We start from the raw sequence: 62,320 nt of genomic DNA, 5'->3' as shown, positions 1-62,320 counted from the left end.
GGCTTAGCAAATTGAATAACTTCCATATTGTCCCGTTAATTCGTACAGCTGCTATCCGAATAATTGAGAGTTCCCACTTACACGCCAGTGCGGCGGAGATTTCTCCAGCGATCACGACCTAACTTCAGACGAGTCTTGAATGATATTGAAAAAGTGTTCATATCGGATCAATGCGTTTCCTGATGATATTGGCCAATCTTAATGGCCCTACGCCCATCTCAGCAAGTAATACAACGCCACCGGTTTTGATCTATCAATTATTTAAATTCCGGCGCGGTGAAAAGAGACAATACCATCTTGAGATCGGCTTTACATCCGAGACGCTCGAGGTGACAAGATTGAAGACTGGTCTTCTGATCTTTCGCTTCTTATTCTGGGAGGGGTCGCAGATTGGACCCGGATCATGGATTTTAGGCAACATTGGTGAAAAGAGACAAGACTAACCAGAGATCGGCATTTCGTCGGAGACGCTCGATGTGACAAGATTGAGGACAGGTCTTCTAGTTGTCCTTGCTGTTCTTTCTCAATGGGTTTAGCCCAAATGTTCAAGATCCATGTATTAAGTGAATTTCCTAGGCGTTTGAAGGAAAGTGGGTCCACGGACACCGTAGAGATGCTCGATGTGACAAGACTGAGGACCACACGTTTGGTCTTGTGATTCTTGGACGGTCTTGGGCCGGGCGCAGTTACATGTATGACCAAATATGCAAGAATCCCGAGACACGGATAACAAGATAGATTCTTCAGGATCATTGTTACTGAGAAGGTAACCAGACTTTGCTTATTTTGACGCTGATACTGTTCAGTACAGCTGTGTTGCCGAACTTCGGGCTACCATTTAGGATTAGAGTTTTAGTTAAGTTCTGCATTTTGTGTGAACTTCAAAGATTATCAAAGGACATCATCCAATCGGAAGACTATTCATAGCGTTGGTTTAACAGATTAAGGCGCAAGGCTGTAGAAACCTATGATCACGACGTTACAGAACACATCTTATGTTGGTAAGTTGCCTTTTCTTATGCTATCGTTAAAATACAAGACTAAAGGTTAGCAGGTTTTTGGCTAGTGCCGAGTGTTACCGCCAACAACTTGACTTTTGTTTGTTTTTTTCGAAAGTAGTGAGAACTCAAACGAAACAGACTTAACAGCCAACAACGGCCAAAATAGTCTCTATAAAGCGCATACTCAAAATCTTGCAGCTCAGTCCAGTTTCGCTGAGAATGTTCAAGGCTACTTGTGATTGGCATTAGTTTCATATTTCGTCTACAAACAACCCATTACTAGATTACCAGCCCCCAATATCTTAAGCTATTTCCACAATTGCCGTCTCCAATACCGTGAGAAACCAACAAATGCGGCAAATTTGTTCAATTTCCACTGTGTCTGATCATTGATCTGCTTGACGTTGCATCAGCACACGTTTTTTGACACGTTGGTGTTTGTGAACGGAAATTAGTATGTTGAAGGGGTTCTACGGAACCTTTCACCACTTTCTCAAAATATTTTAGGCTTCCTGCCATGCTGACCAATCTGAAGCCAGCAATCCCGCCTCTTTCTCGCAGCACGCCAGATTAAGAGGTTCTGATTGGGCAAAAGGGACAGGAAGTCTTAAACATTCTGCCCGGTGAAAGCAGACAACCGTCTCTAATGCATAAGCTGTTGGTGATTCTGTAGGGGCGATGGCGCGTTTATGTGGCGAGTCGATATGAAGTTGACTGGTAATGGTGAAACATTGGTGTGATCCATATAGTGTGGGAACCAACCAACTGGGCCTGGGGAGGCTGGGCCATGCTCGATGGCCCGAACAATAAGTCTAAAAACATGGCATGCAAGTCCAGTCGAGCTGCTGGGAGGGGTACTAGTCTCTGAGATCTGCTCTGGTGGCAAAGACACGATTCAACGACGGAGGTTTTTTTCTTGAACATCGTTACTGACAGATCAGAACATGACAAACATGAACATAAAGGAGTGAATATGAGGAGTTCACCCTCGGTGAACATCTCTACCCGTTACACTGAGGCCCTCCCGTTTTTTTTGGTGACCCTTGGAGGTGTTTGCCCTTGTCCTTCTCCAGGTAACGCAATGCAATTGCTTGTCATTGGCCGAAATAATGCTCTCGTCGCATGTCATGCCCAACTCCTACAACTCGAACGTTGATGACATTCGCCATCTGGTCTTTAGGCGGCAAGGGTTTACGTTTCTCTATTGTTTCCGCTTCGCTTTGGCAAAATTCGAGATATCAGCGAGCAGACTGATGAGGGCACTCATTGGTGCGTCTTAGCAGACACCAGTAGTTCATTTAGATAGAGTGCCTTTGAATTATGAGATTTCCTTTGGCATCGAGTGGCTTCAGAGACTTTGCAAATTAGAGGCGGAGCAAGTGATGGTTGACTGCTAAGTTTGATTAAATGTCATCAATACGCTAGAATTAGCCAAGTGCAGATAAGATTCTGTAAATGCGAGCGTAAAATTATCAGGTGATAATTATCGACTCTATGGTGCGGTGACGGGGAAATGATCAGCAAGGAATTGGTGTGGAAGGCGACTAATTGATGCCACTTTAAAATGAAGGTGACATGAATGGTTAGCAACTGATGCATACATGGTTCAGTAATGATAATTCTTACGTTTGGTCGGTTTTCGAATATTAAAATCAGAATTTTTGCCACTCCTAGCTTATTTTCATCAAATTCTGACTAAAGTGCTTACAAGATTGTGTGTATGCACTGCCAATGGCCAATGCCGCAAAGTTAGAGGCTGGATTGGCGCTGAGAATAACTTTCGGATTCGACAGGCAGGAATTCCCTGAATGTGAAAGCTTCTTCTTGGTTCACCAAGCATCTTGCTTATTGCCTAATGCCTATTGCTCCATTTCCTCTAGATGTTTGGACGATGACCGATTCAAGACAAGTACCACCAGCGTGCATGGTTACCCTTGCTAGCAGCACGCAACTGACCGACAGGCCAACTGGGGTCAAGATAATGGCCAGGACAGCTCATATCGGAACAGGCTACTTCAAGAAGTCAAATGGATGGGATGACAATCATGAGATGAATACTTGCAATGAGGGAACAGACAATGAGTTTCCGCCGCACCAAACTGAAAGAAGCAACTTCGTGAATGCATCGGATGATGCCACAAAATTCACAGCAGGCAAAGACTCTACCAATTCGCATCTGAGGCACGGACATGATACACATAAATTCGGGACGTTGTCTGTACTTCATGTTTCTAATTCCGGCACCCCACCTATACACCTTCATCAACCTTCCGGTGCATCGTCTGCTCTTCACCCTTCTACTTCCGGTAAACGCTCCTCAGAAGAATTGGCATTTATATCCAAAAGGATGCGTCAAGGCGACGAAAATATTAAAGATTATGGGCAAGCATATCGAACAGGGGAATCCGCCAATGTGACGTATAAAAAAACAACTGAAAATCAGCAAGCTGGCGACAGGGAAAATTCAGTATTCTCGACTGACAAAACCGACACTGTCTTGGTGTCTGAGTGTGCATCATTTCAGAGGAATTACGATGTATCTTGCCAAAACACTAAACAGTTCTCTTCGGTCGGTTCGGTGGAAGGCGTTGTTAGCTCAAAGCAACGGAAAGAACCTCACGCGAGGATCAATGCCGTAACGGTGATTCCAAGCTCGGCGATACCTGGGGGTTCGCGCCATGGAAGCAAGATGGGTGTCAGTTCAGCAGGTCTTCCGGTGGCGTCCTTCAAAGAGGATGCTATGTCGTCTGCTGACACGAAGTTGTGCTCCCTTAGCAATCGGGCAGCAGGAGGCGCGCATTCGACCGCATGCACGATCTGCGTCTCCAACCAATTGATCGATTCGGATTCAGATGCCGGGGATTCAAACACACAAACAGATCCGGCGGCTTCAATCGTGGCAGAGATGCCGTCTGCATCGCGCGAGAAGCTTGAGCAAGTTAGTTACATAACATTGTCATGTGACACGGACCCTAAGAGTTCGGCCTTCAGGCGTTGCGGGTCTGCGCCGATGGAGCGGGTAGCGGACAACCAAGGAGGCCAAGAGATTCCAAGGAGTACACATGGCTTCTCTCATACGATTGACAGCCTTGTCAAGGAACGGTAAGTCCTCTTTACTGTTTCTGCTTTTCTTTGTCGATGAAGCACTTTGATTTCAACCATCTGGTGTGAGACAACTATATAGGATTCGGTGTGAATTGATATTGAAGTCATTTATTCTGTTCCTTTTTAGGCCAGAGGTTCTTCTACCGAAGGAAAGTAAAGGACATTCCACAAGAAAGGTAGGTTATTCTGGGTCTCCTTGCATCGATGGATAAGCGCAATGTTTTTTATCCAAATCCATCATGGTTAAATCAGCCTTTGGATTGATATTTTTCCGTATCTGCATGGGTTCTACCAAAACCTTGGCTTTTTTATAAACTTCATCTGCTACTTAGCAGTCAGATCAGAGAAAGCGACGGCAAACGGAAAGTAACCGACAATCCTGAATACTTTTCATCCAATTCGACCAGAGGGTTGTTTCTCCACGCGTTGTCCTTGTTCTGATTTCAGAGACAGATCGCCCCGAGGAAACCAGACCTCTCTGATGACATTCTTCGCGAGGCTAACGGGACCATGCTGACCATGGGCATCATAGGATGCCTGCCGGACAACGTGCAACAGGTAGGACCTTAATCCCAATATTTCTTTGAGGACTCTGGATCAGCGCCACAATCGGCCAAAATTAGAACAAAAGCGTACTAATGCTAGTTGCCTCTCATTGGGAGGTTGAGTCAGAGCCACATCGAAATAACATGACATGTCAACACCTATGACAACCGATCTCATTGCGTTCGTATCATTTTTCAGAATTATTTATTTGAGATATTTCTTCACATTACCCAATTACTCAATACAAATCTGACTTCCAAGTTATCTGGAATAAGAACACGTCTGTCACATTTCGGAACTATTTTGACAGGCGTCGTGCCTTCCGTCCACCCCGCCCTCTCCTTTTGATCCCTGTATCGTACTCGCCATTCCCAACTAGAAAAGTGCCACAAACATCTGTTTTCAAGCAATAGTTTCGCTAGAGAAGCTGAAGGTCTTGCCGGAAACCCGATAACGGGTAAAGAATCCCGATATTACCAGACGGAGATTAATCTTATGTCGCGTGCGAAGGCTGTCTTGTCTTGTCTCCGTTTCACTATCGATCTAGTGATCGTTAAACTTTGATCGAAAACTACTTTGCTAATTTCATTCAGTTAGTGAAATATATATGCAATGCCGATGACAAACAGATTTGGAAACAATGAAATCACTGAAATACGTTTCACACACGAAACCAATGACCAACATTCCTGTTGCAGAACAGATCTACCGTAACTACTCATTTTTGACATATGAAGTTTTTGGTTGTGGCGACAGCAGGTTCTCCTTCATTGATCCGTCATCGTATCGCGTGCCGGAGTTCCATTTGACTCCATTTCACCAAAACGAATCAATTCTTAAAAGTGATCTCATAAATCCTCTTCTTCTTTCTTGAATCATCAAGGTGTATTAAACAGCCCGCTTTCATTATGATGTTTGTACCCTGTTTAAGTTGATGACGGCAGATTTATCTCAAGAATAATTTTTCTCCAGGCGATAAAAAGTTTCTCAATTCGTCCTGGGAAACAGCACGTGACCTTTGCCTTTCCGTTTATGGCGGACATGCTACGTCAGTGCGCGCATGACGTCACGGTTAAAGACTCTGACGACCACGTATCACAGGCGCTTTACTGTGACCACAGCAATGATGTAATCGACGGTTATGGGACACTCGTGACACTGGTGCCGACAAAAGATAGGCAAGTAACGCATTTCGCATACGGGCAACTATAAATCAGGGCGACAACACTGACGACTAAACTTCAACATGGCTTCAGTGCTTAATGTTTGCTAGACAGCTAACCTCTTAAACTTGTTCGACAATGCAGCGTATTAGGCTATTTCAAAAAAAGGAACACGTTTAAAGAGACCGTGGGCTGCAGCTGCGAAGTTGATATCCCGCAGACGCCATCAGTCCTTGACGTCTTGCTGATCATTCCAGGTTCTCCCTGCCCATCGGTTTGTTCACTCTCTATCAGCGGGATACAGTAGAGGGCATCGTCTCACATTTCCAGAGTCTCATCCGCATTTTGATGGACGAAAAAATGGTTTTGTCCACCTGGAAAATGCCGGTAAGGACAGTCCATCAAACTCTTCAAAATGAAGTAAAATACTTGTAAAATGTCGATAACTTTCACCGAGGCCTTCTGGCGCAATGGATAACGCGTCTGACTACGGATCAGAAGATTCCAGGTTCGAGTCCTGGGAAGGTCGAGCTTTAGTTTTTGTTTTCATTCGTGCATGCTCGTTTTGGTCTGAGACGATGTAAGCTTGCATGCAATGCACCTTAATAAAACTCACGGCAGAGGCAGGGATACTGATGATAATCATACACCTTTACTCTCGTCTTTTATTTTTAATCAAATCAGTCAAATCAATGCGCTTCATTCTTTTTCAGCTTTGCATCCTCGACATCAAATCTAGTCTCAAAGATTTGATCATATGCTCATGCGTCAATTGCATCATGGCTATTCAAAGTGACAATGTGCAGAAAACATTCCCTGGGAAAACACTGGAAGAACTTAAAAAACTCATAAAGGTAGGAAACAAAATTTGACTTTTGTGTTGGTTTTGGCTCAGGATTGTGATGTGTTAGTTATTAGGGTAAATAAGAATAGGTCCATCGACAGTTGACCCAAACACTGAGTAGAAAACATTAACTCAATGTTTGCATATCACCCAAGTGTGAACACTTGACAACACCAGCACAGATAAAACTATTGATCGTAGGATAGAATGTCATAAATTTCTTTCCAATATTCCGAATATCTTACAAGATTCAGAATGCGACTTATCGCTATCGCTTTTTCCCTCCCAATCCTCTCATCTATTCATCAGAAGGTGACCAGCATCTGGTCAGAAAGTTTCCCCTCTCACGATCCATGACATTACTTGTCTATTATGCATGAGGTAAACCATAAAACATTGGTTAAACCGATCGAGGACGTCTCAAATATCGCGTTATGTTTGATCAAAGTCCGTGAGATGTGCGCTGAATAGCGGATGAAAGATTCCGCGGTTGAAACAGGATCCGGAAACCGACGCTTCCCGATTGTCGTGAGGTCGTAAAGCGGTAGGTTGACACTAGAAATGTTGCAAGATTTATTAAGTGATTGTGTTACGCGGTAGATTTGATTTGTTTGGTGAAAAAGAGATTAAGTGGCACTTAGGATCTGGGCAGATGGTTTGAGGATCGGATGAAGGATTTGATTGAGACGGACGCAATGCAACTTGGAAGAAGTAGATGAGTAAGGTATTGGAATACGTAACACAGCTTTTTAATGCGTCGTTATTTGGTCAATTACAGGAATACGACACATCTTAGAATCTCATCATCTCAGTTCTGACACTTTTTTCAGAGACGTAATTTCTCCGGCCTGAAAAAGTTACATGATTTGAACAAAAAGTGAGCGCAAAAGCGTCATTTTCTTACCTTGAAGTCCTCATAATTCAATCTTGGTCAATTTCAGCTTAAATCTTCCTATTGCGCTATCACTGAATCAAATTGTTGCAGTCAGTTACAATTTGTCGCGCTTTGAATCTCTCGATGGCATCAGTTTTTTTATTATATCTGAACCATATTACATCACCGTTTCGGATTGCTTCTTGATTTACTGACGTGATGCTTTTTTCGAACTGATGGAAACTTTGGCGTGTTACTACAATGGCCAGTCTATGTGCTTCGTCGTTAGTGTATACCAGCATAGAAACATCCTTCCATAGCAGGCCTTCGGGTCGTTTCTGAAATACACTTGGCTACTGTAGGAAAGACACAAATTCCCGATGTGGGAGGATGGAAAAAGACGATGTGAGTCGTGAATTGACTTCTAGTTGAATTGTATTTCTAGGAACAAATGATCTCACCAAGTTTTCGAAGTTACGAAGACCACTTCCAACTGAACGTGAAAGATGTGACCGGCAAGATGGCTGCCTTGGATGCCGAGAGGTTCCTGTCATTGATGGACCACATTCGGTCCCTGGGCTGCACTGCGCTCGACTATCAGAAGGCAGATATCATGCTGAGGGTCAGTATTTAATAGACAATTTGAAGGAATATCCCTCAACATCAATAACTCATTTTCGTGATGGCTCGACGTTGATCGAATGGAAGGCATAAAAGCCAAGATAGTTTGTCATGTTCACTTAAAAAATGGCCCAGGTGAGGTTGCCAGGTCTGCTTTCGGGTGGAATACCAAGAGAAGTTTTTACAATGTTGTCATTATCATATTATCAGACGATTCAATCTGCTTTCAGAATGCTGCTAGCCCGGTACTCCAGTCTTTCTGGCGGGTTTGGAGCCAAGCCCAGATCAGCTCTAAAGTCTTCCCTATTGCCATGACGCGTAGAGGTACCCAACGGGTTGAAACCATATCCTATTCAACTAAGCCCGTGCATTTGGGGCGTAGTTGTGTCCCAGTGAAGGAGGGGCTCCAGAGCATCATCAAATGTCTCAAGGCACAAGATGTCACCAACCTAAGTAAGTGCCAAGATGTTTTAATTCTCGCAAAAAAGTATGTCTTCAGCCACTGAAAAACCATGAATTGAATGAAACTAGTGTTACGAGACTTACATTAAGATTTGAAGCCAGAACATGTATATACATTCGCTAAGAAGCTAAACGATGTAAGAAGAGATTCTGACAAATCATAAATGTGGTTTGTACTGATAACAAACTATTCAAGTGATCATGAAATATACACCAATGCGCTTTTTTTAACATTTCAGATCTGCTACAGAAGAATGAGCGCATCAAACAATGCTCCTGTTCCGTTTGTCGTCCTCCCTCTCTCCGATCATGTCAGATGAGGTCACCTAGAGACATGCTTTGGAACACCGATCTGAGAGGTGCGATGATTATTCGAATACAGGCAACCAGAGAATGGTGAAGATCAGGGTCAACCCTCTGATCCATCAACGGAGAGCTCCTGAATTAGCATTTCATCAGACTGTATTGTCCTTCTCTGTATCAACTGCCAAAGACAGAATAGAGTTTGGCCATGTCTGGTGGTAATCGGATCCCTATCTTCTGTTTTTTCTATTTCTTCTACTTACCCCTCCCTTCGTTATAACACCATTCATTCTTTCAGGTTCAACATATCTACAGTCAGCATTCCACAGACCCCAGCCATCCTATGGAGGACGCCTTCAACTAACCACCACGCCGTATAGCGATGCATTAAAAGCGGCAGCCTCAGGACCCATGGCCAGTAAACAGCAGAATTCGGGTCAGGCTAATCTCCTCGACATTACATCAGTCCCTACAACAAACTGCCAGCTGGAAGGAGTATTCCCGAACATGGACAGCAACTTTCAATACAGCATATATTCATTATTACAGACTTCTAATAGGCACCTGCTACCAACTTTGCCAACGACTTCAAATGATTTAGCTTTCGTTCCGTCATTACCTGCGCAAAGTGGCGGTTTATTATACCCTCTTGTATATAAACCAGTCGTGATAACACAGAATTTCTAGTCAAACAAATCAATACTCTCCTTTCACTTTTATAAGGTCAGAGGCAAATAGTAATTTCTTGCCCGATCGTCCTTCGACGTCAATCGAGCAGTACGAGGCCTACTGATTGCATATCCGTCTAAGGGATGTCTTAGCCTAACATACAGCTGACCTTATAAACATTAAAAGAGAGCAGATGAGAAATTATCAGGATCCGTAAGAGGTATGCATACGTACAAATCGAAAACAATACAAAATAAATGGATGTACTTAATTTTGATTTATCTGGATTGTTCGTCAAGTTGGTAACTATTTGTCGTTTTAAACTTGTATCTATGAATTATGAAAACTGGAATCGTAAATGCACTAGCCGCAACAGCAAACGCTCCTGATAAAAGAAACGAATATGTGTAACTCCCGGTCATGTCAAATATTGCGCCCCCTACTGGTGGTCCAATGAAGCCCCCTATACCCTCCGCTAACATCACCCAACCCAAGGCGATAGTCGCCCGATGTATTCCGAACAGCTGCAGCATGAGGAGTGTAAGATTGCAGGTACCGATGCCCGACCCCACTCCAAACACCAAAGACATCACCACCAAGACACCATAACTCGGACTGCTCAACATTAATACAAAATGAGAAGTTGACATTAGTAGGAAAGCACAACCGTACTGAACTATGGAACTGAGGTGAAAGCGATTTGTTAAAACACCAGTGACCAGGCGGAGAAGTGTCGAACTTATCCCCGTTAGAAAGAGGAGAAAAGCAGCCTGGTCGGCGGTGAATCCGAATCCAATGACTCTATCTGGCAATAAGTAAAAAAACATAATGGCGTGTAAGCCCTCCGAGAATTGCACGAATAACCATATTAGTAAACGACTGTCCTTGAAAAAATCAAATGTTGATATCACATTTTCAGCAAAAGATCTTCGTTGTCGATTGCTTTTACTGACGTTTAATTTAGCATTTGGTCGTAAAAGGGCGCCAATGACACACCCCTGCAGGGCGAACCCCGCGAGGAGAATCATGGCTCCTCTCCACGAATATTCATCAATGAGGAGCTGAACGATCGGCGGTAGGACCAGACTACCGACTCCGGTCCCTGTTCTGACAATTGATATTGCTAAAGCTCGCCGCTTTTCGAAATAAAACTGAACTAGCACCATGGTTGGGACATGCTGCAGACATATACCTGTACCTGAAAGGAAAATAAGGGAAGTCAGTATATATATTTACACCAAGAGTGTATGATATTTCCTACCGGTAACTGAATCTTGAACTGGGAGCTAGAAAACGGTAAAACTCCCGGGGATCTCTTTCATTCTTGGTTTATAGAAACTTTATCAATACTATCGGTGTAACTTTTGTCAGTGTTTCCCATTTTTCAGTGTTTCCCTTATTTTTCCCCTATTCACAGATTGAGGCGATTACTGACCCAACAACAATTCCATTCAAGGTCTAATCTTTTGTAGGGAAACACTTAAACAGTACAGAGAAGCACTGCTCACCGATATACACCTGTACTTTATTACTGCGGCTGCTTTGGCACCAACGACCTCTTCGAGGGTTGGGTTTGTGAAGACGGAATAATTAAAACAAGGTATAGACTTACCAATAATGCATCCATATGAGAAGAAAAGGAGCTCGAAGCTGCTGGAGAATGCGCTAATGAGATAACCGGCAGTAGCCAGCACGCTACCAAGGATACATGTGCAACGATGCCCAATCAAGTTGCAGAGGAAACTTGACAAAGGCCCTGAAGACAATGGGACAGAGGATCAGATGTTTAGCACCTGCCAGGTTGATTAACTTGTAAACGCCAACGAAATCGAGGGGAACCATTCACATCTGGGAAAGCCAACTTGAGGCTATGTGGGCAGCCAAACATAGAGACGGAGCTTCAACCTGCCCCACAGATGTCGTGATCAAAGCCGTATTCCTTGAGGGTAGCTGATGTCATCCTTGAGAGCGACCTCCTCCAGGGCAGTGTACTAAGAACGGCAAATCGTGGCGGTATCAGTCCGTTAGCGTGAAATATTAACAAAATACGTCCTGTTAGCGACAAAGTAACATTTTCCAATTTGGTACAGGAAACTTACCTGCACCTGCAGTAAATAGATACGTCACAGATCCAACCAAAGCAGTCTCTCCTCTACTCCTTCCGAGCTGCTCCACCAGCACCACGTGAAAGAGACCATAGGTCAGGCAGAGTGGGAACATGAACTGACCAAAAAACGACGCAACGACGACAACCCATCCATATCCACCCTCATGGAATGACTCGGGGAAATCCGATGCGTTCTTGGTGGCGGGACACGTTTTCAAAAGTTCCTTCTCGGCGTTTACTTCGTCGACCGGGTGGAAGCGAGTTGTCGCCTCAAGTGCATTACCATCTTTGTCTCCAATGACCATGTTGACGCTACAAAAGCGAACCCTTGTGCAGTTCGCAAGTAAGATCCTTGAAATGTGGCGAGTCGGGTTATAGGTCACTGCCACTGCTCATTGCTGGAATTCGTTAATTTTTGGCTAATCGGTGAACTGGCCTTGGCGTCAGCGGGATGCCATGCCTGGTCGATCGCCATGCACAGTTCATACCAACGATCCAAAGTGCATGTCATGTGTGCGACCTGACACCATTTTCGAGTAGCCCTGAATACGGATGTATGTATACTGGTCCAGTTAGTTTTCATAATCTCACGAAAGATAACCCCAAAATCGTTTGTAAACCTGATAATGTTCTTGCTATCAGAGTGCATGGTTATTAAAAAATTGATCGATGACGAAGTTCAAACGGTGTTCTCCATTTATTTTTTGATTTAATGGACTGGCCTAAATTTCACAATCTGATAGTTGGAATGAAGATCTCGGAATTCTCTAAGAAATACTGTCCTCGAGACGGGATTTTGTGTTCCGTTGGTTCGACCAAATATCTTTCTAAATAAATGTTGCAACCATGACGTGGGTGGAGAAGTTTGAAACGTCCTAGGATAGAATGTCCTGAGAATTTTATTATGTGCTTCTAATCTCCTTGGTACTGAGACGTCATGGGATAAACTTATATAAAAGAACTATACCATGATAATTCGGCTGGCTATTTTAACCAGGGGGACATACTCTACTTCTACATAAAAGTTTGGGCTCATACCGGTAAGTTGCATAACAAACGGTGAACGAAAAAAATAAGTTCGATTTCAATTATTTTAATCGAAATATTCATCAGAGTTAGTAGTAACTCGTTGTAGTCCCTGCTTAAACTTGTATTTATTTATCACAAACAAAGGAATGGTTAATAAACAAGCCGAAAATGCAAACCCCCCTGATAAAAGAAACGAATATGTGTGACTTTCCGTCATGTCAAAAATTGCGCCTCCTATTGGCGGACCAATGAAACCGCCGATACCTTCTATTTTCTATTTCTACTACTTACCCCTCCCTTCGTTATAACATCATTCATTCTTTCAGGTTCAACATATCTACAGTCAGCATTCCACAGACCCCAGCCATCCTATGGAGGACGCCTTCAACCACCACGCCGTATAGCGATGCATTAAAAGCGGCAGCCTCAGGACCCATGGCCAGTAAACAGCAGAATTCGGGTCAGGCTAATCTCCTCGACATTACATCAGTCCCTACAACAAACTGCCAGCTGGAAGGAGTATTCCCGAACGTGGACAGCAACTTTCAATACAGCATATATTCATTATTACAGACTTCTAATAGGCACCTGCTACCAACTTTGCCAACGACTTCAAATGATTTAGCTTTCTTTCCGTCATTACCTGCGCAGAGTCGCGGTTTATTATACCCTCTTGTATATAAACCAGTCGTGATAACACAGAATTTCTAGTCAAACAAATCAATACTCTCCTTTCACTTTTATAAGGTCAGAGGCAAATAGTAATTTCTTGCCCGATCGTCCTTCGACGTCAATCGAGCAGTACGAGGCCTACCGATTGCATATTCGTCTAAGGGATGTCTTCGCCTAACATACAGCTGACCTTATAAACATTAAAAGAGAGCAGATGAGAAATTATCAGGATCCGTAAGAGGTATGCATACGTACAAATCGAAAACAATACAAAATAAATGGATGTACTTAATTTTGATTTATCTGGATTGTTCGTCAAGTTGGTAACTATTTGTCGTTTTAAACTTGTATCTATGAATTATGAAAACTGGAATCGTAAATGCACTAGCCGCAACAGCAAACGCTCCTGATAAAAGAAACGAATGTGTGTAACTCCCGGTCATGTCAAATATTGCGCCCCCTACTGGTGGTCCAATGAAGCCCCCTATACCCTCCGCTAACATCACCCAACCCAAGGCGATAGTCGCCCGATGTATTCCGAACAGCTGCAGCATGAGGAGTGTAAGATTGCAGGTACCGATGCCCGACCCCACTCCAAACACCAAAGACATCACCACCAAGACACCATAACTCAGACTGCTCAACATTAATACAAAATGAGAAGTTGACATTAGTAGGAAAGCACAACCGTACTGAACTATGGAACTGAGGTGAAAGCGATTTGTTAAAACACCAGTGACCAGGCGGAGAAGTGTCGAACTTATCCCCGTTAGAAAGAGGAGAAAAGCAGCCTGGTCGGCGGTGAATCCGAATCCAATGACTCTATCTGGCAATAAGTAAAAAAACATAACGGCGTGTAAGCCCTCCGAGAATTGCACGAATAACCATATTAGTAAACGACTGTCCTTGAAAAAATCAAATGTTGATATCACATTTTCAGCAAAAGATCTTCGTTGTCGATTGCTTTTACTGACGTTTAATTTAGCATTTGGTCGTAAAAGGGCGCCAATGACACACCCCTGCAGGGCGAACCCCGCGAGGAGAATCATAGCTCCTCTCCACGAGTATTCATCAATGAGGAGCTGAACGATCGGCGGTAGGACCAGACTACCGACTCCGCTCCCTGTTCTGACAATTGATATTGCTAAAGCTCGCCGCTTTTCGAAATAAAACTGAACTAGCACCATGGTTGGGACAAGCTGCAGACATATACCTGTACCTGAAAGGAAAATACGGGAAGTCAGTATATATATTTACACCAAGAGTGTATGATATTTCTTGAACTAGGAGCTAGAAAACGGTAAAACTCCCGGGGATCTCTTTCATCCTTGGTTTAAAGATACTTTATCAATTCTACCGGTGTAACTTTTGTCAGTGTTTCCCTTATTTTTCCCCTATTCAAGGATTGAGGCGATTATTGACCCAACAACAATTCCATTCGAGGCCTAATCTTTTGTAGGGAAACACTGAAACAGTACAGAGAAGCACTGCTCACCGATATATACCTGTACTTACTGCGGCTGCGTTGGCACCAACGACCTCTTCGAGGGTTGGGTTTGTGAAGACGGAATAAAACAAGGTATAGACTTACCAATAAGGCATCCATATGAGAAGAAAAGGAGCTCGAAACTGCTGGAGAATGCGCTAATGAGATAACCGGCAGCAGCCAGCACGCTACCAAGGATACATGTGCAACGATGCCCAATCAAGTTGCAGAGGAAACTTGACAAAGGCCCTGAAGACAATGGGACAGAGGATCAGATGTTTAGGACCTGCCAGGTTGATTAACTTGTAAACGCCAACGAAATCGAGGGAACCATCCACATCTGGGAAAGTCAACTTGAGGCTATGTGGGCAGCCAAACACAGAGACGGAGCTTCAACCTGCCCCATAGATGTCCGCGTGATCAAAGCCGAATTCCTTGAGGGTAGCTGATGTCATCCTTGAGAGCGACCTCCTCCAGGGCAGTGTACTAAGAACGGCAAATCGTGGTGGTATCAGTCCGTTAGCGTGAAATATTAACAAAATACGTTCTGTTTGCGACAAAGTAACATTTTCCAATATGGTACAGGAAACTTACCTGCACCTGCAGTAAATAGATACGTCACAGATCCAACCAAAGCAGTCTCTCCTCTACTCCTTCCGAGCTGCTCCACCAGCACCACGTGGAAGAGACCATAGGTCGACAGGCAGAGTGGGAACATGAACTGACCAAAAAACGACGCAACGACGACAACCCATCCATATCGACCCTCATGGAATGACTCCGGGAAATCCGATGCGTTCTTGGTGGCGGGGCATGTTTTCAACGGTTCCTTCTCGGCGTTTACTTCGTTCGTGACCGGGTGGAAGCGAGTTGTCGCCTCAAGTGCATTACCATCTTTGTCTCCAATGACCATGGTGACGCTACAAAAGCGAACACTTGTGCAGTTCGCAAGTAAGATCCTTGAAATGTGGCGAGTCGGGTTATAGGTCACTGCCACTGCTCATTGCTGGAATTCGTAAATTTTTGGCTAATCGGTGAACTGGCCTTGGCGTTAGCGGGATGCCATGCCTGGTCGATCGCCATGCACAGTTCATACCAACGATCCAAAGTGCATGTCATGTGTGCGACCTGACACCATTTTCGAGTGGCCTTGAATACAGATGTATGTATACTGGTACAGTTAGTGTTCATAATCTCACGAAAGATAACCCTAAAATCATTTGTAAACCTGATAATGTTCTTGCTATCAGAGTGCATGGTTATTAAAAAATTGATCGATGACGAAGTTCAAACGGTGTTCTCCATTTATTTTTTGATTTAATGGACTTGCCTAAATTTCACAGTCTGATAGTTTGAATGAAGATCTCGGAATTCTCTAAGAAATACTGTCCTCGAGACGGGATTTTGTGTTCGGTTGGTTCGACCAAATATATTTCTAAATAAATGTTGCAACCATGACGCGGGTGGAGAAGTTTGAAACGTCCTAGGATAGAATGTCCTGAGAATTCTATTATGTGCTTCTAATCTCCTTGGTACTGAGACGTCATGGGATAAGCTTATATAAAAGAACTACATGTACATGTATACCATGATAATTCGGCCGGCTATTTTAACAAGAGGGGCATGCTCTACTTCTACATAAAAGTTTGGGCTCATACCGGTTAGTTGCATAACAAATGGTGAACGAAAAAAATTAAAAAATAAGTTCGATTTCAATGATTTTAATCGAAAAATTCATCACATTTAGTAGTAACTCGTTGTAGTCCCTGCTTAAACTTGTATTTATGTATCACAAACAAAGGAATGGTTAATACACAAGCCAAAAATGCAAACCCCCCTGATAAAAGAAACGAATATGTGTAACTTTCCGTCATGTCAAAAATTGCGCCTCCTATTGGCGGTCCAATGAAACCGCCGATACCTTCTGCAAGCAGCACCCAACCCAATGCGACTGTCATCCGGTGAATCCCAAACAGTTGCAGCATGAGAAGTATCAAATTGCAGGTTGTAACACCAAACCCCAATCCAAATACAACAGATATCGTCACCAATACTCCATAGCTAGGATTGCTTAACAGACTAAATGACAAATGACAAGTCGACATGAGTAGAAAGGCGCAACCGTGCAGAACTATCGAATTTAACTTGAAATGGTTTGTAAGAACACCAGTCGCCAGACGAGTAATCGTGGAGCTTACTCCCGTCAGAAACAAGAAAAAAGCAGCCTGGTCGGACGTGAATCCAAATCCGACCACTCGGTCTGGTAGTAAATAATAATAAATAACTGAGTGTACTCCCTCCGAGAATTGCACTAATGAACACATTAGAAATCGACAGTCCTTAAAATGAGCAAGATTTGACATAATAGTTTCTCTCAAAGAAAGACTCTGGCGATCTCTGATATTTGATATTTTACTCATAGTTGACTTCGCATTTGGTCGCAAGAGGGCCCCAATGACACACCCCTGCAGGGCGAACCCCGCGAGGAGAATCATAGCTCCTCTCCACGAGTATTCATCAATGAGGAGCTGAACGATCGGCGGTAGGACCAGACTACCGACTCCGCTCCCTGTTCTGACTATTGCTACTGCTAGGGCTCGCCGCTTCTCGAAGTAGAACTGAACCAGAACCATGGTAGGCACCAACTGGAGTGAAATTCCCGTCCCTGAAAGCAAAATAGTGATATCAATTTTGGTGGGATTTTGATAGAGAGCAGTCGTTTACCAAAGTCTTCAGAAAAGCTGCCTTTTAGTTCTGACTTAAATATACAATTCATGATGGTACTTCAGCCAATGTTATCATATTTTGCATCGAAATGATACACAATCATCGCCGAGCACGGTATCTAAAGAGGAATTCTTACAACATCGCTGACAGAGGGGTGGTGGGAACTTGTTATCGGTCTAAGCGAAGAATCACAATTGCGAGAGGAAGCCACCATGTAATTTCCTCGCCGCGCAACTCCCGCGGCAGCGCTAACTCCCAATCATGTCACTGAATTATCCTGTCAATGATGGATGTCTGTGACGGATTTTCGATGGCAGAGTGCTGATTTTGGTTGAGAGAAATAATGCACGATTTTAAAAAGCAGGTTATACTTACCAACAAGGCATCCATATGAGAAGAAGAGGAGCTCGAAGCTGCTGGAGAATGCGCTGATGAGATAACCGGAAGTAGCCAACACGCTACCAAGGATACATGTGCCACGATGCCCAATCAAGTTGCAGAGGAAACTTGACAAAGGCCCTGAAGACAATGGAAGAGGGATTGTTGAAGGATAATTAAGGTCACTTTACCAATAAGGCACCCAACATAGCTCAAAGCTGTTTATTTGTGGAAGCGCTGATGGGATCCGGCTGCAGCCAGCATGCAACCAATGATACCTCAGCATTCTCTTAGAAAATAGGGTTACAGAGGGGTATTATGGCTGTTCAGAGAAACCTAATGCCCGTTGGAACCTTTATGGGAGAGGAAATGTGCTTATTTGAACCCTGGGATGCTCGCTAAAACTCTGAATGCAAAAATATCACCGAAATCATCCAGTTTTAAGCAATTTTCTTGTCTACTCAACACCGCTGGTTTGTAATTTTTGGGCTCTAGTTAGAAATAAGATGAGGATTTATCAAAGCACAAAAATTAGGTTATATCAACAGCAGATATATATTAATCTATACTTGCTCTTAATATATACGTAAAGTTTTCTTAAAGATGAGATAGGCTAAGTGCAGCTACATACTGTATTGTTCTTGATTTACATGAACTTTAAAACCTCGAAGAGCAAATTTCTTTATTTATGTGTCATCTCAGTGTTTAGCCTAATTAGGCACCACTATATTGTCCTCGTCCTCGTTTGTCATAATTAATTGTACATGTACATTTTGTATGTATTTGTCGCATTTTAATGAACCCATGAGGTCGTATGAAGAAACAGAGCTCTAATCTGTTCATTAGTGGATGCGCTGATGTGATCCGGCAGTAGCCAGCAAAGCAACCTCAGAATATAAATTATAATCTTTAAAAAAAAAAGGCTTCCAGAGGTTGTTATAGCAGTTCATAGAACTCAAAAGTGTTCGTCGGAACCACAGATAATACCTTTATGGGAGAGAAAATGTGCCTATTCGAACTCTGGGGTGTTTAATTTGAATGCAAAAAAAACATAAACATCATCAAGTTGTCAGCAACTTATTGCTTCAGAATGACTAAATCCTAATCCAAATCCACATGTTTATCATTTGGAGAAGATCCATAACATTTGAATTGAAGTTTAGGGGTACAACCGCACTAAAGGGGTGCTTCGCAGTGTCGCTGTGGGAGTACCCCTCCTATACTTGTCCTAAGGATGCAATGTCCTTTAGTTTAGTTTAATAACACGTAGGCCTACATTACATGTATTATTATGTTACATAAAACAGGCATATTGTATTGATTGATATTCCAGGCATGTGAATAATCTGAATACAGACAATTATTTATTTACACATTGTATGACTTCTTGACCTAAGCTATATATCTTACATCAAGTATTAGCCTTCAATTCGGCCTGCATAGATTGCGTAGCCGTAGGCCTATGCTAAGGTCAGAGATAAGTCTAGGCCGACGCTCGCGTGTTTTTTGTGCTTTAGCCACAATGATATTTAATTTTTTCACTTTACCTCTGTACGTGCATTCCCCCAAATTCCAGCTCTCATTGCGGCATACATATACCGTATGCAACTATAACATATTTGATATATGTGGTTATCCACTCGGCGCTGAGCAACATATAACATTGAGAACCAAGTGATGAGTAATTCAGAATCGACTTACCTGCACCTGCAGTAAATAGATACGTCACAGATCCAACCAAAGCAGTCTCTCCTCTACTCCTTCCGAGCTGCTCCACCAGCACCACGTGGAAGAGACCATAGGTCAGGCAGAGTGGGAACATGAATGAACCAAAAAACGATGCAACGACGACAACCCATCCATATCCTCCCTCTGGGAATGACTCGGGGAAATCCGATGCTTTCTTGGTGGCGGGGCACGTTTTCAACGGTTCCTTCTCGACGTCTGATGCCTCCTCCTTGGTGGCTGGGTTGAGGTGCACTGCCTCCTCAAATGCATCATCCGCTGTGTCTCCATTACCCATTTATATATACCACAGAATACTTTCACCCCAATGTAATATAGGTTTGGTTCAAGCTCCCACGTTCTGTGATAGTTGATGATGCCGTTCCTTAGTGAGAGATTTGAGAGTGTACAAAGCATATGCAGTGTGTTGTCGGTATGGCTTGGTCGATCGATCGGCGCTATCGGTTATGACAATGGCTGTCAACAACGCAGTGGCGGGTTTCTGTACTAAATTCAAGACCCGGAGAATGTAGGCCTTGGCCAAATGTTTGGTGCGGAAGTTGAGAGACAGCAGACGGTCTTGATTTAAAGGTACATGTATATAGAGACCCTACAGTGCGGTATTAATTTCGGTCATCACACCTAAACCTTATCGAGATGTGCGCAAAAAAACATAACGAAAATTCTCTTCTGTCGTGACTTAGTATCGAATCCAACACAGGACGGTCTTTGTGCAAGTCGCTCGCCGCACCTCTAATATGTGAACCAGGGCAGACAGCAACAGAATAGGCAACAACAACAAAAATAATTAGATTTTTTATGATTCTATTTACAATTTTTATCAGAGTTGGTAACTGGTCGTAATATTATGAACATAGGAACGGTTAAAGTAAAACGCAATGGCGATCTCACATGACCATAATGCGATCCTCGTGGGCTATTTTTTCGTAACTTTTGGTGGAAATTATAGATTTCGGACTTGCACTGACACATTCTGCGCTTGTAGGCATCCAATACTGAACCACAACTATGACATTGTCAGCAGATCATTATACACCTTAACAATTATGTCAATGTTGCATTTGCGCTGGCGTCGTCTCCTGTGCTTGTTGGCATCCTAAATTGTACAACGATCACGAAGTAGGTGAGGAACATGCCGATCGCCTGAAAAAAAGGAAGTTGAGAAATTTTAATTCAAGGAAGATGAAGTGGTCAGCATAGAGTCTTGCAACCTTTTCTGAAGACAAAAAACACAAAGGTTCCGGCTCACCATTGCCTTATCAAAATTATTAATGTAGGTTAGAGAGAGGGATGCACGTGAGCAACACTCAATCCTGGTAGGTTAGAGAGCGGGATGCACGTGAGCAACACTCAATCCTAATAGGTTAGAGAGAGGGATACACGTGAGCAACACTCAATCCTGGTAGGTTAGAGAGTGGGATGCACGTGAGCAACACTCAATCCTGATAGGTTAGAGAGCGGGATGCACGTGAGCAACACTCAATCCTGGTAGGTTAGAGAACAGGATGCACGTGAGCAACACTCAATCCTGATAGATTAGAGAGAGGGATGCACGTGAGCAACACTCAATCCTGATAGGTTAGAGAGAGGGATGCACGTGAGCAACACTCAATCCTGATAGGTTAGAGAGAGGGATGCACGTGAGCAACACTCAATCCTGGTAGTTAGAGAGCGGGATGCACGTGAGCAACACTCAATCCTGATAGGTTAGAGAGAGGGATGCATGTGAGCAACACTCAATCCTGATAGGTTAGAGAGAGGTATGCACGTGAGCAACACTCAATCCTGATAGGTTAGAGAGCGGGATGCACGTGAGCAACACTCAATCCTGGTAGGTTAGAGAGCGGGATGCACGTGAGCAACACTCAATCCTGATAGGTTAGAGAGAGGGATGCACGTGAGCAACACTCAATCCTGATAGGTTAGAGAGAGGGATGCACGTGAGCAACACTCAATCCTGATAGGTTAGAGAGTGGGATGCACGTGAGCAACACTCAATCCTGGTAAGTTAGGCCTATAGCAACAAGAATACCAAATTACTTACCGTTAGAATAGTTGGCTTGTCTATGACGAATAAGCCAATGGCGGTCAAACCAATGGGTGGACCAGATAGCTTGTTCAGGAAAATGGTTATCTGCAAATAAATATTTCGTGGAAAAATAGCTGCACAACTCGCCAATAACGTATTCTCATAAATAGGGAACGAAGTACTCTGTGGAGTTTTGTCGAAGTTTGTAATGAACAATACTGCTATGGCGCAATGACGGGGGATCTCAATGTTCCCCTGACAAGTCAAGGCCGCGATGCGAAAATGATCACACCTACCTCAGTAAGATCCCGGATGTTAGAATGCTTCTGCAACTTTATATCATGCAGCCGCGAGAGGCTTTGGTGGGCCTGAAACGAAAAAGGTGTTAAAGCACGTCAAGTTTAGATATCTAAAATACCTGCAGAAAAAGTCGTCTTGGGTGAAAAATGTCTTACGATGTGATCACATTTAATATTTCATTCACCCCGCATCGTACAGTTCACGGAAATCTGTATGCTGTTATTTCGTTCAAACAGAGTTTCATCAGAGATCAATATTATCATTATTTGCTTAGAGTAACAAGTTATTTGCCATATAGGCCTATACATGTACCCCAAGTTTGAGGAAGCAAAAACTGAACTCACTGCACTGTTGACCATGGCGCCATCGTAGATTATGATAACAAGACACAGCCCTGAGCCAGCTATCCAATAGATGTATGACAACAACTGCATTGAGTCGTGACGAATACTTCCATCCCATAAAGTATTGTAAAGCATAAATATCTCCAATGCCAAACCACAGATAAGGCTACACGATATTTGCACCCCCAACAGATCGTCAGCCTCTTTAACAAGTCTAGTAATTGCCTGGTGGCGACTTCTGTAATCAGACAAATCACCGTCAAAGGCGCCATTTCTGTCGATCTGATTGCTGAATGCGTTGTTAAAACAGTTCAATTCCGACCTGACCACGTAGCTGATACAGTGTCCGAACGCCAGCGGCAAAACCCATGCTGCTGAAGTGTATGTGAGGTTTACTGTTGCCAAGCCGGTAAGAAGTGACCGCACCCAACTTGGGTATCCTTTAAACATCTGCAACGGGCTCAGAACAAAATCCATCGCTCTCGAAGTGGCTAACAAATATGCAATGAGAAATGTGTTGATAACGACAATCGAAACGGCCAAAGATGTTGCAATAACAGCACGCTTTCGTAACTTCCTTGCAAAGCAGTCGTGTTTGATTTCACAGTGCGCTACCAACTTGTGATAATCTGTCATGAAGCCAGGTGCTTTGTCTTTCGAATACCATACCCTAAAACTGGACAAAGCCTGGATCATGCACAAGATAAACCAGTTCGTTACTGCCACCTTCGTGAAGAGTTCCGGGCTAAACGATTCATTAGATTCAAAAAGTAGCAACATCCTCAACGACGCTGTCATTAACAAGAAGCTGATCACTGCGCTGTACACCAATGCACATGCGCTCCCGTTCCGGCTGTGCCTCCCGTGATAAAGTCCGAACAGTTTCATGGCATTGAGCAAGGGCAACATAGCGATATATGTCGTCGTATCCGTGTAGTATTCCGCATGCCTCTGATCTTCTTTCTTGCGACGCAGGTCTTCTGGCCCCGTTTGAAACAGAGGGTCAACATTTATCTTTGACAGAGGCATCGTGAAAGCGTTTAGTTTCCGGGTTTTGGTTTTCGATAGGGTCTATATCTTCTGAAAGATTCAGTAAATGTCACCGGCTGATGCACCGGTTACTCTCACTGCCTCTGATGTGTTTCATCATCTATATTTACTTGTGTCACAGTCCAATACCATCTGATCTACCCCAACATAATATAATCAAGATTGGTCACAGCGCTCGCATCTCTTGAGACCAAAAACCTTTCTCCCAGCCAACCACATTAATTATCCGCATCGGTGACTATCATTCGGGTTTAATAAAACAAAGTCAACATTACCTATTCGCGACAAATATTGACAATCAAAGTTATAGTACTATGTATCCCAAACAATAACGTTACTTCGGCATTTTATCAGTTATGCATGCCATTAACTGATGAAAAATGGTATAACGCGGTGTTTGGATATTGCCTTCGCAACCGTATCTATCATGAGCCCAGTTTCCTGATATGGTAAAATAATAATTCTTTTGAAATGAAATAGCGAGAGTGCGATCAGGATCCCAGACAAGGCAGTAGTCCAATCGACAGGTCTCCAGGCAAGTATAGAGCTCTCGTTTTGGCGACATCTCCCTGTTCGGGGACTCTCGCCTGACTGGTCGCCCGACAGTTGGACTCCGTGGCCACCGTAACAGTACACGCCCAATCCATTCATGACAGAAGGGCAATCATGAAATTGCCAGAAAGGCAAACATAAAATTCATCATCAAGCACTGGTTATCATCATGACATGGTCTATCACCTTTCATGCCTTTGAAAGCGGCATCAGGGACTGCAAATATTAAACTGGATGCAGTGACAATTTGATGCAATATGTCCATATTTACAGCCATGATGACATTCTGTTCATTGGGAACTACTCGGCTGATGGATTTTGGACTGCCTTCGCCACCAAAACTAATACTGATCGAAAAGTTTTGCCATTCTATTCAGAATCAAAGATTTATTTCATTGACAGTCATGACAACATACACCTCAATGATAACCGCTGCAGCAAATAGATGATCATGATTATCAATACTACGAAAAGAATTTACCGCTTTGCAGACCGCAAAGGGAAAACACTCTCATGGAATCAGGCCTAATACAATGTATAAGATAGAATAAGAACATTTGAAAAGAGCTAATTTGTATACTCACGGCTTCGTTAATGCTGGCTCCATCGTACAACACCAGGCCCGTAAATGCAACACTCATGACCATCCAATAGACGTAGGCCAGTATCGTCAAAGGATTAGTCGAAATCGAAGAATCCCATAGAACAGAATAAAGGAGAAAGATTAGAAGACTTAAAGAACATGCCAGGGTTATGGAAACTTGGAAACTCAACAATTCGTCTGCCTTTTCAATCAATCGTGCAACCACCTGATGGCGGACTCTATACTTCTCCAAATCTCCCTTGAATTCCCCGTCGTCTGTTATTTCTGCACTCAAAGCTTTGTTGAAGCACTGAAGTTCGAGTATCAGCGCGTAAGAAATGCAATGTACGAAGAAAGCGGGGAATATCCACGCTGCAGAGATGTGTACTTGACCGATAGTTATCAACGCGTCGGTAAAAGTTTTTCCCCATTGCGGGAACGAGTTGTAAATTTCTTGCGGGTTTTTCATGCCGGCCATCACTTCTGACGAGAAAAGGAGATTGAAAAAGAACACGAAGTTTACAGCAATATACGCGATGCCGATTCCGATTAAAACCCATGCGCGTCGCCGTAAAATCAACCTGAAGCACTCATGATAGTGCTCACATGAATTGAGAACTACTTCGAAACTCATGAAGTAGGATGGCGCTTTCGACTCATGAAGCCATACCCTGAGACACGTAACGTATCCGCAGAAACACCAAGTCAGCCATATGACGGTAATAAGTGCTCCGAAAAGCTCAAGGCCGAAACCGTCGATATGTTTGAAGGAAATGCACATTCGCAACAAGGTGTTCAGGATGACTACCCCTGTTATAATGCAGTTTATTAGAGTCAGGTATCGAAATTTTTCGTGGGAGTGCCTTGAATTGTACAGACCAAGTAATCTCATGGTCATCAAGAGTGGGTACAAAGAATCATAGAGGAAAGAACCAGTGTAATCCTTTATCGCTTTCACTCCAGTCTTCGGGATTTGTCTGTCCTCCGACATATTTTTTGTGTCGATCTCCATTGGTACAGCGGCCATCTTGAATCTCCAAGGCTCCAAAACAAACTAACTTTCCGTAACAATGGCTATTTCCGAAACGTATATTCCTCAAACCTCATCACAACTCAAATCAAGTCGCTGGTCACTTGCGCCAGCACGTTTCTATGGGTGACCGTTGTTGGTGATGAGGCGTCGGCTTGATCTGTCGCGAAATTAGGGGCAGCGAGGTACGCTGTGTAATCACTCAACGCTGCTATTAAAGGAGGAGTCTTCTTCCCTGAATGATTGATAAAATGATTCAGCTTTTGTTCTAAATCATGAAAACTCCACTATAATCGGCACATTTCAATTCGTGCACCAGTTTGATAAACAACACTATATATGCTCGATTGTGTGAGGGGCCAGTGTAGGAATAACTGTTTACCAATTTTCTTCTGAAATAACGCTGATTGTTTCAAACCCTAGATGAACTGATTTGACTAATTTCCTCCAAAAATCCAGATATACACTTTTTGAAACAATTACTTTGGTTTGTAATTGTTTCAAAAGGTAATTCATTGGACGAAATAAATCAATTGAAATATGTTCATTTATGGTTTAAAACAAGAGATTCGTTAATATCATTATCATCGTTATCTTGAAGGAAACCCCTGAACCCGAACTTAACAAACTCGAACGAACGACGTCATGTGTGGGGGCAATAAAAAGTACTTTGCCCCTTTGACGTCACACAAAGTCATTACGGAAATAGTCAAATCTATTCATATAATATATTTCCATTACATTGAAATAGAACCCATTGATTTATTTAGAAATTTTATGAGTCGTATCATTTTGCAATTTTTAGCTCAGATGCATCAGGGTTGGTTCCCGGACAAAGCAGCGAGATGATCGACAGGGATGTCTGAGGTGTTTGTGTAGATCGCCTGTACAACGAACTTTGCTGTGTCCGGGTTTGTCATAGCCAGATCGTGCTGGTGTTGCCTTAAAGGGGTACTAAAGGCAGGAGCTGGGGATCAAATTGGTAGTCTGCGGGTGACAATTATGCGGTCGTTGGTCGTGTTTGATTCAGCGATATGTATTCTTCAAACAAGCGGGAATAGGTCAATGCAGTATGATAAAGGGAGAGGCCCCTTTCGGCGATTTTGTGTAACATAATCTGACCTACCTGGCATCGCCTATAGTCTCTCTTTAAATAGTCATGCTCGTCGTTTCTCAACAATCTAAGCTTGCTTAAGAATCTCGAAGGAGCAGTGATGGTTACTTCGACTGGATATCAAAATGTTACAACGTCGCAAGATGTTTCAATGTCGCAAACTGCAGATCCATCGGATATTCTGGATGCTCTCCTCTATTACAACAGCAGTTACCTCACGCCCATTCTTGTGATATTCGGCGTAATAAATAATCTTTTGGTATTGGTAGTCATGTCTCTACCGCAGTATAGAAAACACGTCAGTTGCCTCTACCTCAGAGCATTAGCAGTCTTCGACATAATAAACTTGTTAGGAATCGGGACAGTACTAACAAAGAACGTCATGGTAGCAATGATAGCAAGGTATGGCGACCCATTCTGTGCAGCTTTGTCATTTTGCTCATATTTTTCACCAAATGCGTCCTCTTGGGTGATCATAGCCATTACCTTTACGCGATTCGTTGCAGTGATGTTTCCCCTGAAGGCGCACCTGATAACAACATTCAAGGCAGCAAATATATACATAGCTGTGACTGTGATTGCGTTCTGCGTCTGGGCGTCACCCTCTTTGGTCTTCAGCAAAGCACCTAAGGGTGAATCGACGCGGGCGTTCCGTTGTGTTCTTCTCATCCCGGTCAGTGTTAACGCAAGTTATGAAATGGCACATTCAATCCTCGCGCTGATGTTGCCTTTCTTCGTTCTTTTGGTTTTGAATTTGTCGATAATGAACAAAATGAACCGGAGGAACAAATCAGTTGAAAGAATGACTGTAAGTGCTACTGATACTAAGGAAGAGCGTTCGGTGATAGTCATGGTTTTTGGAGTAACAATAGCATTCCTTGTCTTAGTCTTACCATACGTTATCCAGACCATTGTATGGCAAGTTCTCTTGGCTTATAAAGAGTTAAATCCTTACCAAATTAAACAGCGAAACTTCTCCTACACGATGGCTTCTATGTTCTACGCAACCAACTGTTCCATTAATTTCTTTCTCTATTTCATTACTTGTAGAAAGTTCAGGCAGGATTTCAAATCAGTCATTCTCTGCGAGTGTCTTTTGGCCCAAAAGGGATGATAAAGGATACTGCTTCTTCTTCAAAAGTGTTTGTCGGTTGTGCACCCTCATGCATCACGTATTAGTTGCCATTATTGATAGCAATGGGTCAAACCGCCCAACTCTTGCCGCTGTGCTCCCGTGATTACAGTGCCGTTGAGGCGGAATGCAGCTTTCCGTTGTGTTATAGTGAAACGTGCGTTACCGATAGGTATGATAAAGCAAGTCACAACTGCCAATCGAAGCCTGACCTGATATTTGCACCGAACACTTGCCCATTTTAAGTCTTATCCGACAAAACATATAGCAACGCTACACAATATTTCAAACCAGTGACACTTTAATATCAGCCTCCGTTAAATCATCCGCCACCCGATCGATCTCGCCGTTGTCTTGATCAAGATTGATGTAGCAGCCGTATTAATAATTTTGAAAAAGGTCGTAGTGCATATATTTGCATTTCTATTATCTCTGTTTACCACTAAGCGGGCAGATACCGGTGTAGATACAATTGCCCAATACAACCATGTATCTAATTGTTTGACCACTAATAATCTGGCTGATGAATTGGTTTCCTTGATTTACGCAGGTCAATCAGAGAACCCACGAGCGATGAGTGTAAAAGATATCAAGCTTTTTTCCTGATGCATGTTCTGCTATGTTTTTCTATCTGTTTCATTTTCTGTAGACATACCCGTGTAGCAGCTACCAGAGATGACTCATATCTCGTTATATTCTTAGGGGTGGCTGCACTCGGTCAAGTTTCCATTTTATCTTGGGGAGTGCCACCCGACCCCGGCCTCGTTTCATGGATCGCACCACCGGTCCTCTATTGGTTGGGCTGCCCACACCCCTTCCAGAATTTCTGGATCCGTCACTGGACTATCTGAGCAAATTCTTAATATAGTTCTAAATAGAAATAGACGCAAACGTTCATCAAGAAATGAAGAATAGCACATATTAGATATGTGTGTCCTTCAAACTGTAGATATGAGTATTTTAGAATCATTCTATTTTCACAAACCTTGGCGTCATTTGACCATCTATCTTTATATCAAGACCTGATTATAGATTTATCACTTCTATATATGTTTCAACTTTTCAATGGATCTTTATTTTCGAGTTTATCTGGCTTGAGAGTCAGTCATTGTAGCTCTTCCAAACTACCTTTAATCAAATTATCAAGGTAGACACCCGTATACGTTGGGTAACTTGGTTACCCAGTTTATTCAAAGACCGATTGAGACCGAAATACGCTGCTTTGGAATTGTACCGGCGGATGAGACTTAAATGTGTTTTTGTACTAACGTTACAGCCCCCGGTGTGAAGTAGAAAAGCCAAGGATTGGCAAAGGAGAATGGAGGTTTCCCGAAAGCTCTAAATCAGTACAGGTAGTTGCTGAAATAAGAGGAATTTCTTGCTTTGTACGGATTCCAAAAGAATTTCCAATGGTCTTATATTTTTCCGCGTATGCTTGTCATTGTAAGCACCGCTCGATATAAGAGAGGACATAGTATTTCTTAATCAGGTAAACCTTTAACTATTTTCCCATGTCTGTCGCCGTGCGGTCACCACCATGTTGCCTTCTACCAATCAATCTAGTAGAAATCAAATCCAATTTGATTTGCAAGTCGATATTTTGGATCAACTTCTGTTTTACAATAGTGCCTACCTCACGCCGATCCTGGTCGGATTTGGTACTATAAACAACTTGCTGGTCCTAGTAGTGATGTCTCTACCACAGTACAGAAAGCATGTCAGCTGTTTCTACCTCCGGGCCCTCGCCGTCATCGACACACTAAGCCTAATAGCCACAGGCGTAATCTTAATTAAAGATGTAATGTCAACCATGATAAAAACATTTGGAAACCCTTTCTGTGTAATCATCTACTTCATTGGATTTTTCAGTCCAAATGTTTCCTCGTGGACCATCGTAGCTATTACCTTCACGAGATTCGTCGCTGTTGTCTTCCCTCTGAAGGCCCATTTGATTACAACCTTTCGATCAGCGAAAATCTACCTTGGACTTATTATTTTATTGTTTATTGCTTTTTGTGTTCCTGCGATGATATATAGCAAGGTGCCCCAAGGAGAAAACATAAGAGCCTTCATGTGCGTATTGCGGATACCGGATGGGTGGTATGCTGTGTACGATATGGGGCACGCTGTTCTCTCACAAATATTACCCATTTCAATACTTTTATTCCTTAATGCGTCGATAATGTACAAAATGAGTAGACGCAACAAGTCAGTGGAGAGGATTAACACCACTGCAACTGACAATAAGGAAGAACGTATGGTCATCGTCATGGTGTTTGCCGTGACTGTCGCATTCATTGTCCTACTCTTTCCTTTTCTTCTCCATACTGTTACTTGGCAGGTTCTTGGAGCGTTCAAGGAACTCACGCCATATGAAATAAAGCAGCGCCTCTTCTCTTATACAGTTGGCGTTATGTTCTATGCGACTAACTGTTCCATCAACTTTTTCCTCTATTTCATAACGTGCAGAAAATTTCGAAAAGATTTCAAAAACATGATTTTATGCAAAGAGGCCTCAAGGTGGCGATAATGTGCAAAATGAGTAGAGGCAGCAAGTCAGTGGATAGGTTTAACACCGCTGAGAAAGTATATCACAGGAAGGCTGATGGACGTGCCCGTGATGTGGTTCCAGGGATTCTCACAAATTGCTTGCATTCAACGGACAGATCATTATGTCATCATCTTGATTTGATGATGCCTTTACTTAACGAATAGAGACGAAAATGGAAGGGAACTGAAAGTTATTATTTTTGAACCACGCAAACAGCATTCTAACCAAATGGGCTCTGCAGACAAGGTTAGAAAACAACAAATTTATGTTAATTCTCGGTACTTTCGCCCACCGGTTTCCAAAATACGTGGTCCACATTAGAATACAAGAATGCCAGATGCCTTACTCTGTTTTGCTCTCCCATACTGAACTTCGAGTGGTTTTGCCTCCGTAGGCTCCGCCGTATGCCTTGGGGACACACGTTGTCTGGAAAGCGAGCAATGTCAATACATTGAGGGTCAAGATGTTACTCTCCTTGCTACTCGTGTTCCCGTTTCCATCATCGAGGACAATTGAGGACAAAGACCTCGGATTTCCACAGGATGAATATAGATGTAATTATCAATAATTAGACAAGACTGGTTTAACAAAAGTGAAATAAACAACGTAAAGGTTCGACCGGGAATACTATAAAAATAGTAGTATCATGGTAACTGTATAGCTGTATAAATGTGGACAGAAGTAACATCAATTTCAGACCTATTCTATATTTTCACAAACCTTGGCGTCATTGGATCATGTTTCTCTATATGAAGCTTTGGCTATATTAATAATACATGTACTTTATTTGCTTCACCTCACCCATTTTCATGTTGCTCTCCACTCTTCGATGCAGTTGTTAAATTTCCTTGCAAGTCTATCCGTGGTATGTCTCGTTACAGTAGTTTCAGAATCGTTTTGATTTTAAGAATCGTTTCGATGAGAAAATTAAGGTGGAAGTAATATTGTTAAAGGACGTCGGTAGATTTTACCCCTGTTAATGTCAATACCTTGGAGGACCAAAGTCGATCGCCACGGCCTCGGGAGTATATCGGCGGATCTGATTCTCATATTCCTTTACTGGATTGGACAACAATCTCGATACCCGCTGTGCTGCAAGAAGACTACGATTCATCCATTAAAAAAGAGAATAGATGTCAGCCAAAAGCTACGGCGAGGCCAGCTTAGGTAGTTAGGAGTGGTTGAAACACGGACCGAATTCCGTGGTATAGGAAGGAGAGGATTTTCCCACTTAGAATCTTCCATGATATTATACTATGTAGATGATATTTAGCCGGTTTTGGTGTGTCTGTTTCACATTGGCCTAAAACACGTATATATAGGCTTTTTGTACAAGCGCCCTGCAACCGGCTAATAACGTCTACACAGTCCACGTCATTACAATTCTCAATGGAAATAAAAATGATATTTGCTATATTTTCCCACATTCAGGTTTTAGATCTCTAACGGCCTTTCAGTTACTGTCACAATGTTCATATCCGTGTCTTCACCCGTTAATAACTCGGATGGTCAAAACCAAATCCAAATTGATTTACAGATCGATATTTTGGACGAACTTATGTACTACAATAGTGCCTACCTCACGCCGATCCTGGTCGGATTTGGTACAATAAACAACTTGCTGGTCCTGGTAGTAATGTCTCTACCACAGTACAGAAAGCATGTCAGCTGTTTCTACCTCCGGGCCCTCGCCGTCATCGACACACTAAACCTAGTAGGTATCGGTGTAGTCTTGATTAAAGATGCCATGTCAACCATGATACAGATATTCGGAGATCCTTTCTGCATTATCATCTACTTCATTGGATTTTTCTGTCCAAATGTTTCCTCATGGACGATCGTAGCTATTACCTTCACGAGATTCGTCGCTGTTGTCTTCCCTCTGAAGGCCCATTTGATTACAACCTTTCGATCAGCAAAAATCTACCTTGGACTTATTATTTTATTGTTTATTGCTTTTTGTGTTCCTGCGATGATATATAGCAAGGTGCCCCAAGGAGAAAACATAAGAGCCTTCATGTGCGTATTGCGGATACCGGATGGGTGGTATGCTGTGTACGATATGGGGCACGCTGTTCTCTCACAAATATTACCCATTTCAATACTTTTATTCCTTAATGCGTCGATAATGTACAAAATGAGTAGACGCAACAAGTCAGTGGAGAGGATTAACACCACTGCAACTGACAATAAGGAAGAACGTATGGTCATCGTCATGGTGTTTGCCGTGACTGTCGCATTCATCGTCCTACTCTTTCCTTTTCTTCTCCATACTGTTACTTGGCAGGTTCTTGGAGCGTTCAAGGAACTCACGCCATATGAAATAAAGCAACGTCTCTTCTCTTATACAGTTGGCGTTATGTTCTATGCGACTAACTGTTCCATCAACTTTTTCCTCTATTTCATAACGTGCAGAAAATTTCGAAAAGATTTCAAAAACATGATTTTATGCAAAGAGGCCTCAAGGTGGCGATAATGTGCAAAATGAGTAGAGGCAGCAAGTCAGTGGATAGGATTAACACCACTGAGAAAGTATATCACAGGAAGGCTGATGGACGTGCCCGTGATGTGGTTCCAGGGATTCTCACGAATTGCTTGCATTCAACGGACAGATCATTATGTCATCATCTTGATTTGATGATGCCTTTACTTAACGAATAGAGACGAAAATGGAAGGGAACTGAAAGTTATTATTTTTGAACCACGCAAACAGCATTCTAACAAAATGGGCTCTGCAGACAAGGTTAAAAAACGACATGTTTATGTTAATTCCCCGGTACTTTCGCCCACCGGTTTCCAAAATACGTGGTCCACATTAGAATACAAGAATGCCAGATGCATTACTCTGTTTTGCTTTCCCATACTGAACTTCGAGTGGTATTGCCTCCGTAGCCTCCGCCCGTATGCCTTGGGGGACGCACGTTGTCTGGAAAGCGAGCAATGTCAATACATTGAGGGTCAAGATGTTACTCTCCTTGCTACTCGTGTTCCCGTTTCCATCATCGAGGACAATTGAGGACAAAGACCCCGAATTTCCACAGGATGAATATAGATGTAATTATCAATAATTAGACAAGACTGGTTTAACAAAAGTGAAATAAACAACGTAAAGGTTCGACCGGGAATACTATAAAAATAGTAGTATCATGGTTACTGTATAGCTGTTTAAATGTGGACAGAAGTAACAATAATTTCAGACCTATTCTATATTTTCACAAACCTTGGCGTCATTGGATCATGTTTCTCTATATGAAGCTTTGGCTATATTATTAATACATGTACTTTATTTGCTTCACCTCACCCATTTTCATGTTGCTCTCCACTCTTCGATGCAGTTGTTAAATTTCCTTGCAAGTCTATCCGTGGTATGTCTCGTTACAGTACTTTCAGAATCGTTTTGATTTTCAGAATCGTTTCGATGAGAAAATTAAGGTGGAAGTAATATTGTTAAAGGACGTCGGTAGATTTTACCCCTGTTAATGTCAATACCTTGGAGGACCAAAGTCGATCGCCACGGCCTCGGGAGTATATCGGCGGATCTGATTCTAATATTCCTTTACTGGATTGGACAACAATCTCGATACCCGCTGTGCTGCAAGAAGACTACGATTCATCCATTAAAAAAGAGAATAGATGTCAGCCAAAAGCTACGGCGAGGCCAGCTTAGGTAGTTAGGAGTGGTTGAAACACGGACCGAATTCCGTGGTATAGGAAGGAGAGGATTTTCCCACTTAGAATCTTCCATGATATTATACTATGTAGATGATATTTAGCCGGTTTTGGTGTGTCTGTTTCACATTGGCCTAAAACACGTATATATAGGCTTTTTGTACAAGCGCCCTGCAACCGGCTAATAACGTCTACACAGTCCACGTCATTACAATTCTCAATGGAAATAAAAATGATATTTCCTATATTTTCCCACATTCAGGTTTTAGATCTCTAACGGCCTTTCAGTAACTGTCACAATGTTCATATCCGTGTCTTCACCCGTTAATAACTCTGATGGTCAAAACCAAATCCAAATTGATTTACATATCGATATTTTGGACGAACTTATGTACTACAATAGTGCCTACCTCACGCCGATCCTGGTCGGATTTGGTACAATAAACAACTTGCTGGTCCTGGTAGTAATGTCTCTACCACAGTACAGAAAGCATGTCAGCTGTTTCTACCTCCGGGCCCTCGCCGTCATCGACACACTAAACCTAGTAGGTATCGGTGTAGTCTTAATTAAAGATGCCATGTCAACCATGATACAGATATTCGGAGATCCTTTCTGCATTATCATCTACTTCATTGGATTTTTCTCTCCAAATGTTTCCTCATGGACGATCGTAGCTATTACCTTCACGAGATTCGTCGCTGTTGTCTTCCCTCTGAAGGCCCATTTGATGACAACCTTTCGATCAGCGAAAATCTACCTTGTACTTATTGTTTTATTGTTTATTGCTTTTTGTGTTCCTGCGATGATATATAGCAAGGTGCCTCAAGGAGAAAACATAAGAGCCTTCATGTGCGTATTGCGGATACCGGATGGGTGGTATGCTGTGTACGATATGGGGCACGCTGTTCTCTCACAAATATTGCCCATTTCAATACTTTTATTCCTTAATGCATCGATAATGTACAAAATGAGTAGACGTAACAAGTCAGTGGAGAGGATTAATACCACTGCGACTGACAATCAGGATGAACGTATGGTCATCGTCATGGTGTTTGCCGTGACTGTCGCATTCATCGTCCTTCTCTTTCCTTTTATTCTCCATACTGTTACTTGGCAGGTTCTTGGAGCGTTCAAGGTACTCACGCCATGTGAAATAAAGCAGCGCCTCTTCTCTTATACAGTTGGGGTTATGTTCTATGCGACTAACTGTTCCATCAACTTTTTCCTCTATTTCATAACGTGCAGAAAATTCCGAAAAGATTTCAAAAACATGATTTTATGCAAAGAGGCCTTAAGGTGGCGATAATGTGCAAAATGAGTAGAGGCAGCAAGTCAGTGGATAGGATTAACACCACTGAGAAAGTATATCACAGGAAGGCTGATGGATGTGCCCGTGATGTGGTTCCAGGGATTCTCACGAATTGCTTGCATTCAACGGACAGATCATTATGTCATCATCTTGATTTGATGATGCCTTTACTTAACGAATAGAGACGAAAATGGAAGGGAACTGAAAGTTATTATTTTTGAACCACGCAAACAGCATTCTAACCAAATGGGCTCTGCAGACAAGGTTAGAAAACAACAAATTTATGTTAATTCCCGGTACTTTCGCCCACCGGTTTCCAAAATACGTGGTCCACATTAGAATGCAAGAATGCCAGATGCATTACTCTCTTTTGCTCTCCCATACTGAACTTCGAGTTGTATTGCCTCCGTAGCCTCCGCCCGTATGTCTTGGGGGACGCACGTTGTCTGGAAAGCGAGCAATGTCAATACATTGAGGGTCAAGATGTTACTCTCCTTGCTACTCGTGTTCCCGTTTCCATCATCGAGGACAATTGAGGACAAAGACCCCGGATTTCCACAGAATAAATATAGATGTATTACCAATAATTAGACAAGACTGGTTTAACAAAAGTGAAATAAACAACGTAAAGGTTCGACCGGGAATACTATAAGAATAGTGGTATCATGGTAACTGTATAGCTGTATAAATGTGGACAGAGAGTAACATCAATTTAAGACCTACATGTATTCTATATTTTCACAAACCTTGGCGTCATTGGATCATGTTTCTCTATATAAAGCTTTGGCTATATTAATAATACATGTACTTTATTTGCTTCACCTCACCCATTTTCATGTTGCACTCCACTCTTCGATGCAGTTGTTAAATTTCCTTGCAAGTCTATCCGTGGTATGTCTCGTTACAGCACTTTCAGAATCGTTTTGATTTTCAGAATCGTTTCGATGAGAAAATTAAGGATAGAAGTTATATTGTTAAAGGACGTCGGTAGATTTTACCCCTGTTAATGTCAATACCTTGGAGGACCAAAGTCGATCGCCACTGCCTCGGGAGTATATCGGCGGATCTGATTCTCATACTCCTTTACTGGATTGGATAACATTCTCGATACTCGCTGTGCTGCAAGAAGACTACGGTTCATCCATTAAAAAAGAGTAGAAGTCAGCCAAAAGCTACGGTGAGGCCAGCTTAGGTAGTTAGGAGTGGTTGAAACACGGACCGATTCCGTGGTATAGGAAGGAGAGGATTTTCCCACTTAAGATCTTCCATGATACTATACTATGTAGATGATATTTAGCCGGTTTTGGTGTGTCTGTTTCACATTGGCCTAAAAAACCACGTATATATAGGCTTTTTGTACAAGCGCGCTTCAACCGGCTAATAGCGTCTACACAGTCCACATCTGCTCATTACAATTCTCAATGGAGATAAAAATGGTATTTCCTATATTTTCCCACATTCAGGTTTTAGATCTCTAACGGCCTTTCAGTAGCTGTCACAATGTTCATATCCGTGTCTTCACCCGTTAATAACTCGGATGGTCAAAACCAAATCCAAATTGATTTACAGATCGATATTTTGGACGAACTTATGTACTACAATAGTGCCTACCTCACGCCGATCCTGGTCGGATTTGGTACAATAAACAACTTGCTGGTCCTGGTAGTAATGTCTCTACCACAGTACAGAAAGCATGTCAGCTGTTTCTACCTCCGGGCCCTCGCCGTCATCGACACACTAAGCCTAATAGCCACAGGCGTAATCTTAATTAAAGATGCCATGTCAACCATGATACAAATATTTGGAGATCCTTTCTGTGTAATCATCTACTGCATCGGTTTCTTCAGTCCGAATGCATCCTCATGGACGATCGTAGCTATTACCTTCACGAGATTCGTCGCTGTTGTCTTCCCTCTGAAGGCCCATCTGATAACAACGTTTCGATCAGCGAGAATCTACCTTGGACTTATTGTTTCATTATTCATCACTCTTTGCGTGCCCGCAATGATATATAGCAGGGTACCTCGGGGAGAAAATGTAAGAGCTTTCATGTGCGTACTGCAGATACCGGAAGAGTGGTATGCCGTCCACGACATGGGGTTCGCTGTTCTCTCACAAATATTACCCATTTCAATACTTTTATTCCTTAATGCATCGATAATGTACAAAATGAGTAGACGCAACAAGTCAGTGGAGAGGATTAACACCACTGCGACCGACAATCAGGAAGAACGTATGGTCATCGTCATGGTGTTTGCCGTGACTGTCGCATTCATTGTCCTACTCTTTCCTTTTCTTCTCCATACTGTTACTTGGCAGGTTCTTGGAGCGTTCAGGGAACTCACGCCATATGAAATAAAGCAACGTCTCTTCTCTTATACAGTTGCAGTTATGTTCTACGCAACTAACTGTTCAATAAATTTTTACCTTTATTTCATAGCGTGCCGGCAATTCCGACAGGATTTCAAAAACATAGTGCTCTGCAAATGCCTTGATTTGCTACAAGGGGCATAAAATTGCTTTAACGATGATCGCCGGGGACTCGTTTAGCATTTGACAACGCCGTCTCACAATCACATGGCCACACAGATGACGTTGAATGCCTCGTTGGTCAGACTGAGGCGCCGGGAAGGCGATTGTAGGCATATTCTTGGCAGGGATCTGTATCAGTCTGACCGCCACGGAAAAAATCACGTATGCGATGAAGAACTGCGGGGGAGTTAATCGTCCTCCGAGCAGGCTGGTGGACGTACATGCCCACCGGACTGCAGGGGCGAGCGCCATGATCCGTGCGTCATGAGAAATCAGGTCGATCCTGAATAGTTGAGGTTTCACCCGCTGTGAACATTATCCTCTTCTCTTTCATGCCGACATGTGTTGAAATACGGCATATCACACAGGAAAACGTAAAGTGAACAGGTGATAGGTCTACCAACTCCCAGTCACCGGTTATTCATGGTTGAAAAGCTGAGCCAGCGATAGAACACGGAGTATGCGTAGAATATGAATACTGTATTAGCACATGTGTCTATCCAAGTTTATGCAGGAAAGTGTAGGCCAACTGTATAGGCCTGGTGCATAGGTTGTTCCTGTATTTGAAAATAATGGACCGCTGGAAGGATCGAGTTGCTTTGGTGACTGGAGCCTCTGGTTCTATTGGCTTGGCCATAGCTAGAACGCTTGCAATGCATGGAATGCAAGTGGTGATATGCGGAAGGAACTTTGAAAAATTGAAGGTATGTAGAATGGTTTCAGTGACATTCCGTTTTGTCATAAATGTGCATCGGGCCCTGGGAGAGTTCGCGGATGAATCACTCAGTCTAGATCAACAGTGTACATCATCGTGACTGAAGGCCCGTCGAGATGGGGGAGGGGGTAGTGCAATACGACCCCAGCCGTCAGTATCACATCTTGGCCGCAAGGGTTTTATCCCGGTTACATTTAGACGGGGTACAGACCATGAGGTTCAGGATGTCAATATCACAAACCAACAGATGAAAAATGAAACCAGTTTCCTATGGTCACCCTGAATACGGTATATACGGGAATATATGTGTTCAGCTGTCTAATTGAACGATTATCTGCAGCCAGCTGGTGCCTTTCCTATCTGTCATTTGTTGAATGATTCTTTGCACTTGACAGGAGGTAGCAGAAGAATTGAACCAGTATGGTTCCGGTTCCGTTTATGGCTGCGACATCACTCAAGAAGATGAGATTCTGGCCATGTTCGAGAAGGTCAATGACAAATATGGCGGCGTTGACGTCATGATCAATGCAGCGGGATTAGCCAATGGTGCAGCACTTACCACCGGCAAGACTTCTGATTGGAAGAGAATGATAGATGTAAGAATTCAAACGTATACGAGTGGTAATGTTTTTATTGTCATTATTTTGAAGTAATATACTGTGTAGACGCTGGCTGATTTTGGTGCGTCTGTTTTCCATAAAGGCCTATTGTACACGTAATATAGGCATTTTGCACAGGCGCCTTTCAATCAAAGGCCTATACCAATCGTTAAAAATTTTGAATATGTAATTGAATTGAAAAATGTCCAATTACGATACTGAATATAACATTGTCGTTGTGTAGAATGATATATAAATACTATGAATACCATACCTGCCATTGGACGGCTGTTATATACTCCTGAAAAGGACAGCTGATATGACTAATGTAGCAGACGATAGCCTACCTCCGGTTTAGATAAAGCGATAGACAGTCGGATATACCCGAAAACATCTGGGATCGTGTTCGGTGGCTAGGTTGATTGGTGTTTTCCTCTCTGCAGGTGAATATTCTTGGAGCAGCAATCTGCTCAAGAGAAGCAATAAATTCCATGAAGAGGTTTGACGCAGACGATGGGCATATCATAAACATCAACGGGTAATTACTCTAAAGGTTCCTCTGAGCAGCCGTACATCCCCAACTTATGCCGTGGTCACACTGGGGTTTTAACACGAATTGAATTCGAATTAAAACGTTGATACGTATTGGGGCGTCACACTCAATTCGGTTCATACCGATCTCAATCCGCTTTAACCAACACGGTTCTTAAACCGAATTGAATGCGAATCAGCTAATCCGAATCAACGAAACCGTATTGAGATTTCAAGTGTGACGCGCTTGATACGAATTAATAATTTCGATCGCACTGTGCATGCGCCCGGCGCACTTCCTCTTCCGTTAATTCTCCGCGCCAAACTTCTATCAATTCAATTGATTGTGCTAGTCTTGTGGGATGTGCTGAAGTGAATGCCTGGTAAATGGTAGAGTTATGATCTGCCAAACACAATATGAAGATGTTTTTAGAATAATTTTTTCATGCAATTTTGAATAGATTTATTTTTGTACGGAGTAAAGTTGATCTTATCAGAGGTTTGATTGTTTGTTACGCCACAGAGACCAAAGATTGAATGGTGAATGGCCTAGGAATGTATGCTGAATGACACTGTTCTTGTATTTTTTTATGTATGTATGTACATGTACTAGAATTTGCTTCTTGCAGGATTTGCAGATTTAAATTGAATGCTTGATGTTAGTATACGCATTGAGTGTAGCGCGTTTTAAACCGATTTGAATGCGTATTCGGGTCAGTGTGACGCGACCGTTCTGAAACTGGATTAACCAATTCGTATTCCGGAGAGCGCTCTACGGAATTCGGTTTCAATTCGCATCCAGTGTGAACACACCATTATTCTCATTAATTTACGCTAAAATGCGAAGGCCCCGGATATAGTTTGTCCATCTTCTCTAGCCCGATGACATGGATGATGTTGAAATGCAATGAACAGTCATGGTCACAACTCCGTGCACCCAATCTAATGTCCAATATCAAACGCGAGAGCTGAATCGGGTTTTTCATCCTTGAAATCCGAATGGAGACCGGCATTTTGTCACCTGAAGTCACTAGGCCTACTGGTACATGTATTTGCATGGTATTCGACCAAATCTAGCCGATTTCGATAGGCTCGTCGCTAAACTGCTTTCTTCACTTATTCATAGCAACAGTTTTTATCGTTACTGCAGGCATCGTGGGGTAATCAGGGGATCAGGGCTTTTCACTTCTCAGGCTCTTACCTCTGTCCTCATTCACTTGAAAATGTCTATATATTTTTCAAATTATAAATTATATTTTCCAGTCTGAGTGGCCACCGAGTTGAACAAAACGCTTCGACACATTTCTATGCAGCAACAAAATTCGCACTGACCGCTATGACGGAAGGACTGCGGCAGGAATTGAGAGATAAGAGGTCGCACATTAAGGTTTCGGTAAGCACCAGCTTCCAGAATTACCTACCTCACCAAGCTTTGGAATGAAACCAACTGTCTGGGTTAGGCTCTTGAAACAGTTGACCACGTGATTAGTGCGTCCGTATTTTCATGGTGAATGCTTATAGCATCAAGCGATGCAGCCGACACTCCAGCTATACTTCATCTATTCAAAAACATCTTGGTCACCATCTACCACGGGTTCAGCGTATAATATACATGTATATACTGTGTCTCGTTTTGTGGGGTGGCAGTTATGGTCAGGCAATCATAACCGATTGGGGCGGTACCAAATAGTGAAGTTGTCATAACCACAAGGTGTTTTGAAAACTGACACTACATGTACCTTTCTGTCAGTAGACCTAGTGGTTTTCTCACTACCGCTCGGTTGGACCTGCCATTTCGCCCAAAGCTTCGGCGAGTTATTAGTTGCTCTTAAACTTGAGACTGGCACGGATGTATTGATTGACTATATACTAGTATATCTTCTGATGCGAAATGTTCTCCCTTTTGTCAGCAAATATCACCGGGAGTAGTACAAAATGAATTCCTAGGCGGAAGAACTCCATTAGAGTCAAACTCGTATAAGGTAAGTTGAAAATAGGGCGTGTAAGCTGCCAAACTAGTACAAGCAACACCGTTCCGTTGATGTCACGGACCTACATGTAGGTCAGTGGTAATTTGAACCGCTTGAGCGATTGAAACCATATACATGTGTATGGCATAGTGCTGTCACCAGTGTATATATACATACATACATGTATAATATATACCATGGTTTTCTTGTTAAATTTCAGGCGATTGAGGGCCAAGACGTTGCCGATATAGTGCGATCCATCCTCTCTACACCGCCTCACGTCCAGGTATATAGGGTATACACCTTTCCAGAAATGGGGCGCTGAGTGTCCGAAACAGTGATGTCATAAGGGGAAACTAGGCCTTATGGTGGAGGGACAAAGGAGATAGTCATGGTTGACCAACACACTTGAATGCCTTTTATGACGGACAAGGGGGAAAAAGTTAGTTCCAGTGCAAGCCACCAATTTCGGGAAGCATGTATAACTCGGTCCGAATCTTGCCAGTGCTCTGACCCAAGTAACAGGCGTTAACCCTCAGCAGACTTGAACTGAATTGCGGCGTCAGATCGCCAACATTGCTCAGTTTAAACAGTCGCTGTCAAAATCTACGATACTATTCTCAGTCCGTTGTCAAAAATGTTGTTATTTGCTATGACGTTTAGCCTTTCTTTTCAGATCCACGATGTTTTGGTGCGCCCACTAGATCAGAGTCACTAAAGAATCCCGTTCCAGCTCCCCTCGTGGGTTCCACTGACTCCTGTCATCCAAGCTCAACAATTTGTTGCAACCACTGATCTATAGACTGAACTCATCCAGTCAATAGAGCTTATTAAAATGTCAAGTTGTGGTTAATACATGGCTGGGATTAAATGGATGAAAGAGGAATTAATTCTCGATCTGTGGTTAATTCTAAATCTACTGAGTCAGGTCATCACAGAAATATGCTTTTTGATAATATATTCAAGAAAATGAGGTCTTACTGGTCAGTTTAGAACTTGTCATTTTTTCTCAGGCTGGCATTGGAATGTTGTAAATTTTTATTATGATATTGGTAAAGGGTTCTTCTTAACACATATAATATTTCGTGAGGATTGACCAGTGATGTTGGTGGCATGCGATAAAAGTTGTATATCAAGTTCAAAATTCTGAAACATTTTCAAAGTCAAATTTTTTTTGGGCCTGATGATGCTTCTTAATTTTGAGCAGAAAAAAATAAGTGAAAAAAATATTTGGACTTAAAAATTTGTTCATCCTTCAGAGTTGAATTTTTTCATAAGTTCGAAATTCCGAAAGATTTTCAAAGCCAAAAAATTCTGGTACTGATGATGGTCCTTCATTTTGTGCAGAAAAAAACAAGTCAAAAAAATATTTTGCCTTAAATAGTTTTTCAACCTTCAGTCTGGGTACTGATTACCGGGTTGGTCGTGTTACCGGGTTTCCACTGTATTCTGGTTCGGAATTTAGTGACGGGAACACAATGTTCAGTAGAACCCCCCTATTAAGGACCCCCTTGGGACTGACAAATGCTGTCCTTATTTGAGAGGTGTCCTGATTACAGAGGTTCATTTCAATTGAAACAACCACTTTGAGACCAAATGCTATGTCCTTAATAGCTCAGGGAGGTTCCATTGTACATATGTAATTCTTTTTATTACCAAAAATCGTCAAAGAAACACTTCTCTGTTAACGCGCCAACATGAATATCCATACTGAATTGTGAAGTCGTCTAAAAAAGTAACTGAGTTGATATACAATGTACATATATATATAAGTTTATTTGTCTGGCGATTATTTCCATTCCCGTACCGGCATGGACGCTATGAAGAAGTGGTCAGCTGCGCAGCGGAGGGTCGAGGAGGCCTCGTTGATTTAGCCGAGGCAAGCCATACATTTTCAGTGCGTACAGTGGAGGCACTGTCCATACCGAGCGCTCTGGTATTCCTTATTATTCACGAGGCTCGAGGTTACCCATCTGTGTCAATAACACTCGACTGGACACCGGAAGCCGTCGCCCCTACCAGTCTCTGTAATAAATGAGTGGAGGAGACTGGTGAAAGAGTCTTGTTTAAGGGCGGCTGGAATTTTCGAGCCTCTTGGGCGGGTTTAACTGGTTTGGACTAAATCTAGAGCCCAATACGCCGATAATAATGATTTTCTGTGTTGAATTCTGGTAAAAAAAGGCCATTATAGTCATCGGCAGATAAAATTGCGCTAGACATATTTACATATGGGTTAATGACGACACGAATGGGTTTGCTATATATTCGACGCATCATACATGTAGCTGTTTAGTTTGTAACAACCGGGTGTTGGTCCATTAGACTAGATAGCTCCCTGACCAGTCTTATCGGAACAACCTGAGGAATGGACAAGACGTATCGTGTGGTTGCCCTCGCGGTAAGTATCGTCATGATCATGATCATCATCATCATCAATTTTTCTCTACCGATACATATTTGTGTTTAGTGTCCGCGGTATTAAAGTATACTTTTACGTCCCTTTTTAAAACCTATGCACTGGGAGATTCTGAACGTAGACTTTGAGATAGAAGAATTGTTAAAGCTGGAATAAGTGTTGAAAAATATCTAGTTGGGAAGGGGTGCCCACTGTTCTTGGCCTGCGTCGTCATTTCCATTCTTTGTGTATGCGAGAGTCCTGTCTGACTGCTGAAGAAGTTACCCTACATCATGTAGGGTAACTTAATGTATGACTGGCTTTGTTGGCCTACTGCAGGGGCGACAGTGACGTATTGCTTCGACCCCACCCAAGCATCTTTTTAAAACGTGCATCCTCGGTCCGGGGTGATAAGGTGTTAGTGTAAGCATGTCGAACATATTCATCATCTCCGTTGTAGGCTATTTTGTTAATCTTTGGACTGGGCGAATCCACGGCTAACACCAGAGAAGACGCTTGTAGGGTGAGTTTATTTCCTCCCAACCTTTTGCATGATGACTACATGCATACATGTACATAGCCTGGAGCGAGTCAAATTCTAGTAAGCCATCGGCCAACACGTGGAGCCGCTGTGGCCCGGAGTCAAGATGTCCTTGGTACCCTTCACAGTCGGCCTGTGGCTTTAGGCATTTCTTCATGTCTCATTCAAGAAAGGTAGGTCTCTGTACTAAAATCGAGCCGGGACGGGAGGCTGTACGGAGATACATGTAAAATGTCGGGAAATAAACCGGGTTAAGTGTGTAGTCGGATGATACTTAGTACCTCAACCGAGGTTGGCATTAAGCTAAATCATGTTATCATTGTTGCGCCGATTACGCCTGGTTTTCTTTCAATTGCTCGATTGAGATTTCACGAGAAGACATAATGCAAAGAAAACCTATCAAGGCCACAAAATGTTAATGAGACTTGATTAATTAGATACTTCTCACTTCTATTGTTCAGGATGTTAGATGCGGTGTGGGTGAACGATGCGAAGGAGTGTTTTCGTGTTGGCCAAGACCATGCGAGGGAAACTACATCCCAAGATGCGTTCCCAATTACAGTTGTAAGTCGAGTAAAAACGAGTGGTCGGAAAAAATAAAGCAACATCTAAATAGGTCTCTGATCAGGGTGTCGATTATGAATATACTTGTATTTACAATACTGAGATTGCACTATATGTTTTATATTTACTTAGTGTACATGTCGTATCGATTGGTTTGTAAATGGTGGATGTATATCTCACAGATAACGCATCTTCTAGGTGTGCTTTTTCTTGTAGCGTGCGTGGATGAAACGTATTTCTTGATGTATCTTTTTCTAATAGAAATTTCCATTTCCGTTTAGACCCTATCTGCAATCTGCCTGCGAGAACCGGGCGATGCTACGCCCATTTCCGACTGTTTTACTACAACAGAACAAAAGGTGAATGTTTGCCTTTCACGTACGGAGGATGCGATGGGAACGGAAACAGATTCGACTCGAAGGCGGACTGTGAGGCAAGGTGTCCCCGTCGTACACGATAATCATGCCAACCCTTCGGCGTTGTGCATCAGCACCACTCCTATTACGCGGAGGCTTTTGGATTTACGCACATATACACCGCCGATATAAACCGGCATGACGACATTAATGGGCTAATGCGGATGGTACATCTTTGACTGCGGTTTATTAGTTAACCACCTTTGGGAAAGACTGTTGAAGGAGGCGCGACGAATAAGCTGAAAGTGAAGGAAGGTGTGTCCAATGTTATACCTGGTACCTCGTTTATACAATGTCCATGAGCTTTAGGACCACACATGTAATGTAATATTCCTCCTAAATAAATTGTTCTATAAAACAATATTTTTTTGGTTCTTTTTTTTTTTAAATCTCTTAGTATATTGAAAACCACTGGTATGCCTTGTTAGAGTATAGAGAGGGCCGGCGAATCCCTTCCTCTCTCCACCAAACGCGCCAGCGCATAACGTGAATTACCAGTATCAACTTCCCGCTGGGACCGAGCATACTTTTCCTGTATAGGGACAGTCTGCGGCTGGGAAAATTAGGGCTTTGAAATCAATACCTGAAATTTCAACATATATCTCACGGTTTGGGCGAATAAAAGAAAATATCATTCTGGGACACTGCACTATAAAATCGGTCTATAAATAGTTTAATTTCGACATGACCTCAAATTGAATTTGTTTCATCTCACTAGTATATTGCATCGTTTTATCAGTCGTGATCTCTTTTTTAAATTCGATGCATTTTGAGTTCACCCAATTATCGCCATTCAGGATCAGATCGACCAGAGATAGAACATGGAGTTGACGCGGTGTGTCTTCGCTCTTACGGTAAGTGATCATTCCTCCTATATTTTTTCAACATCATATCTCAACATTGAACTTTCACCAAAATATGCAATCGGCAGATCTAAGTCTTGCGTTTGATTCTGTCCTTTGTTATATAACTGTGGTAATTTTCACAATCCTCACACTGCTACAGCGTGTACAATGACCGGGATGTCTTTACTTGTAAAAATGGAAAGTACCGTATTCTATATAAATGATTTTCAAACAATTCTTGATGTATTTCTGGCCTCCCTCTTTAGGCCCTAATCGGCTACTGCAACTCAAGTTTTCAACAACTGAAATGTGTTGTAAAAACTTCAGTCATTGTTGCCCCTCCAGTGGGGCCTGTGTGGGAAAAAGTCCGCGGCCCCACCAGAATCCAAGCCGTATAGGTTTAACCACGCTAACGTACGGTTTGATATAGACTGATATATTACACTGACACACAAAAAAAGCGGTGCCTCAATAAAAAAGCACCGAATTATTTGATATCACAACAATCAATGCAATGCCTAATCATTCAATTATTTTAAAAATATACAGAAATAGGTCGCGAATTAACTGAAATTATGTTTTATGAACCCAAATACTATAGTTACTAGTCGTGGGCCAGAACCTTAGCCGAGTTGTTCTTTTTGAGCTGGTGCCGGCACTATTCGAAACTTCCACAGCTAGTCAATGTTGTTAGTCATCTTGTATCTTGCCATCTTGTCTTTCTTGTTACTATCTTCCAGGTTTTTCTGCTGACATTGAGCCTGTGTGCTGCTTCCAGGCGGTTCACGGAAGAAGCATGCAGGGTGAGCCACAGAAATCTACTAATAAAGCGTTTTATGTATCTTACACTAGTCTTTTTGGAAAACACTTACTGCCACTGCTGTTAACATTTCCACGTCATTGGACCCTTCGGTCATACGCACTTGGATCCAGAACACTGGCGGATTAAGGGCTCAATGCAGGAGGCGCCAACCCCTTTCGTCGGAAAACCACGGTTTTTCAAGGCGCCACAAGAAGCAAAAACTATTCAATGCCGAGCAAGAAGTTTATTCAATTCATGTCTATCTTTTCATATAGTCTGCTCGATGTGGTATCGGTGAAAAATGCCTGGCGATGTATTCCTGCGCGCCACGCCCGTGCGCTGGAGGCTATATCCCGCGGTGTGTTCCCGATCATAAATGTAAGTACACATGACCTTGGAAAAGCAGGCGTCGAGGCGAATATTGCCATTCCTGAAAGACGATTTTAAGCAACGATTCTGCCTTTATTGATTTGACTGAGCTAAAGCTTACCGTCCAACATAGATTTTTCCATGGCCATACTCATACTTTGAAAAGTTTTGATATCAATATTGCATTAAGTTATAAAAAAATACTTGTATGCATACATGTATTGTTTATTTCAAGTCTTTTAACTGTTCCAATAAACTTATTTGATCCTCATATAGCGCGATCTTCTGGAATGCATGTAATTGCAGGCTATATCATTATTTTATTATTGACTAACTGATTCGTTTGCGTTTGGTATTAGGCAACTGGGTTATTGTCACACTGCCCTGATTTACCATATCATAGTTGAGTTTTTTTGCAAGTCGGACGGTACAAATAGGCACCGATCCAACTCCAAGATGCGGATAACGATTATTGTCTATTACAAATACAACTCTTAAATGAGACCCGATGCCGACTTACTGGCGGTGAGCGTCAATCCTAAAGTCTCCTGATGGATGGATTGTACGCCCAACGCCGGTAGATTGGCATGTTGTATACCCTCGAAATAAATACCTTCTATTTTCAGATGCGGGCATCTGTGACCTGGGAGTGAGTCCCGGAATGTGCATGGCCAGTTTCCCGAGGTTTTACTACAGTAGCGAAAATCGTGAGTGCCAGCCCTTCATCTTCGGCGGCTGCAGTGGAAATGGCAATAGATTCGATACGATGGAGGAATGCGAAGCTCGCTGCAAACATGGAGGAAGTGCAAGTTTGCGAAGTTCGGAAAGTTCGGAAAGTTCGGAAAGTTCGGAAAGTTCGGAAAGTTTGGGAAGTTATGAACGTAAATAGAGCTGAAAGAGCACTCAGCACTGACAGTTCCATCGGAGTTTTACTATAACATGCTATAAACAGACAATTGGCGTCAATTTGAAGACAATAGCGAGCTCCAGCAAATCGAATTGAAGGGCACCCCGTATCCGTATCAATTACGTATGATTAGGATTGTGGTATTTATGACTAAATCCATACGTAACCAAATCCATACGTCATACATAGGTGTGCGATTTTTCATTTGCCGGAATTTGCTATTGAACATGTTACATGTGACATTATTATGATATCGTCATAACCCAATGAAACTTGACACCTGTCGCATCTGGTCATTAGACACAGCGACATCTGAGGAGACAGATTATACATTCAACAATAACTGCATCATGTCATTAACATATTTTATTTGATACATTATATGTCCCTAGTATTTGGACTATTGATACGGTAAACCGCCAAATATCGCTCTTGGCCGTTTTATTTTAGAGGGTTTCGCGAGGAACCTAGATTGGTGAAAATAAAATCGTGCAAATGATTGATGAGAAACCCTGAAATAAATTCTGTATGATACCAAAAAAAACCCCAATTTTTTGTTTCTCGAAAGATTTTTCGCGGAAAGCAAAAATGAAAGTGCAGAAATGTACTGTTTCACTTGATGAGATTTAGGAACACACTCATTTCCTGCAATTCTACAATTAAGATGACCCACTCGCTTGCAGCATTAACTGTATGCTCCCGATGTACCATGATTTTGTTATCGTATTATATATCCTTCTCCTCGTTAGAGAGAGGGACAAGGCCGACAACCCTTCGTCCGGAGATACATGGACTTGCCTATCAGCAGCTAGTGATCTGCGGCAATATTTAAATTGACACAATACTTAATCCTGAGATTCAAACGCAAACGTGGCACCGTGAAGACGTGACAAAATGTCGCCCATGAAATCTTGTCGTCTTCTTACCCTTATTCTGTTTATTTTGGCGGAATATGCGAGTTGTGAAATCTACACGGCCGTGTTTCGTATCCAAGAGGCTCTCAAGGAGGAGGCGACACTTTTGAAGGAAGCAAGAGATGTTATAAATTGCATGGAGCATATGGGAAGGGAGGACACAGCAATTGATAAATTAAGAAGGTATATTCGCGGTTCATCAATCTTTCTCCGAAACCATCCTCTTAACCACAACAATTGGTTCAGTTTGCATGTTCCGGACATATTTCGGCCATTTTGTCTCCAGTTCAAAGTTTTCCATCATACATCATACATATACTTGCAGCAGGTAAGTGCATGGTAGAACCCTTATTAAGTTGTACATGTAATTAGTGATTTCCGTGCTGACATTTACGCGTCTGATGACCCGCTTGCATCATTTTCAAAGTCAACCGCATATAAATGTATATATACCCTGGTGATAGTTATGTGGGCTCATCTTCGGAAACTAGACCGGGAACAGAAATCCAGCTGAAGGTTCGTCAGCAGTGAGACAGTTCGGGGGCAGAGTGAGAATGCTCTTTTCGAGATAAGTTCGGTCACATAAAACAAAACTCGCCTGAAAATAGTTTTGCTTCTAAACATAGTGACTGGGATTGGAAGCAAATACCCTTGGTTAAGAGTCCGCCTCACTACGCTACCGCTCTCCAATGTTTTTAGGATTTTGTAGTTAAGAATTGCACAATGCATCATCGCTACTGCATGGTTGCCATTGGACAGAATTTCCTTTCTGAACACAATAAACAAATCATATGCATTGCGTGTCCTTGAATTCCATTAATTGATAATGACAGCTTTTAATGGCTTTTCCGACCTAAGGCCTTTGAAATCAGACAACATTTGCATGAATTATTAAAAGATAAGATCGAAGATTATATTATTAGTAAAACATGGCTTTGAAATTGCTTTTTATTCTGATATTGCTCGTCTATAATGCAAGACCAATGGGCCTGCATACATTACGTAAACAATGTATCAATTAAAAAAAGCTTTTTTGCTTTGATAGATTTGTTGACGCGACAGCTGCTGCCCGCAGGAACACGTCCAGACAGTGGGATCATCCTCTCGCTGGGTACCATCTTGTCCATCGTATGTTGGGCTGGTACGAGGTGGCCGCAGGCTTAGATGATATCATTGATAATGAGCGCGTTGACAGTAAGAATTGTTTTATAGCCTACGCTTACCCCAAGGCTGTTTGAATCAACAGGTTACCTCGTTGCGAAGGTTGCCATCACTTAATGTAACTGAATACACTTTCTCTCAACACTGATGTGGTTGACCACGAGTGTTTGCCTCGACTAATATTCATACAGCCAGTGTCACCTCTTCCTCCTCTTCTCGTCTGCGTCGTCGTCGTCGTCTCCTCGTTCTTCTACCTCTTCTCCCTCTCTCCCTCCTCCTCCTTCTTGGGGTTTACTCCAACGAATACTAGACGCACCACATCTTTGACTAGATGCACTCTTTCAGGGTTCCTTGAAATGATCCCATGGAAGCACCCGAACAGGAGCAAGAGTTTCCCTGGGCCTTCGGACCGGACTGGTGTAGCCACAGCAATAATTAATCTCCGACAGTACTACGGCATCAGTTTCGAGGACTGGGCGGCTGGCCGGGTAGCAGGAATTCGTGTTGAACCATTGACCGTACGTACTAGATAATACGAATTTGAACGTGAATTACTGAATGATCTTTATCGTCCTTGCTTTCAAATCAAGGAAACCACCAGTGCCACAAATTTAGGAGTGGGTCACTTCGCTCTTCGTATCATTACATGCGAGCTTTGTGATTTTGGTCAATGACATGATTTTATTTCCTTCAGGTTGACGAATTCTACCATGTTGGTGAAACTGCCTCGCATATTTCCCGGTATGAACAAGCAGTAGATTGGCTAGAGGAGACAGTCCGCCGTCTTGAGAACAAAGCACCTGCAAAGAGAATGAACCTCCGCCGGGCTAAACGGCAGCTTGCACGAACATACCGTTACGTACGTCAATGAAGGATGGGTACTGGGTCACATTTTCTATTCCGCACTTCGCGGAACCAATTGCAGAATTGATATGCGAGCCTGGTTCCTCTGTCAGAAAGGCCCCAGGAGGCAAAAAAGCTCCTTCTCTGCGAGTCGTTAAATAACGGCGGTAGTCAAGCGATTAGTGTACGTGGCGTTAGCTTAGAAACCTTCCCCGAAACAGACGTAATTATAGTGTAATGGTGCTGGCCGATTGGTTCGTTGCAGAGAAATGGAGCAAAATGTAGCCTTTTCGAGGAACTAGACCGTGTGCGCCTTCATCTCATTTGCTCTAAAAGTTATCGTTTTTGTCTTTCCAGAATTCTCAGTTTGAAAAGGCCATGAATCTCAGCAGGGGGCTCCATCTGCATGGTAGGCATGTGTGTCTTACAAGTTATCATCGTCATCATCATTATCGTCAGTCGTCGTCGTCATCATCATCATCATCATCTCGACGCCCGAGCCCGTTTGGACCATTCCCTCATCCTTCATCTCCTCTTTTAGATCCAATGTCCACTGTCTTAGAGGACGAATACCACAACTACCAACGTTTGTTCAAAGAAGCCAATGAAACTGTCACTCCGCCCCGGCTTAATCTAATGGAAACGATCAGGAAAACAGAGATACAGCTTTGTCGAGGCAATGAGAAGGTAAAATGACTGATACGAACTACGAAAGTAGTTATCTGGACTGTTTGGTATGTAACTGTACCCTGGTATTACCAATCTGAGACCGGTTAATGAATGACATACTAGATCGAAACCTAGCGAGAACCTTTACATCTATATCGAACTGCCAGCGGCATTGCCTTAGCGGCCGCCGCGCGTTGTATGGAAGCAGAGCAATGTCAATATATTGAGGGTCAAGATGCCTGACATCATGACTATCGGACAACTTACTGTCGCCAACCCATTGTCTATCTACATTGAACGCCTTGAATTGCATCGAACGACTACATATATGTCCGTGGTACCAAGCTTGAATTGAATATCAGAACCTGTCCTACACATTGGTGAAACTTGAGTGTGTGAATCTCGCTTTAGGTATAATTCATTCTTTTTCTAGAAATCGTATTCGTATTGTTAAACATTTCACACAGAATATAGTTTAGTTGGTTATTCCAAACACTCGCTGTTTCTTCTCTTTCAGTACGCCAAGTCTGACAAGGAGTTGGTCTGCTTTGAGAAGGAGGTCGATTTCTTCGAACGCTTCAAGCTGGAAGAGATATCGAAAGACCCTGAGTTGTACGTCATCCATGATACGCTGACAAACAAACAAGTTGATGATGCTGTCAATAATAATGTGCTGAGGAAATCGGCAAGTTTTTTTTCTTTTTGGGGCTATAGGTTTCTTGCTTATGTTGTCGCAGTATCGTGGATTCGATGTTTTATACCACCTGAATTTGACGAGGCTCCGGCGATTTGGGGGTCATGATGTGCCGAGATTTCTTTCGTCTTGGAGAGAAAAATCCAGGTTCCTGTTTGAATATGATACCAATATTCTTCTTCGTGATCTATTTCTCAGAAGAATTATCGTAACATATACTATTTTTTCCATCGTTTTAGATTAGCCGAATGGGTACATACGGGAGCCAGACGACAGATATAAGAATTGTCCAAGGGTAATTTACCATTTTCGGAAAAAGCATTTCATTACTGACTCGATACTGAATATTGGTATGTATGTAGAGCAACTCATTCAGTTGATAATGAAAGCGCTGCACAATACTGCACGCTAGGAAATGCACACAGGGTAGCCTATAGCTGTGCTGCAATTCGTTCTTTAGACAGTGAATGTTGAAGATACGATGATAGTCAGGAAGGGCATAAGACCTGAAATCATGTTCTTCATTCATGTTATCTAATGGTTGTAATGAAAATCCGGCGTAGAACGTTACAATTGCTGGGGGAAAGGATATGCATATAGGATGCAAGGAAAGGTAGGGAAAATGCAGGCTATAGTGCCTTCATCACCCAGAAAATTTGACTTAAGACTGGGATACGAATTTAAATTTCATGTATAGTAAATGAATGTTGAAAAGCTAATGTGTAGGTGCATGGCTGTCTTCCCACGATTATTTTTAACCTTCAGAACTTCGCTAACGATGCATATGACGGAGTTTGCCTATGGGCTTGAAGATACAATCGGCCGAGTGACTGGCTTGGATGCAATAGGGAAGACAAGAGCAAAGAACAGATGGCCGTCGGATGACCTGCTTGTGAGTTGGATCAATCAATCGTTCGATCTATCTCGATCCATCGAATGGTCTATCTATCAATCAATCCATTAATCAGCTAGTCGACCGATCAATCAATCTCAATCCATCGACTGATCTATCAATCAATCCATCGAATGATCGATCTATCAATCCGTCGATCGATCCATCGATCATTTGATCAGTCAATTAAGCTAGTTGAATATCAAGTATTTCTATATCGACCAAAATTGAATTCAGGTCGTTTAATGTTTTGTGCGACTGAAGGAAGTACAGGAGTCATGTTCAAAATATGTACCTGAAGCGTATGTATATATACTTTCAGCTGGTGAACTACGGTATAGGTGGACTGTACAACACGCATCACGACTCAATGGAGACGGTGAGATTATTATAGTCTCTCTCCAGCATTATCCAGCCAACATCAAGCAGTAATAAAGAACACCCGGTGTAAAGCAAAGTTTGCATTTCAAGCTTCTTCAAGTTCGGGGTTCGGAATTGACTGACACCTGTTTAATCTAAATGAAATAAAGATTTTTGAGATTCTGAAAAAGCTTTAACACGTTTTAAAGGTGCACACAGTAGAGATTTTTTGGTAAAGTGAACCACCTTTTGGTTCTTAATATTGGAACCACCCAGTGGTTTTTGAAATTGTGAAAATCTTCGAAGACTTTTTCACTTCGCTAATATAAAGCCTCTACGGGGTGCCGTGCTTATTTGTGCTGGTCAAATCAACATTAAAGGTTTTTCAAAAGCTGGTTGATTTTTCAGGGGCGACCTCAGTTTAAAGAAACCGGGAGAAGAATTGCCACATGGATAACTTATGTAAGTGTCGGCGATTTGAAGTCTTATGATGATAATGTTGCAGTTCTTTTCAAGGGGATTTGGCGGGTCAATGCAAGCGTAGTCTGTTTACATTCGGCCGTGGGCCAAATCCAGGCCTAGTTTTTGGGTTCTTGAAATGTTGGAGCAAAGTAAACATGCTCTTACCATGGCAGGAAAGGTGCTCACTTCACCTTCCCGCAAAAGTAGTTGTCCCTAAACCAGACTTATTGACAGTAGCAACCAGAAAATTCAATCAACTGCTCTTTACAGAAGGGGTAATTTTAGTTTATCAGTTGCCTCCTAGGTGGGAGGACTGAAGGAAGCCTGTTCGGCCACCTGGGAGTCGATAGATGAACTAAAGTTTACTGCTCTTAGCATTAGATATCCGGTAAACGTGCAATTATCTTTTCCGTTATCCTACTAGTATTCATACCTAATGGAGGGACGAGATCGATCACTGCGTTCGAAGAGTAGTTTTCTAACGATGCCAAGACGTTTTATGTACTTTTAGCTGAGTAACGTGACGAAAGGTGGCGGTACGATCTTCCCTGAACTGAACATCAAGGTAGACGCGAAGAAGGGGGCGAGCTTATTCTGGTACAACCACTATCGGAACGGTACGCTAGATGAGAGGCTGGAGCATTCGGGATGCCCTGTTCTGATGGGAAGTAAATGGAGTAAGTGAAAAGGGACTTTAGACGAACCTTGATTGCGCCACACTCGGCAGACGATTGTAACTAGACGCCACAATACTCGTTCGCCGAGGTCGGCAGAGGTTGAAACGAAATATTTTGAATATATGTATTGGTATATGCATGCGCATGAATACGCATTATGTATCTTGGTTATTGATTGGTTTCCTCGGTTACATGGACTTACATGTGTTAATACGCACGAAGCGTAATGGGATAATATACATATGTATAACATGCGGCCTTGTACTTTTCAGTTGTCACGAAGTGGATCCGAGAGCACGAAAACATGTTCAGGAGACCATGTTCTTTAAATAAGCTTGAATAGCATCAGCGAAACATCATAGGATTGCGGGGAGAACCGTGGTTTCAAAAATTTGCCAATCCATATCAAGTTCCAAGTTTTTGGCGAAAAATAAATGCTGGATGCAGCCTAACTGAATATGTGTTCTTTTTGATTACTTTTAGTTGTCCGTCTGCCGAGATGCACATTTTAAGCATGTGATTGGCCAAATGTAGGTAATAAAGGCACTTGCCAGGCCTGCAATAACTGGTGACGGGCGTAGGCCCTAGTGACCGCACCAACGGAGCCGAACGTCCTTGAATTTGAAGTGTATAACCCTATTGACGGTCAGGTACACTTGCCAAGGCCACGCACCAACACTTACGACATCTGATTGACCTTATTCATCGTTTCACAGTGATTACTCGTATTCAATGAATCAGCATAGCAGGGAAGCACCTGGTCGTGACACAATATAATCTATAAATGATGTCCTAAAAGTATCAAGTAGGATAGGCCCAGGCCAGACACTTAGATTAACAGTCAAGTTGAGCTTGCCGTTGTGCGAAGTATTGAAATTCCTGAGGCTTCTCTTTTGAAAAATGGCATATCCGCCTCCAAACCCATCATTCCCGAACCAGGTAAGTCGTCTTGAGTAAGTAGTAGACTATATCCAAGGGAATAACTTGAAAATGATATATTGGTCATATTTTATTATCTAACAGGGGCGTAGCTCAGTAGCTCATATTAATATCAACACCTACAACTTATGATGTCTTCTTAACTATTCAACGGTTTTAAATGCGGTTTGCACAAGGTTGTCACAAATGTTGTTGTCTGTATGATTATGATGATTACAATGAAGTGCATTATTGTCTTCATTATGTAACCGTCATTTTACAAAATACCCCCAAAAAACTTTTTTATTTCTTGAAAAAAAACACGAAAAAAGCAATGGTGTTGTAGTACAGCAAAAAAGAAGACTGCCTGCCTGGACCTTTTTTAAATGGTCGATTACATAATGAAGACGTTAACGCATTTCACTGTAATTAGACTGTTCATATAGACGGCAAGATATGGGAAAAAAAACCTGTCCATGGCACATCGAAATCGGTCTCGTATTTTGGGAGATATCAGAAGTCATAGGTGTTGATATTTAATATGAGCTAGATTGTACCAAAAAGGATCTAAATCCCAGAGCCGGGAAGCGACTACTCGATGAAACTCTTTCCTCAGTATTGAGTATTCGAGTAACCGGGCTGGTAACTCGAAGCTTTAACTTCGACACTTTGCCTTGCTGTGGTCCCGGGTTGTGGTCAAATAAGTCCAGGCACAACAGGAGGAATTCCTTGGGGAAGGATAGACAGAAGGATGTGCACTGTGCACATGCTCCGATATCACTAAGGGGTGTGTCTTTTATGCACAGCAGTAACAGTCGACGCTTGGCACAAAAGCGTGACTTCATAAGTTTGCTTCCTTTGCAGCCGGGACAACCCGCGCGGCCACCTGGTTATGGAGCACCAACTGGGCCTGGATACCCACCAACTGGTCCTGGATACCCACCAACTGGTCCTGGATACCCACCAGCTGGAGTCCCAGGATACCCACCAGCTGGAGTCCCAGGATGCCCACCTGGTGGACCCGGTTATGGAGCGCCACCAGGGACTGCTCCTGGACAAGGTTATGGGCAACCGCCACCGCAACAAGGTTATGGACAGCCGCAACCACAACAAGGTTATGGACAACAGCCAATGCCACAAGGTTATGGACAGCAGCCACCGTCACAAGGTTATGGACAACAGCCACCACAACAAGGTTATGGACAGCAGCCACCGTCACAAGGTTATGGACAACAGCCACCACAACCAGGTTATGGACAGCAGCCACCACAACCAGGTTATGGACAGCATCCTCCACAACAGGGATATGGCCAACAGCCACATGTAGGCGCTCCTGGACAAGCCCCACCTCAGCCGTACGGTTATGGAGGCCCAGGAGGTGAGTCAGGTATCTGAGACACGCCTAAAGTATTTTTCTCAGTAGTGATTTCAGACGTCAGGGGTTCCAGAGCAGTCATCTGTAGCAATTACAGACTGGTTTCCATTGAAACATGAGTATGTCCTGATTTACTTGCGGCCACGATTATCCATGACCGACAGCAGTGGGATATTGTGGCATGTCAGAAAGCAAAAGTAGCAGATTTTCTCCGAAAGGAACCTCTACACTCTTTGCTTTCTTTAACCTCCAGGAGTACCACAGCAAGCTCCTTCATCTGATGGAACCCACCAACCCCCACCTCAAGCACAAATGGGAGGCAAGCTCCAGGGACCGGTAAGTCAACTGTTCCAAAAAGTTACAAAGACCAATGCTGATCGGAAACTGATGTCAGTGCTACATTTTGGCTGGAAGTCGAGCGACTCCCCCAGACCTTGTGTAGACCTACGTTGTTCACACGTGGCCCGCTGGTACGAGGCCGTGGGACAATCATACACAAGCATAGTTTTATCTCGATGTTCACAACAGCATCACTGAATATATGTTTATCATTGGTTCATTGTCAATTTGTTTCAGGTTCAAACTGGCGGTCACGGAACCGTCAAACCCATCTCTCCCTTCGATGCTGAGGCAGACTGCGAGCTCTTGCGTAAAGCTATGAGAGGAGCAGGTATGGTAATGTTATTCTGCTATTGTCCATTTCACGACCAACTCGCTGGATTGCTGTTCGTGGTGATTTTGCACACAAAACAATCAGTTGAACAGAATCTCTTCCTTCGTGTGTTAATCCTAGGTTAATCTAAAGTACATGTATCTAAAGTGTCTTATCACCACACGAGCAAAAAGGTGCATGCATCCTTCGATGTTTGACTAATAGTTCACACTCTTTCAGTCCAGTGACATACTGAAGTATGCAGCCAACTTTCTCGAAGTAATCTATTTGTTTTTCAAGCTAAAATATCATTTTTCGTGATTCCTCCTCTTCGTTTCGATAAAGGCACTGATGAGGCCGAGATTATAGATATCGTAGTAGCGCGGTGCAACCAGCAACGAGTAGAGATTCGCTTAAGGTACAAAACTATGTTTGGAAAGGTAGGCAAGAGTAATATGCAATACCATGTAAATGGTCACCTCGGATGATTACTACAATTCAATTCAACTTATTTATCTTGTGCCTATGATGCAGATATTAAAACGTATGATACAATAATACAAAATAAAAACAACAACAACAAAATTTAAGGACATTAGTCATGAAAGTTATCAAGATGGTTGATGGTCAATCTTTGACTTAAGGTTTTTGCGGTTTCTCTTGTAGGATCTAATGAATGATTTGAAGTCAGAACTGAGTGGCAACCTGGAGGAGTGTCTGCTTGCCCTTTTCGAGCCGACTGTTTTGTATGACGCAAAGTGTCTGAGAAGGGCCATGAGAGTAAGTACCGGCATGATAAATTGGTCTCCAGGATTTATGTGGGTGATCGCGGAGTCCCGACTTGAGTCAAAGGTTTTTGAGCTGCCGAAAAACCATTTAAGTGTTTTCGACCAACACAATGTACGCATACCCCGTAGAGGTTTTTTGGTGAAATGAACAACCCCAAATGGTTTTTTAGATAGGCCTAGTTAATGCCTCTAAGGGTTTTTTACTTCGTTGAAAAAACTTCCACGATGTGTTGGGCCGAAAAACCATTTAAAGGGTTTCAAAAACTGGAAAACCTTTATTTCTAAGAGTGGAGAGTGCCTGTCGATTCCAAATATTGCACCCACCGGCATCTCCTCTGACCAATACGGCCGGTGGGCGGGGCCATGTACGGTAAAGGAGTAGAGCAACAGTCCTGACAAAGCAGGGAACCATTCATCTCATGTATGACCTCCAAATCGGGAGGATTCAGCACAGTACTTTTCTGTGCAAGTTATGATTATCACAATGAAATTCCAGAGGTTTCTTTTAGAGTACTGAACGTCATATTATATCGCCATCTTATAGGGTGCAGGGACAGATGAAGAAACTCTCATAGACATTTTGTGCACAAGGGGGAATAAGGAGATCGACGAGATTAAACAGAATTACAAAGAATGTAAGTATGATATACAACATGTATAGAAGTTGAAATTGCATTCTTTCGGAACATTAAACATTTTCTCGTTTCACGAGATTTCGATTGTCAGTTACCGCCAGAAGTATATTATTATACTGATGGGGGACGCGATTGGGTAACCACCTATCAAATTCTTGTTATTGCAGTTTATAAACGAGATCTGGAAAAGGACTGTGTCAGTGAAACAAGCGGTCATTTCAAGAGGCTATTAGTCTCAATGTGCCAGGTAAGTCAGGTGCATGGGGCAAAGCAATTTGATTTTCGCCGCCAATTCAAGGAGGAATGGCAACAGACCTGGTCGTTCAAAAGCACAAAATTCACGATCTCTCTTATCCTACTGTATCTCTTACATTTAATCCCATTAAAATGTTCTGGTTAAAGACTAACTCGTTGACGATTCCGTTAAAGCTACAAAACGTGGTTTTCAACCCAGCCTTGGAGAATGCGACGGAACGGGACGTGTCAAACATGCAGATGGTACTTGACCACCTCTTCTTGCACCATCATTTTCCATCGCAAAGTCACATTCTTTGCAGGCCAACCGTGACGAGAGTGACACCGTTGACATGGCTAAAGCCACAAAAGAGGCCCAAGATCTCTTCCAGGCTGGTGAAAAGAAGTGGGGTACAGATGAATCACGGTTCAATGTGGTTTTGGCCTCGAGGAGTCCGCCTCAACTCCGTGCTACATTTGAAGAATATGTTAAGGTGAGTCAGGGGGAATGCTTTCGAGGCTGATTCTGTATTAAAAAGTCCCACTAAAAAACCTACCGCGCCGATCGTTTACAGGTATATGGAAAATCACGAAAACAGGCGAACAAGACATTTGTTATATTCCTCACTTGGAAGCACGTTTGTGAATGCGAACCTCTGCACGGCGTCGTCTAAGCGGCGGCGGCAGAGGAAACCAACCAAGAACATAGTGCCCCCTATCCCTTACCGGGGGGGGGGGGGTCATGATTAAATACAATACATGTATAATTATGCTAATAATGCCATGGTTACAACTTTGGTTTTAGATATCACAGCGCGACATCTTGAATTCGATCGACCGCGAAATGTCAGGTGATTTGAAGGCTGGATTTAAGTGTATTGGTAAGTCAGTTCTTTTCTAAAACGGGGAAATTGGGATTTTTTCCATGAACTGTGTTTCAAGGAACCATGAACACGTTTCTGGCATAACTGTGATTTGTCGTGTCACGATCCATTGTAAAGGCGTAAATCATAGGGGTTTTTCCTTCGTAAACCTCGATGGTTGATGCTGCTATCTCTGAATTGTGGACCCCTAGTCAACGTTTCCAATCATAAACTGTGGTTTAAGGTCATAAACCATATACCTTTACTGCATGTGAACCCTACCCAAAGACGCAGTTTATGCTTTTTGACACTCGGCTTCCTTTAGACGTTCACATTTACGGTAGTATTGACTTTGCTTCCAGTTCAGTGCATGAGAAATCCCGCGGAGTATTTTGCCGACCGTCTTTGGAAATCAATGAAAGGCGCTGGTACTGATGATTCCCTCCTAATCAGGATAATAGTGTCGCGTTCCGAGGTAAGTCAAAGCAATACTGGCTGACATAAATGGAATTTATTGAAGAACAAAACAGAATCAGTATCTTAAACGAGTGAGTTGCCGTGTTTTCATCCCTGCACCAAACAGGGACCATGTTGGACTCCGCCTGCAATCGCGAGTGAGTTGTCGCCAAATTGGGCGATTTCGCCAGTTCCTGAAGCAAGTTTGGATTATAGGCTCTAATCTATACTTGGCTATATATGTGTTCAACCGGAGCGATCGACCAACCGACCAAATATATCAAGAAATCTCGCAGGGCGGTGCGTGGTTACACCAGGCTGAATGTAACCCATTCCGCACCCAGCGACAAGAAGCTCCTACCGAGCGAATAGCACTTAGAGAGAGAAAAACTGCCGGTTGAAAATGAGGAGAATTGAGCAATGCCATATAACTACCTGGCGAGTTGGCGCATCTGGGCTTGGACATTGTTGAACCAAGTTAGGGAACAAAAAACTTCCGTTTGGTAACTTGTACACCCTTTATTCTTCCTATCATTTCATTTGCAGATTGACTTGGTTGAGATCAAGAGCGCTTTCCTCCAGAAGTACCACAAGACCATCTATAAAATGATTGAGGGGGACTGCAGTGGGGATTACAAGAAGCTTCTCTTGGCTATCGTGGGCCGTAATTAGTAGTGATTAGGGCCAAAGTATCATTACTTGGAGACTAGGAGACGCTCAAAGGTTGGATAACGTCGTTCAGGTTTCTTTTAACTTCTCAATGTAAGAATAAAAGCTGTTAATATACATAGATGAAAATATCTCAATAATTAGCCAATGCAACATTTCTGTGCCTTTCATTGTTGAAGAGACATTATCGTATTTTTTCGCAATTTATTGTACATGTACATGTCTATGATATCTAGGGCGAGAATAAACAAAACTAACCATAGTTGCTGTCGTTGTTTTGTCTTGGAAGTGGCTATTTGGCAAGCACATGCTTGCTATGCAGCAATTATTTTTAACTTTGGTGGCAAGGGCCTATGCGGATCTGGTGCAACCTGCTTGTTTTGTACCTGCAGTGGGACAATTTCAGGACCAGCTCTTGTAGACAGACCCAACCTGGCTATGAAGACAACTCATGCAGCCTACATGGACCTGGTAC

At 42.7% G+C, this 62,320-nt stretch overlaps 9 protein-coding genes, 1 long non-coding RNA gene and 1 other non-coding gene across 11 annotated transcripts; 7 read left to right on the top strand and 4 right to left on the bottom strand.

Moving 5' to 3' along the window:
• The first annotated feature begins 6,271 nt into the window (after positions 1 to 6,271).
• On the top strand, positions 6,272 to 6,344 carry Trnar-acg (transfer RNA arginine (anticodon ACG)). The gene has a single exon. It is a non-coding gene; the product is annotated as a tRNA-Arg (tRNA).
• Positions 6,345 to 8,488: 2,144 nt separating this feature from the next.
• LOC135493881 (uncharacterized) lies at positions 8,489 to 9,305 on the top strand. Its single transcript, XR_010448308.1, has 3 exons — positions 8,489 to 8,607; positions 8,856 to 8,975; positions 9,218 to 9,305. It is a non-coding gene; the product is annotated as an uncharacterized LOC135493881 (long non-coding RNA).
• LOC135493874 (monocarboxylate transporter 13-like) lies at positions 8,969 to 12,187 on the bottom strand. The gene is made up of 3 exons (XM_064781513.1): positions 11,688 to 12,187; positions 11,201 to 11,344; positions 8,969 to 10,786 (listed from the first exon to the last, which is right to left on the bottom strand). Exons 1-3 carry the CDS (start codon positions 11,998 to 12,000, stop codon positions 9,867 to 9,869), a joined length of 1,377 nt encoding a protein of 458 aa, XP_064637583.1. The 5' UTR covers positions 12,001 to 12,187; the 3' UTR covers positions 8,969 to 9,866.
• Positions 12,188 to 13,612: 1,425 nt separating this feature from the next.
• On the bottom strand, positions 13,613 to 15,932 carry LOC135493865 (monocarboxylate transporter 13-like). The gene is made up of 3 exons (XM_064781500.1): positions 15,477 to 15,932; positions 14,988 to 15,131; positions 13,613 to 14,615 (listed from the first exon to the last, which is right to left on the bottom strand). The coding sequence occupies exons 1-3, from the start codon at positions 15,793 to 15,795 to the stop codon at positions 13,696 to 13,698; spliced, it is 1,383 nt and encodes a 460-aa protein (XP_064637570.1). The 5' UTR covers positions 15,796 to 15,932; the 3' UTR covers positions 13,613 to 13,695.
• Positions 15,933 to 16,270: 338 nt separating this feature from the next.
• Positions 16,271 to 20,189, bottom strand: LOC135501786 (monocarboxylate transporter 13-like). The gene is made up of 3 exons (XM_064794137.1): positions 19,689 to 20,189; positions 17,985 to 18,128; positions 16,271 to 17,547 (listed from the first exon to the last, which is right to left on the bottom strand). The coding sequence occupies exons 1-3, from the start codon at positions 20,008 to 20,010 to the stop codon at positions 16,604 to 16,606; spliced, it is 1,410 nt and encodes a 469-aa protein (XP_064650207.1). The 5' UTR covers positions 20,011 to 20,189; the 3' UTR covers positions 16,271 to 16,603.
• Positions 20,190 to 20,738: 549 nt separating this feature from the next.
• On the bottom strand, positions 20,739 to 23,435 carry LOC135488064 (uncharacterized). The gene is made up of 4 exons (XM_064772497.1): positions 22,407 to 23,435; positions 22,059 to 22,130; positions 21,778 to 21,867; positions 20,739 to 20,876 (listed from the first exon to the last, which is right to left on the bottom strand). The coding sequence occupies exons 1-4, from the start codon at positions 23,433 to 23,435 to the stop codon at positions 20,778 to 20,780; spliced, it is 1,290 nt and encodes a 429-aa protein (XP_064628567.1). The 3' UTR covers positions 20,739 to 20,777.
• A 3,032-nt stretch (positions 23,436 to 26,467) lies between these two features.
• On the top strand, positions 26,468 to 29,644 carry LOC135501722 (cysteinyl leukotriene receptor 1-like). The gene has a single exon (XM_064794013.1). It carries the CDS (start codon positions 26,836 to 26,838, stop codon positions 27,847 to 27,849), a length of 1,014 nt encoding a protein of 337 aa, XP_064650083.1. The 5' UTR covers positions 26,468 to 26,835; the 3' UTR covers positions 27,850 to 29,644.
• An 8,461-nt stretch (positions 29,645 to 38,105) lies between these two features.
• On the top strand, positions 38,106 to 46,023 carry LOC135493861 (dehydrogenase/reductase SDR family member 11-like). The gene is made up of 10 exons (XM_064781487.1): positions 38,106 to 38,633; positions 39,040 to 39,240; positions 39,687 to 39,781; positions 41,038 to 41,167; positions 41,685 to 41,756; positions 41,965 to 42,030; positions 42,421 to 44,142; positions 44,600 to 44,662; positions 45,142 to 45,244; positions 45,526 to 46,023. Exons 1-7 carry the CDS (start codon positions 38,502 to 38,504, stop codon positions 42,460 to 42,462), a joined length of 738 nt encoding a protein of 245 aa, XP_064637557.1. The 5' UTR covers positions 38,106 to 38,501; the 3' UTR covers positions 42,463 to 44,142; positions 44,600 to 44,662; positions 45,142 to 45,244; positions 45,526 to 46,023.
• A 406-nt stretch (positions 46,024 to 46,429) lies between these two features.
• LOC135501641 (boophilin-G2-like) lies at positions 46,430 to 49,122 on the top strand. Its single transcript, XM_064793905.1, has 4 exons — positions 46,430 to 46,514; positions 47,246 to 47,308; positions 47,583 to 47,685; positions 48,303 to 49,122. Exons 1-4 carry the CDS (start codon positions 46,482 to 46,484, stop codon positions 48,563 to 48,565), a joined length of 462 nt encoding a protein of 153 aa, XP_064649975.1. The 5' UTR covers positions 46,430 to 46,481; the 3' UTR covers positions 48,566 to 49,122.
• A 337-nt stretch (positions 49,123 to 49,459) lies between these two features.
• LOC135501571 (prolyl 4-hydroxylase subunit alpha-1-like) lies at positions 49,460 to 55,739 on the top strand. Its single transcript, XM_064793782.1, has 13 exons — positions 49,460 to 49,680; positions 50,543 to 50,691; positions 51,004 to 51,176; positions 51,353 to 51,517; positions 51,859 to 51,910; positions 52,043 to 52,188; positions 52,688 to 52,855; positions 53,104 to 53,159; positions 53,630 to 53,756; positions 54,079 to 54,135; positions 54,525 to 54,578; positions 55,090 to 55,255; positions 55,528 to 55,739. The coding sequence occupies exons 1-13, from the start codon at positions 49,478 to 49,480 to the stop codon at positions 55,596 to 55,598; spliced, it is 1,587 nt and encodes a 528-aa protein (XP_064649852.1). The 5' UTR covers positions 49,460 to 49,477; the 3' UTR covers positions 55,599 to 55,739.
• A 248-nt stretch (positions 55,740 to 55,987) lies between these two features.
• On the top strand, positions 55,988 to 62,107 carry LOC135501487 (annexin-B12-like). The gene is made up of 12 exons (XM_064793665.1): positions 55,988 to 56,194; positions 57,038 to 57,551; positions 57,802 to 57,884; positions 58,125 to 58,218; positions 58,546 to 58,640; positions 58,867 to 58,980; positions 59,533 to 59,623; positions 59,791 to 59,870; positions 60,181 to 60,351; positions 60,663 to 60,738; positions 61,083 to 61,195; positions 61,723 to 62,107. Exons 1-12 carry the CDS (start codon positions 56,156 to 56,158, stop codon positions 61,846 to 61,848), a joined length of 1,596 nt encoding a protein of 531 aa, XP_064649735.1. The 5' UTR covers positions 55,988 to 56,155; the 3' UTR covers positions 61,849 to 62,107.
• The last annotated feature ends 213 nt before the right edge of the window (positions 62,108 to 62,320 follow it).

Source organism: Lineus longissimus, chromosome 1 (genome assembly GCF_910592395.1).
Source record: "Lineus longissimus chromosome 1, tnLinLong1.2, whole genome shotgun sequence".
Lineage (NCBI taxonomy): Eukaryota > Metazoa > Nemertea > Pilidiophora > Heteronemertea > Lineidae > Lineus > Lineus longissimus.
This window is presented reverse-complemented; position numbering and strand designations above follow the sequence as displayed.

What these genes read in the sequence shown, in the direction of transcription:
- LOC135493865 (XM_064781500.1), bottom strand. Translation starts at nt 15,795, where the DNA reads ATGGTCATTGGAGACAAAGATGGTAATGCACTTGAGGCGACAACTCGC. An exon ending in TCTATTTACTGCAGGTGCAG is followed by an intron (nt 15,132 to 15,476) that starts GTAAGTTTCCTG and finishes CATTGTCTTCAG; the next exon opens with GGCCTTTGTCAAGTTTCCTC. An exon ending in CTCATATGGATGCCTTATTG is followed by an intron (nt 14,616 to 14,987) that starts GTAAGTCTATAC and finishes TTTTCCTTTCAG; the next exon opens with GTACAGGTATATGTCTGCAG.
- LOC135501571 (XM_064793782.1), top strand. Translation starts at nt 49,478, where the DNA reads ATGTCGCCCATGAAATCTTGTCGTCTTCTTACCCTTATTCTGTTTATT. An exon ending in TTCGTGTTGAACCATTGACC is followed by an intron (nt 51,177 to 51,352) that starts GTACGTACTAGA and finishes TATTTCCTTCAG; the next exon opens with GTTGACGAATTCTACCATGT. An exon ending in GGCCGTCGGATGACCTGCTT is followed by an intron (nt 53,757 to 54,078) that starts GTGAGTTGGATC and finishes ATATACTTTCAG; the next exon opens with CTGGTGAACTACGGTATAGG.
- LOC135501641 (XM_064793905.1), top strand. Translation starts at nt 46,482, where the DNA reads ATGGAGTTGACGCGGTGTGTCTTCGCTCTTACG. An exon ending in GGTGTGTCTTCGCTCTTACG is followed by an intron (nt 46,515 to 47,245) that starts GTAAGTGATCAT and finishes ACTATCTTCCAG; the next exon opens with GTTTTTCTGCTGACATTGAG. An exon ending in GTGTGTTCCCGATCATAAAT is followed by an intron (nt 47,686 to 48,302) that starts GTAAGTACACAT and finishes TTCTATTTTCAG; the next exon opens with ATGCGGGCATCTGTGACCTG.
- LOC135501722 (XM_064794013.1), top strand. Translation starts at nt 26,836, where the DNA reads ATGGTTACTTCGACTGGATATCAAAATGTTACAACGTCGCAAGATGTT.
- LOC135501487 (XM_064793665.1), top strand. Translation starts at nt 56,156, where the DNA reads ATGGCATATCCGCCTCCAAACCCATCATTCCCGAACCAG. An exon ending in GGCTGGATTTAAGTGTATTG is followed by an intron (nt 60,739 to 61,082) that starts GTAAGTCAGTTC and finishes CTTTGCTTCCAG; the next exon opens with TTCAGTGCATGAGAAATCCC. An exon ending in TAATAGTGTCGCGTTCCGAG is followed by an intron (nt 61,196 to 61,722) that starts GTAAGTCAAAGC and finishes TTTCATTTGCAG; the next exon opens with ATTGACTTGGTTGAGATCAA.
- LOC135488064 (XM_064772497.1), bottom strand. Translation starts at nt 23,435, where the DNA reads ATGCCTCTGTCAAAGATAAATGTTGACCCTCTGTTTCAAACGGGGCCA. An exon ending in GCGCCATGGTCAACAGTGCA is followed by an intron (nt 22,131 to 22,406) that starts GTGAGTTCAGTT and finishes TTTTCGTTTCAG; the next exon opens with GCCCACCAAAGCCTCTCGCG. An exon ending in ACAAGCCAACTATTCTAACG is followed by an intron (nt 20,877 to 21,777) that starts GTAAGTAATTTG and finishes CCTTTTTTTCAG; the next exon opens with GCGATCGGCATGTTCCTCAC.
- LOC135493874 (XM_064781513.1), bottom strand. Translation starts at nt 12,000, where the DNA reads ATGGTCATTGGAGACAAAGATGGTAATGCACTTGAGGCGACAACTCGC. An exon ending in TCTATTTACTGCAGGTGCAG is followed by an intron (nt 11,345 to 11,687) that starts GTAAGTTTCCTG and finishes CATTGTCTTCAG; the next exon opens with GGCCTTTGTCAAGTTTCCTC. An exon ending in CTCATATGGATGCATTATTG is followed by an intron (nt 10,787 to 11,200) that starts GTAAGTCTATAC and finishes TTTTCCTTTCAG; the next exon opens with GTACAGGTATATGTCTGCAG.
- LOC135493861 (XM_064781487.1), top strand. Translation starts at nt 38,502, where the DNA reads ATGGACCGCTGGAAGGATCGAGTTGCTTTGGTGACTGGAGCCTCTGGT. An exon ending in GGTCGCACATTAAGGTTTCG is followed by an intron (nt 41,168 to 41,684) that starts GTAAGCACCAGC and finishes CCCTTTTGTCAG; the next exon opens with CAAATATCACCGGGAGTAGT. An exon ending in TAGAGTCAAACTCGTATAAG is followed by an intron (nt 41,757 to 41,964) that starts GTAAGTTGAAAA and finishes GTTAAATTTCAG; the next exon opens with GCGATTGAGGGCCAAGACGT.
- LOC135501786 (XM_064794137.1), bottom strand. Translation starts at nt 20,010, where the DNA reads ATGGGTAATGGAGACACAGCGGATGATGCATTTGAGGAGGCAGTGCAC. An exon ending in TCTATTTACTGCAGGTGCAG is followed by an intron (nt 18,129 to 19,688) that starts GTAAGTCGATTC and finishes CATTGTCTTCAG; the next exon opens with GGCCTTTGTCAAGTTTCCTC. An exon ending in CTCATATGGATGCCTTGTTG is followed by an intron (nt 17,548 to 17,984) that starts GTAAGTATAACC and finishes TTTTGCTTTCAG; the next exon opens with GGACGGGAATTTCACTCCAG.